This window comes from Balaenoptera acutorostrata, chromosome 2 (assembly GCF_949987535.1).
Source record: "Balaenoptera acutorostrata chromosome 2, mBalAcu1.1, whole genome shotgun sequence".
Classification (NCBI taxonomy): domain Eukaryota; kingdom Metazoa; phylum Chordata; class Mammalia; order Artiodactyla; family Balaenopteridae; genus Balaenoptera; species Balaenoptera acutorostrata.
The window spans coordinates 112,466,855-112,538,943 of record NC_080065.1 but is presented as its reverse complement, the minus strand read 5'-3'; the positions used below and the strand labels follow the sequence as shown (position 1 = coordinate 112,538,943).

General features: G+C 37.7%; 1 pseudogene; it reads left to right on the top strand.

Moving 5' to 3' along the window:
• Nucleotides 1–43,130: 43,130 nt before the first annotated feature.
• Nucleotides 43,131–44,182, top strand: LOC103017211 (40S ribosomal protein SA-like; annotated as a pseudogene).
• Nucleotides 44,183–72,089: the final 27,907 nt, after the last annotated feature.

Here is a 72,089-nt window from a genome sequence, read left to right as displayed (position 1 = left end):
ATATGGTTCTCAAACTCGAGAGAAGCTCAAAATGCAACACTGTTGGGAAAGCACTGATTGTGGCTTTCTTCAGGGAATTTAGAGGTCCCATGACTTGGAGCAAATCACATGGCTGGTGACTGGCTTTGTCTCTGTTTTTACAAGTGATTAAAAAGAAAACCACTTCAATAACCCTCAGACCTCTGCTCTCTGCTGGGATCTCTTCCAACCAGGCCTGCTCAGCGGAACCCCTGGGAGGTGGAAAGCACACAAGCTCCAGGCCAAAAAATTAGGAAAAGCAACAAAGACACTGGAACAAAAAGTTCAATGTGAGCCAGAATTCAAGGGCATATTAACCTTTTTTTTTTCCTGGTTTCAGTCTCACTCCCATTTGTTTTTCAGATCACCTTCTCTCAGCTTTCAGGGGCTTCGCAAAACCTTAGATGATTATTTTATATGTGTTTGCTTTGAACACGTAGACAGTTTGGCTCTGAGTTGCCACAGGATGACAACGAGATAATTTAAGTAGCCTGCGATTTTCAAGAGCCATAATCTTGAGTTCTTGGGGGTGTGGACGTGGCTCTTTCCTGGGTGAGCACTCTGAGATGAAGGAATTTCAAAACAGATTTCCCAAGTGGATGAGTTTCTCAGTCCTCAAACAAATAATAAATAAAACCTACATTCATTTAGTATTCTCTATGTTGACTTTATATTATTATTATTATTTTTTAAAGTAAGACTTTTTTTAAAAAATTAATTAATTAATTAATTAATTTTTATTTTTAGCTGTGTTGGGTCTTCGTTTCTGTGCGAGGTCTTTCTCCAGTTGCGGCAAGCGGGGGCCACTCCTCATCGCGGTGTGCGGGCCTCTCACTATCGCGGCCTCTCTTGTTGCGGAGCCCAGGCTCCAGACGCGCAGGCTCAGTAGTTGTGGCTCACGGGCTTCATTGCTCCGTGGCATGTGGGATCTTCCCAGACCAGGGCTCGAACCCGCGTCCCCTGCATTAGCAGGCAGACCCTCAACCACTGTGCCACCAGGGAAGCCCTATATTACTTTTTAATTAAAATACCCACATAAACTTAAAAAAAAATCTAAATCAATTGCCTGACCAGTGGGGAAGACAGTGTGTTCCAGGTTCTGAAGTCTGAATGTCGAGGTTGGAATCCTAGCTCCACCACCTATTTTTTCTAAGATCTTAGGTGAACCACTGGCCTTTCTGGCCCCTCTTTCCTCATTTGTAAAATAGACATAATAATAAGGAAGGTGTCCTCCGGGGTTGCTTGGAGCCGTAAGGAAATAATATATATCACATATTTTACACAGTACTTAATAAAAATGACTATATTATCTTTGGGACAGGAAGCTTGCTTTATGCTTTTCTGTCTTCCCATATTATTGAGCTTTTTAGAGAAGACTGAATAAAAGATGATAGCTGTGGAATCTAGTGATTTATAGTCACTATAGATTTTCTTGAACTCCTTTTTCACCTTACAGGTAGATGATAAAATTACTGAGTCTCTTGTTTTATAAGGTGGTATTGGGAGAATATTTCTTTTAGACAATTATAGTGTGTTTTCCCTTCTGTAAATCCCTAAAGTACCACACATTTGTCCATCCTGGAATCACAGTGGGTTTAATGTGCTTGAGAAGTTGAATATTTTCTTGTACTTATGGTCATATAAATGCAAACAAAGATGGACTAAGGCTATATAAAGTAACATCTGTACTTAGAATTGCATTCATTTAATAATAATGTGTTATATCACTTTAAAAATACAGTGAATTGCGATTTTTGTTTCACCCAGAAATATCCTGATGAAAAGAAAATCCAGGAATAATTATATGAATTCTGCACATAAGACTTGCTATTTTGTTTTATGCTGTTAGCTATTTAATACTACAAGTATTTGTACAATGGTCAAAACATTAGAAATAATTAGCCTAAATGTGTTCAAACCTCAACAGAAAACACTTGTGCTCTAAAAGATCTAAATATTTAATGAGATTTTTAAAAACCACAATTACAGCTTTTTATAGAAAAGGAACTTTACCTCTGAGACCTGAAAAAGATTGTTTATTATATAAAGAAAGAGACTTTTATATTTTTAACATATAATTTAATAAGAATTGTACCATTCCAATCTTAAAATCTACAGCTTGAGAAGAAAAACAGAAAAGTCATGTCAGAAAAATATTTTAGAAGGGTAGCACCTATGTATTTTTTAGGAAAATGTCCAAAGTATACAGAAGGCAGAAATCTTACTCAGACTGTTTTAGCTTATTGAATTTTCTGTACCTCGAAAATCATAGCACAATTCTCTGGAGACACTTCTAAGGATGTATTACATCATAAAGTACACCAAGGATAGTAACCCATGTTATTAAACTGTCAACATATATTATACTACAATTTGTCCTCAATCCAATTCAACTAAAAAGCCACATTGTTGGCAGGAAGTTTAAAACATAAGACTGCTCTCTAATCATCTAAAGCCTAAGGTACTTTGGGGGGAAAATGCCGTAATAATCACTCTACTACTCCATAGCAGCATGTGTGAATTTCATTGGTTTTGTACAGCAAATGTTCAGCTATTACAAGAAAGGATTCACAAGGATTACCACTTAAAGGCTTTGACTAGTGATGCTGTAGATGTCTCATTTCACAGCATATTAATAGTGGTTTTGTATAATAGTAGTAGGGAGAAATAAATCGTAGAAACTAGAATTTAAATCATGTTTAATTTTCACACAAATGTTTAACATAAGATCTGACAATGTAAGACTGCTGATACCATCTAACCTCACAATTATAGAAAGTCAGAGTATCCTTTTAAACTCTGAAATTTAGTAATCCACAGAAATGGGGACAGACTAGGTGCTGGTCAATATTTTTCACAAAACTTTATTTGTGAAATAGACAAGGTGTTCACAAAAAGGGGAATTTGCCAGTGGAGATAAAATTTCCTGTTCACAGATGGTTGGTGGTTCACTTTCAGGTGACATCCTGTGTTATGTCATGACCTTTTTCAGATTCTTACTTGCTAGGAGGATTTCAAAGTTAAGGGGGAAAAAGACATAAACCAAGTGGCACAAAATAATTTTTATTAAGATTTCATCTTGGGAATAAGCAGAAAGGATGGGGAAGCAGTGGAATGGGGGACTTATTTTCTTTAACCTAAAGCATACCCACCAAAGAGATTGTAGGCATATCCCTGTGTACATGTAATGTTCAATATATATGGAAATATCAACATCATTTATTTTATTAGAAGCTATGTGTATAGTGTTGTGCTGTCTAATAGCATCAGGAAAATTTATGGCATGTGAAATTCAGTTCTTTTTTGTTTCTGTAAATAAGTTCTTTGTTTTCCCTTGCATAATTCAGTTGAGTTGGCTTGAAAACTGGGGAAACCTGTTAGGGTGAAGGCAATAGCTTCCCATGTGTCTTCCCTACATCCATTCCAGTCTTTGCCTCCTCCACCTGGGTGATTTTGGTAAAAAACAAATCCAGTGAAGTAAGTCTCTGCCCATTGCTTTCAGTGTAAAAACGGAAATACCTAAGTGGCTTATAAGGCTTTGCGTGATCAGCCTTCTGTCAGATAATATAATTTCATTCACTTTAACATCACTGTATGTCTTATTTGCTATGTTCCAGTCATAGTCCAGAATTTGTCACTCACTCTGACAAATTCTTCCATTTTCATGTTGAAACCAACCACCTCAAGAAGTTCTTCCCTGACTTCCAGAGTACTGTGTTCTCATAGTTCTGTGTATTTTCTTTTCCATGACTTCTATTGGTTTGCTTTCTATATTTATGGGAATATTTGTTCAACTGTCTCCTCATTTAGGATATCAGTTCCATGAAGGGAAAGGTATTATTTTGGAGCTTTTGTTTGTTTTTAAATGTTATCTCTCTAGGACCAAGCACTGTCTGGCTCATAGTTGACACTGGATAAACAGTTTTTAAATAAATGAAATGGTGAATAATTGCAGTGAGTTTAACTAAACATATGAATCAATTTTTCTAGCAGTGACTGGAAAGCAATTGCCAACTCTAACATGTGCTAGCATTTCTTCTGTAAAATTTGTGATAACTTGGTGTCCTGGAAACATATAATGAAGACAGATTGATATTATGGTGGAATCTGAAGATTTTTGATATTTGCAGCATCATGGGAGTCCTGTTATGAATGAATGCTCCCTTCCTCAGAGGAATACATTTTGATTGCTATTTCACCGTTACAGTAAGTCCCCTACATACGAACCTTCAAGGTGCGAACTTTCAAAGATACGAACGTGCGTTTGCATGTCCAATCACATAAATTAGTTCACATGCCTGGCGTACATTGTCACGTGCATGCATCCTCTACAAGTGGTTGTGCTTTTGTGTACTTTACTGTACAGTACCATATATTGTACAGTAGTACAGTATCTTTGTTTCAAGCCTAGGATATGTGGAAGCAAGCACAAAAGCAGTGGTGATGTAGCTGGTACTACTAAGAAGCACAAAGCGATAGCGATGGAAACAAAAGCGAAAATAATTGAGAGAGTGGAGTGAAGCGAAAAGATAGTAGATGTCACTTGTTCTTATAACATGAATCGTTTAACCATTGGCACGATTCTAAAGAACAAGGACAAGATCATGGGATATGTGAAGTCTGCTGTGCCGATCATATCGACAATAATATCGAAGAAGTGTGGAAAAGTGATGGAGGAGATGGAGAAACTTCTCAGTGTGTGGATACAGGATCAGCATCAGCGTCAAGTCCCACTCAGCTTAATGCTGATTCGAGAGAAAGCTAAAAGCCTTTATGAAGACTTGAAGAAGAAACACGGTGAAGAATCAGAGGGCGCATCTTTTAGTGGTAGCCATGGCTGGTTTCATCGCTTCAAGGCTAGAGCTAACCTTCATGATGTAAAAGTAAGTGGCGAGGCAGCGAGTGCAGATATGTAGCTGACCAGGAATTTCCTGAAACACTTCGAGAAATTAGTGATGAAGGTACGTATTTACCCGAGCAGACTTTTAATGTGGATGAGACAGGACTGTACTAGAAGAGGGTGCCAGGAAAAGTTGATGCCAGGCTATAAGCAGCAAAGGATAGACTAAATGTTGTTTGGTGGCAATGCTTCTGGCGATATGAAGCTGAAGCCTCTCTTAGTTTATCATTCAGAGAACCCAAGAGCCCTTAAAAACATAGCCAAGTGCTCTCTTCCTGTTGTGTGGAAGAGTAACCCCAAAGCCTGGATTACACAGGCCATTTTCCAGAACTGGTTTTTCCACCACTTTATCTTGGAGGTAGAGGAATATTGCTTGGAGAAGGACGTCCCATTCAACATTCTTTTGCTGCTCTACAGTGCTCCCGGGCACCCCACATTTGTGGACAACTTTCATCCTAACGTCAAAGTAGTACATCTGCCACTGAATACTAACTCACTCATCCAACCTATGGACCAGGGAGTAACAGCGACTTTTAAGAAATATTATTTACGTCACACTTTTTGTCAGGCAGTAAAGGCAAGTGACGAATCAGGAACAACCTTGCGACAACTTTGGAAAGACTGTAACATTTACAAGGCCATAAAAAACATTGACTTTGCTTGGCGTGAGGTTATGGCCGTCACCATGAATGGGGTTTGGAAGAACCTTTGCCCGGAGTTTGTTCACAATTTTCGTGGATTTGAGAAGGTGGATAAGGAGTCCAAAGAGGTTTTCAGCAACTTAGTGACTCTCAGAGAGAAGCTGGAGCTAGATCTGCAAGAGGATGACTTCATTGAACTCCTTGCTATGCAACATGAGGAGCTTACTAATGAAGACCTGATGGAATTAGAGGCCCAGAGAAAGGACAAAGTAGACAAGAGGAAGAAGTAACTAAAGAACTGAAGAGATTCACAACGCAGGGAATTGCAAGGGGATTTTCTTTGTTTGAGGAGGCACTGTTAGTTTTTGAGGCACAGGACCGGAACGTAGAACGGTGCACGAAGATTGCAGCAGCTGTTCAGAATGCAATCCAGTGCTAGCATGTCATCTATGATGAGAAAAATAGAGCTACTACCCAGACATCACTGGATTGTTTTTTCAAGAGTGTAGATAGAATCGAATCCAGCAAGGAACAAGAACCTGTGCCATGAACGTCAGGCATGAGTGAAATTGCAGCTTACCCTCCGTCTCCTATTACTGACGATCCTTCAGCTCTACCATCTCCCATCTCCTCTCCCTCCTCCAGTCAGTAACTCTTCTTGCCTGTTCACTCGATGCCAGCCCCTGTATGCCAGCTGTTGTACTGTACCACTGTACTTTTGAAGGTACTGTACTGTAAGATTAAAAATGTTTTCTTTATTTTTTGTTTGTTTTTTAATGTATTATCTGTGTGAAAAGTATCATAAACCTATTACAGTACAGTACTATGTAGCCGATTGTGTTATTTGGGTACCTAGGCTAACTTTGTTGGACTTACGAACAAATTGGACTTATGAATGTGCTCTTGGAACAGAACTGGTTCGTATGTAGGGGACTTACTGTATTTCTCAACTTCAGGATCTATCTGTCACCATGACACCACTGGGGAAAGAGTCAGCCTACCACTGTGATCTTTGTTTCTAATTTAGAGATGTTCATCTTCAGAGCTCTCTAGTCCCTTGTGGAAAAAAATCTCCTGCCCCATCAACATTAAAGTATCATGGTTTAACTCTACACCTTTGATAATGACAGTACCAATTGGGTCTCAAAAATGTGCAGTCATATATCTGAATTACTCAGATTCTACAAAACAGTTAAGGTCATGGTGAAATGTTTTATGACAAAAGGATACATAATGACCAATAACCCAGTATATGTCTAAGGAATATAGGATGACAAATACAGACTAGACAGTACATTGCCTAATCCTTGAGAACAAGCAAGGAGAAATAGTGATGACAGCAACTTCATCTTCAGACCTTTGCTGCCACGTTAGTAGAAAATCCAGAAAAATGTCCCTCTTTCTGTTAAAGCCATCCTCCATTCGATTTAGTTGAGCTTTTAATTCTTATGGGTTAAAATGCAAACATCACCAGATAGAGTAGATGATTCCTTAAGGGTATTGTAGAATATCTTTCAGGTATATTGACATATTTATAGCATAATTTATCTAACATTTAAAAATCTATCAGAATTCCTTTTGATCTATAAGAATGGTGTTTAACATTTGTCCTTTTGTGTGTGCTATATGTAATTTTACCATTTTTTTCCTGGAATGTTCCATTGACTACAGAACTGTGATCTTCCCAAACTCTTCTATAAGTTATTACGCATGGAGTTTCCCACACTAAAATTTTCTAGTGATTCCACTTTTAGACCATCTCAGGACCTAGATGAAGGAGTCTCCTGAAGTTAGGTGTTTAAGTACTCATGATTTGAATTTTCATGATAAGTTGAAAGTTTCTGTGGAAGAGACAGCTAGCTGTCTGCCAGAGATTCATGTGCTTCTTCCATGGTGTAGAATTGTTGAGTCCCTGAATTACCTCTGGCAGAGAGATACCCTTGAACAAGAAAAGTGTTTGGAATTTACAGGAGCAAAAAATAAACTTGTGTTCAGCCACTGAGATCTCTGTTAAGCTACTGAGATTTTAGGGTTTATCTGTTATAGTAGCTATTGTAACTTCACTAATACAATTCCTAACAATAAAAGTAATTGAGCTCAGTTGTAATACACAAATTTTTAAAATCAGAATGACTTCCTTAGCTGAAACGTCGTAACTAGACTGTTTCTGACCACCCCTGGCTAATAATCCACTTCACACAGAAAAACACTCACCTACACTTATTTTCCTCTTAAATCTATCTCCAACTTCATAAAATATGTTTTCAGGGTCAAATTTTTTTAATTGAACATACAGTTTTCATACTTTTTTCCTATGAGTAATTTTTACTGAAAATAGGGGAAATTCATAATAAGCAAATGTGTATTTTTCTGATTCAACCAGTGCCTTGCAACATCTCATAATCTCTCTGTGATTCTGTAATTAAAGATATAAGACAGAAGAGTAAAAAAGATGAAAAGAATTCATGAGACAATCACATCTTAAAATATTCAAAGTGAGTAACTGCATGATCCACAAACAGCCTAAGTCTGTAACTCTTGCACAATGTTTTTTTTTTTTTTTGTATGTTTGTTTTCCATCTGGTAGCTATGAATGTCAGACAGTCAAATTAACATAGGATTTTGGACTCATGGTCTAAAAGAAATTAGGTTACTTCCTAAATTTTAGCTGCTGCCACAGTTTGTCAATTCAAATGAATGTGTGTGTGTGTATGTGTATTAACACTCTTGTTTCCTTCAGACTTTTTTTTTCAGTGTAGGGTTAGAGAAGATTATTTATAGACTAAGGTTTTAAAACCTGTATTACCAACTCTTATATGTAACCCACTGTGTTTCATTGTTAGACTCAATATTAGATGCTATATCTTCATTCCTATATTTACAACCATTCAACATATTAATAAATTTTGTACATTGCTTGGTTTCACAGAACTTTTTAATATGTTTGCCCTTTTTTTTTGCAGTAAGCATCCTCTCTTTTCCCTATACAGACACATGCATGTGTTTACAGTTTCATATTTGTGCACAGATTGGAGGATACTCAGCTTTCGTGCTCTGTGATCTGGGAATAAGAACCAGGACAAAATTTACAAATTTATTTACCAGGATCATGTGTGAAGTAACATTTCCAGATGTGAATCTGAAAAGCAAAGAAGTAAGATGTTGTGTAGGTGGAGTGACCAACAACAGCTGGCTTCCCTTTAGTGTAGGGTGAGGCTGCTTTGATTGAGTTAAGCAAGTCATAGTGGTCACTAGTAAGTTAGATTTCATTTTAATTTTCTCTCTTTCAAATAAGAGGGTTATACTGGGTATACATCTTTGTGGTAACTGGTATTAATAATTTTTTTAAAAAATTTTATTCAAGTATAGTTGATTTACAGTGTTGTGTTAATTTCTGCTATACAGCAAATTGATTCAGTTATACATACATATATACATTCATTTTCATTTTCTTTTCCATTATGATTTATCATGGGATATTGAATATAGTTCCCTGTGCTATACAGTAGGACCTTGTTGTCTATCTATTCTATGTATACTAGTTTGCATCTGCTAATCCCAAACTCCCAATCCATTCCTCCCCCCATACCCCTCCCCCTTGATGACCACAAGTCTGTTCTCTATGTCTGTGAGACTCTGTTTCTGTTTTGTAGATAAGTTCATTTGTGTCATATTTTAGATTCCATATGTAAGTGATATAGTATGGTATTTGTCTTTCTCTTACGGACTTACTTCATTTAGTATGATAATCTCTAGGTCCATCTATGTTGCTGCCAATGGCATTATTTCATTCTCCTTTATGGCTGAGTAGTATTCCATTGTATATATGTACCACATCTTATTTATCCATTCATCTGTCGATGGATATTTAGGTTGCTTCCATATCTTGGCTATTGTGAATACACAATAATTCATTTTAAATTATACTATCTTAGTTAAGGCTTGATTTTTTTTTTTTTTTAGGAAATAGATACACTTTAGCATGAGTTCATTTTCATACCTGCCTGCAGGCCATTTACTAAGAATTAGTGAAACATATCAATTCATTATTTTGTCTACATGATTATCTTATCATGATACCAAGAGACTTTCTTAACAAATGCTTCCAGCAGCTTGATTGACTGGCTGAAGTGTATTTTGGGATAGGGCAGAAATAGCCACAGAGTAGCTACAACTGAGGTTTTGTTGTTTACTTAGTTTGTAACATTTAAAAAATCTTTTAAAAGTTGTGAAATACAACCCACTTATATAAAAGTTTATAAAATATAAATACATAGCAAGGTGAATAATTATAAAATGCAAACCCTTGTAAGCACTACCCAATCCAAGAAACAGAATATTGCTTATAGCCTTTATATTGCAATACATTTATGTATTTTTTCATAGATTCATATTTGGTTTTAGCTATCCTATTTTATGGTCTATCACTGATATGTGCACTTTTGAAAATAAATTATAAACGTTTTACCAATTATAGAGCAGAATTGTCTCTCTTCTCAGATAAAACAGAAGAGTTTTTAGTTCACTTTTGTCATCAAAGATATGTCAGTGATAAGTTTGTTGATTTTCTTATCCTTTTTCATTTCTAAGTATCTCATCTAAGTATTTCTAAAGTTAGGTAATACACAAATCAGAAAAATAACAAGACATTCTACTCCACTCTAATTCAGGATTTGGATCACTATAGGAGATTGATGCTGTCTGTTCTCCTCTTTCTTTTTTTTTTTTTTTTAACGTCTTTATTGGAGCATAATTGCTTTACAATGGTGTGTTAGTTTCTGCTTTATAACAAAGCAAATCAGCTATACATACACATATATCCCCATATCCCCTCCCTTTTGTGTCTCCCTCCCACCCTCCCTGTCCCACCCCTCTAGGTGGTCACAAAGCACCGAGCTGATCTCCCTGTGCTATGTGGCTGCTTCCCACTAGCTATCTATTTTACACTTGACAGTGTATATATGTCCATGCCACTCTCTCACTTTGTTCCAGCTTACCCTTCCCCCTCCCCGAGGCCTCAAGTCCATTCTCTACATATGCGTCTTTATTCCTGTACTGCTTTTAGGTTCTTCAGAACCTTTTTATTTTTTATTTTTTAGATTCCATATATATGTGTTATTATACGGTGTTTTTCTCTTTCTGACATACTTCACTTTGTATGACAGTCTCTAGGTCCATCCACCTCACTACAAATAACTCAATTTCATTTTTTTTATGGCTGAGTAATATTCCATTGTATATATGTGCCACATCTTCTTTATCTGTCAGTGGATACTTAGGTTACTTCCGTGTCCTGGCTATTGTAAATAGAGCTGCAGTGAACATTGTAGTATATGACTCTTTTTGAATTATGATTTTCTCAGGGTATATGCCCAGTAGTGGGATTGCTGGGTTGTATGGTAGTTCTATTTTTAGTTTTTTAAGGAAACTCCATACTGTTTTCCATAGGGGCTGTATCAATTTACATTCCCACCAACAGTGCAAAAGGATTCCCTTTTCTCTACATCCTGTCCAGCATTTATTGTTGGTAGACGTTTTGATGATGGCCATTCTTACTGGAGTGAGGTGGTACCTCATTGTAGTTTTGATTTGCATTTCTCTAATGCTTAGTGATGTTGAGCATCCTTTCATGTGTTTGTTGGCAATCTGTATATCTTCTTTGGAGAAATGTCTATTTAGGTCTTCTCCCCATTTTTGGATTGAGTTTTTTGTTTTTTTGATATTGAGCTGCATGAGCTGCTTGTATATTTTGGAGATTAATCCTTTGTCCATTGCTTCATTTGCAAATATTTTCTCCCATTCTGAGGTTTGTCTTTTTGTCTTGTTTATGGTTTCCTTTGCTGTGCAAAAGCTTTTAAGTTTCATTAGGTCCCATTTGTTCATTTTTGTTTTATTTCCATTTCTCTAGGAAGTGGGTCAAAAAGGATCTTGCTGTGATGTATGTCATAGAGTGTTCTGCCTATGTTTTCCTCTAAGAGTTTGATAGTGTCTGGCCTTACATTTAGGTCTTTAATCCATTTTGAGTTTATTTTTGTGTATGGTGTAAGGGAGTGTTCTAAATTCATTCTTTTACATGTAGCTGTCGAGTTTTCCCAGCACCAATTATTGAAGAGGCTGTCTTTTCTCCATTGTATATTCTTGCCTCCTTTATCAAAAATAAGGTGACCATATGTGTGTGGGTTTATCTCTGGGCTTTCTATACTATTCCATTGATCTGTATTTCTGTTTTTGTGCCAGTACCATAGTGTCTTGATTACTGTAGCTTTGTAGTATAGTCTGAAGTCAGGGAGCCAGATTCCTCCAGCTCCGTTTTTCTTTCCCAAGATTGCTTTGTCTATTCGGGATCTTTTGTGTTTCCATACAAATTGTGAAATTTTTTGTTCTAGTTCTGTGAAAAATGCCATTGGTATTTTGATAGGGATTGCATTGTATCTGTAGATTGCTTTGGGTAGTATAGTCATTTTTACAATGCTGATTCTTCCAATCCAAGAACATTGTATATCACTCCATCTGTTTGTATCATCCTTAGTTTCTTTCATCAGTGTCTTATAGCTTTCTGCATACAAGTCTTTTGTCTCCTTAGGTAGATTTATTCCTAGGTATTTTATTCTTCTTCTTGCAGTGGTAAATGGGAGTGTTTCCTTAATTTCTCTTTCAGAATTTCATCATTAGAGTATAGGAATGCAAGAGATTTCTGTGCATTAATTTTGTATCCTGCTACTAGACCAAATTCATTGATTAACTTTAGCATTTTTCTGGTAGCATCTTTAGGATTCTCTATGTATAGTATCATGTCATCTGCAAACAGTGACAGTTTTACTTCTTCCTTTCCAATTTGGATTCCTTTTATTCCTTTTTCTTCTCTGATTGCTGTGGCTAAAACTTCCAAAACTATGTTGAAGAATAGTGGTGAGAGTGAGCAACCTTGTCTTGTTCCTGATCTTAGTGGAAATGGTTTCAGTTTATCACCACTGAGAACGATTTTGGCTGTGGGTTTGTCATATATGGCCTTTACTATGTTGAGGTAAGTTCCCTCTATGCCCACTTTCTGGAGGGTTTTTATCATAAATGGGTGTTGAATTTTGTTGAAAGCTTTATCTGCATCTATTGAGATGATCATATGGTTTTTATCCTTCCATTTGTTTATATGGTTTATAACATTGATTGAGTTGTGTATATTGAAGAATCCTTGCACTTTGGGGATGAACCCCACTTGATCATGGTGTATGATCCTTTTAATGTGCTGCTGGGTTCTGTTTGCTAGTATTTTGTTGAGGAATTTTGTATCTATGCTCATCAGTGATATTGGCCTGTAGTTTACTTTTTTTGTGACATCTTTGTTTGGTTTTGGTATCAGGGTGATGGTGGCCTTGTAGAATGACTTTGGGATTGTTCAACCTCTGCTATAGTTTGGAAGAATTTGAGAAGGATAGATGTTAGCTCTTCTCTAAATGTTTGATAGAACTCACCTGTGAAGCCATCTGGTCCTGGGCTTTTGTTTGTTGGAAGATTTAAAATCACAGTTTCAATTTCAGTGCTTGGATTGGTCTGTTTATATTTTCTATTTCTTCCTGGTTCAGTCTCAGAAGGTTGTGCTTTTCTAAGAATGTGTCCATTTCTTCCCGGTTGTCCATTTTATTGGCATAGAGTTGCTTGTAGTAATCTCTCATGAACCTTTGTATTTCTGCAGTGTCAGTTGTTACTTCTCCTTTTTCATTTCTAATTCTGTTGCTTTGAGTCTTCTCTGATTTTTTCTTGATGAGTCTGGCTAATCGTTTATCAATTTTGTTTATCTTCTCAAAGAACCAGCTTTTAGTTTTATTGATCTTTGCTATAGTCTTTCATTTCTTTTTCATGTATTTCTGATCTGATCTTTATGATTTCTTTCCTTCTTCTAACTTTGGGGTTTTTTTGTTTTTCTTTCTCTACGTGCTTTAGGTGTAAGGTTAGGTTTTTTATTTGAGTTGTTTGTTGTTTCTTGAGGTAGGATTGTATTGCTATAAACTTCCCTCTTAGAACGGCTTTTGCTGCATCCCATAGGTTTTGGGTCGTTGTGTTTTCATTGTCATTTGTTTCTAGGTAATTTTTGATTTACTCAGAGATCTCTTGGTTATTTAGTAGTGTATTGTTTAGCCTCCATGTCTTTGTATTTCTTACAGATTTTTTTTTCCTGTAGTTGATATCTAGTCTCATAGTGTTGTAGTCGGAAAAGATACTTGATACGATTTCAATTTTCTTAAATTTACCAAGGCTTGATTTGTGACCCAAGATATGATCTATACAGGAGAATGTTCCATGAACACTTGAGAAGAAAGTGTATTCTGTTGTTTTTGGATGGAATGTCCTATAAATATCAATTAAGTCCATCTTGTTTAATGTGTCATTTAAAGCTTGTGTTTCCTTATTTATTTTCATTTTGGATGATCTGTCCATTGGTGAAAGTGGGGTGTTAAAGTCCCCTGCTATGATTGTGTTACTGTCGATTTCCCCTTTTATGGCTCCTAGCATTTGCCTTATGTATTGAGGTTCTCTATGTTGGGTGCATAAATATTTACAATTGTTATATCTTCTTGGATTGATCCCTTGATCACTACGTAGTGTCCTTCTTTGTCTCTTGTAATAGTCTTTATTTTAAAGTCTATTTTGTCTGGTATGAGAATTGTTACTCCAGCTTTCTTTTGATTTCCATTTGCATGGAATATATTTTTCCATCCCCTCAATTTCAGTCTGTATGTTTCCCTAGGTCTGAAGTGGGTTTCTTGTAGACAGCGTATATACGGGTCTTGTTTTTGTATCCATTCAGCCAGTCTATGTCTTTTGGTTGGAGCATTTAATCCATTTACATTTAAGGTAATTATCGATATGTATGTTCCTATTACCATTTTCTTAATTGTTTTGAGTTTGTTATTGTAGGTCTTTTCCTTGTCTTGTGTTTCCTGCCTAGAGAAGTTCCTTTAGCATTTGTTGTAAAGCTGGTCTGGTGGTGCTGAATTCTCTTAGCTTTTGCTTGTCTATAAAGGTTTTCATTTCTTCATCAAATCTGAACAAGATCCTTGCTGGGTAGAGTAATCTTGGTTGTAGGTTTCTCCCTCTCATCACTTTAAATATGTCCTGCCACACCCTTCTGGCCTGCAGAGTTTCTGCTGAGAGATCAGCTGTTAACCTTATGGGGATTGCCTTGTATATTATTTGTTGCTTTTCCCTTGATGCTTTTACTATTTTTTCTTTTTATTTAATTTTTGATAGTTTAAATAATATCTGTCTTGGCATGTTTCTCCTTGGATTTATTCTGTATGGGACTCTCTGTGCTTCCTGGATATGATTAACTATTTCCTTTCCCATATTAGGGAAGTTTTCAACTATAATCTCTTCAAATATTTTCTCAATCCCTTTCTTTTTCTCTTCTTCTTCTGGGACCCCTATAATTTGAATGTTGGTGCATTTAATGTTGTCCCAGAGGTTCTGAGACTGTCCTCAATTCTTTTCATTCTTTTTTCTTTATTCTGCTCTGCGGTAGTTATTTCCACTATTTTATTTTCCAGGTCACTTATCCATTCTTCTGCCTCAGTCATTCTGCTATTGATTGCTTTTGAAGAATTTTTAATTTCATTTATTTTGTTGTTCATCACTGTTTGTTTGCTCTTCAGTTCTTCCAAGTCCTTGTTAAACATTTCTTAAATTTTCTCCATTCTGTTTCCAAGATTTTGGATCATCTTTACTATGATTACTCTGAATTCTTTTTCAGGTAGACTGACTATTTCCTCTTCATTTGTTTCATCTCGTGGGTTTTTAATTTGCTCCTTTCATCTGCTGTGTATTTCTCTGTCTTGTCATTTTGCTTAACTTACTGCATTTGAGGTCTCCTTTTCGCAGGCTGCAGGTTCGTAGTTCCCGTTGTTTTTGGTGTTGGTTCAGTGGGTTGTGTAGGCTTCCTGCTGGAGGGGACTGGTGCCTGTGGGTGAGGTTGGTTCTTTGGGTTATATAGGCTTCCTGGTGGAGGGGACTGGTGCCTGTGTTCTGATGGATGAGGCTGGATCTTGTTTTTCTGGTGGGCAGAACCATATCCGGTGGTGTGTTTTGGGGTGTCTGTGAACTTATTATGATTTTAGGCAGCCTCTCTGCTAATGGGTTGGTTGTATTCCTGTTTTGCTAGTTGTTTGGCATGGGGTGTCCAGCTCTGTAGCTTGCTGGTCGTAGAGTGGAGCTGGGTCTTAGCGTTGAGATGGAGATCTCTGGGAGAGCTTTCGCCATTTGATATTATGTGGGGCCTGGAGGTCTCTGGTGGGCCAATGTCCTGAACTCGGCTCTCCCAACTCAAAGGCACAGGCCTGACACCTGACTGGAGCACCAAGACCCTGTCAGCCACACAGTTCAGAAGAAAAGGGAGAAAGAAAAGAAAGAAAGAAAGAAAAAAAAAAGAGTTGTTATAATAAAAAATAAAAAAATATTATTAAAAATAAAAATATAAATAAGTAATTAAAAAAAAGAAAGAAAGAAGAGAACAACCAAACCAATAAACAAATCCACCAGTGATAACAAGTGCTAAAAACTATACTAAAAATAAGAAAACCGAAAACAAACAAAAAAAACAGACAGACAGAACCCTAGGACAAATGGTAAAGGCAAAGCTATACAGGCAAAATTACACAAAGAAGCATACACATACACACTCACAAAAAGGGAAAAAGGAAAAAATATATATACATATATATAAAACAAAAAGGAAGAGAGCAACCAAATCAATAAACAAATCTACCACTGATAATAAGCTCTAAATACTAAACTAAGATAAACATAAAACCAGAAACAAATTAGATGCAGAAAGCAAACCCCAAGTCTACAGTTGCTCCCAAAGTCCACTGCCTCAATTTTGGGATGATATGTTGTCTATTCAGGTATTCCACAGATGCAGGGGACATCAAATTAATTGTGGGGATTTAATCCACTGCTCCTGAGGCTGCTGGGAGAAATTTCCCTTTCTCTTCTTTGTTCGCACAGCTCCTGGGGTTCAGCTTTGGATTTGGCCCCGCCTCTGCGTGTAGGTCACCTGAGGGTGTCTGTTCCTGCCCAGACAGGATGGGATTAAAGGAGCAGCTGATTAGGGGCCTCTGGCTCACTCAGGCCGGGGGGAGGGAGGGGTACAGAATGCAGGGCGAGCCTGCAGCAGCAGCTGCCAGCGTGACATTGCAACAGCCTGAGGTGCGCCGTGTGTTCTCCTGGAGAAGTTGTCCCTGGATCACGGGACCCTTGCAGTGGCGGACTGCACAGGCTCCTGGGAGGGGAGGTGTGGATAGTGACCTGTGCTTGCACACAGGCTTCTTGGTGGCTGCAGCAGCAGCCTTAGCGTTTCATGCCCGTCTCTCGTGTCCATGCTGATAGCTGTGGCTCGTGCCCATCTCTGTAACTCGTTTAGGCAGTGGTCTGAATCCCCTCTCCTCGTGTACCCTGAAACAATGGTCTCTTGCCTCTTAGGCAGCTCCAGACTTTTTCCCGGACTCCCTCCCAGCTAGCTGTGGAGCACTAGCCCCCTTCAGGCTGCGTTCATTTAGCCAACACCAGTCATCTCCCTGGGATCTGACCTCTGAAGCCCAAGCCTCAGCTCCGAGCCTCCACCCGCCCTGGCGGGTGAGCAGACAAGCCTCTCAGGCTGGTGAGTGCTGGTCAGAAGTGATCCTCTGTGCGGGAATCTCTCCGCTTTGCCCTCTGCACCCCTGTTGCTGTGCTCTCCTCCATGATTCTGAAGCTTCCCCCCCTGCCCATCCCCCATCTCCGCCAGTGAAGGGGCTTCCTAGTGTGTGGAAACTTTTCCTCCTTCACAGCTCCCTCCCAGAGGTGCAGCTCTCTATTCTTTTGCCTCTGTTTTTCCTTTTTTCTTTTGCCCTACACAGGTACATGGGAAGTTTCTTGCCTTTTGGGAAGTCTGAGGTCTTCTGCCAGCGATCAGTAGTTGTTCTGTAGGAGTTGTTCCACATGTAGGTGTATTTTTGATGTATTTCTGGGGAGGAGGGTGATCTCCATGTCTTACTCCTCTGCCATCTTGAAGGTCCCCCCTCCTCCCAGCTCTTTCTTTTTTTTTTTTTTTCAAACATCTTTATTGAAGTATAATTGCCTTACAATAGTGTGTTAGCATCTGCTTTATAACAAAGTGAATCTGTTATACATATACAATATGTTCCCATTTCTCTTCCCTCCTGCATCTCCCTCCCTCCCACCCTCCCCATCCCACCCCTCTAGGTGGTCACAAAGCACCGAGCTGATCTCCCTGTGCTATGCGGCTGCTTCCCACTAGCTATCTATTTTACATTTGGTAGTGTATATATGTCCATGACACTCTCTTACCCTGTCACATCTCACCCCACCCCCTCCCCATATCCTCAAGTCCATTCTCTAGTAGGTCTGTGTCTTTATTCCCGTCTTGCCACTAGGTTCTTCATGGCCTTTTTTTTTTCCCTTAGATTCCATATATATGTGTTAGCATACTGTATTTGTTTTTCTCTTTCTGACTTACTTCACTCTGTATGACAGACTCTAACTCCATCCACCTCATTACAAATACCTCCATTTCATTTCTTTTTATGGCTGAGTAATATTCCATTGTATATATGTGCCACATCTTCTTTATCCATTCATCTGTCGATGGACATTTAGGTTGCTTCCATGTCCTGGCTATTGTAAATAGAGCTGCAATGAACATTTTGGTACATGACTCTTTTTGACCTATGGTTTTCTCAGGGTATATGCCCAGTAGTGGGATTGCTGGGTCGTATGGTAGTTCTATTTGTAGTTTTTTAAGGAACCTCCATACTGTTCTCCATAGTGGCTGTATCAATTTACATTCCCACCAACAGTGCAAGAGTGTTCCCTTTCCTCCACACCCTCTCCAGCATTTATTGTTTCTAGATTTTTTGATGATGGCCATTCTGACCGGTGTGAGATGATATCTCATTGTAGTTTTGATTTGCATTTCTCTAATGATTAATGATGTTGAGCATTCTTTCATGTGTCTGTAGGCCATCTGTATATCTTCTTTGGAGAAATGTCTATTTAGATCTTCTGCCCATTTTTGGATTGGGTTGTTCGTTTTTTTGTTATTGAGCTGCATGAGCTGCTTGTAAATCTTGGAGATTAATCCTTTGTCAGTTGCTTCATTTGCAAATATTTTCTCCCATTCTGAGGGTTGTCTTTTGGTCTTGTTTATGGTTTCCTTTGCTGTGCAAGAGCTTTTCAGTTTCATTAGGTCCCATTTGTTTATTTGGGTTCTTATTTCCATTTCTCTGGGAGCTGGGTCAAAAAGAATCTTGCTGTGATGTATGTCATAGAGTGTTCTGCCTATGTTTTCCTCTAAGAGTTTGATAGTGTCTGCCCTTACACTTAGGTCTTTAATCCATTTTGAGTTTATTTTTGTGCATGGTGTCAGGGAGTGTTCTAATTTCATACTTTTACATGTTCCTGTCCAATTTTCCCAGCACCACTTATTGAAGAGGCTGTCTTTTCTCCACTGTATATGCTTGCCTCCTTTATCAAAGATAAGTTGACCATATGTGTGTGGGTTTATCTCTGGGCTTTCTATCCTGTTCCATTGATCTATATTTCTGTTTTTGTGCCAATACCAAACTGTCTTGATTACTGAAGCTTTGTAATATAGTCTGAAGTCAGGGAGCCTGATTCCCCCAGCTCCATTTTTCGTTCTCAAGATTGCTTTGGCTATTCGGGGTCTTTTGTGTTTCCATACAAATTGTGAAATGTTTTGTTCTAGTTCTGTGAAAAATGCCCGTGGTAGTTTGATAGGGATTGCATTGAATCTGTAGATTGCTTTGGGTAGTAGAGACATTTTCACAATGTTGATTCTTCCAATCCAGGAACATGGTATATCTCTCCATCTATTTGTATCATCTTTAATTTCTTTCATCAGTGTCTTATAATTTTCTGCATACAGGTCTTTTGTCTCCTTAGGTAGGTTTATTCCTAGATATTTTATTCTTTTTGTTGCAATGGTAAATGGGAGTGTTTTCTTAATTTCACTTTCAGATTTTTCGTCATTAGTGTATAGAAATGCAAGAGATTTCTGTGCATTAATTTTGTATCCTGCTACTTTACCAAATTCATTGATTAGCTCTAGGAGTTTTCTGGTAGCATCTTTAGGATTCTCTATGTATAGTATCATGTCATCTGCAAATAGTGACAGCTTTACTTCTTCTTTTCCGATTTGGATTCCTTTTATTTCTTTGTCTTCTCTGATTGCTGTGGCTAGGACTTCCAGAACTATGTTGAATAATAGTGGTGAGAGTGGGCAACCCTGTCTTGTTCCTGATCTTAGTGGAAATGGTTTCAGTTTTTCACCATTGAGGACAATGTTGGCTGTGGGTTTGTCATATATGGCCTTTATTATGTTGAGGAAAGTTCCCTCTATGCCTACTTTCTGCAGGGCTTTTATCATAAATGGGTGTTGAATTTTGTCAAAAGCTTTCTCTGCATCTATTGAGATGATCATATGGTTTTTCTCCTTCAATTTGTTAATATGGTGTATCACATTGATTGATTTGCGTATATTGAAGAATCCTTGCATTCCTGGGATAAACCCCACTTGATCATGGTGTATGATCCTTTTAATGTGCTGTTGGATTCTGTTTGCTAGTATTTTGTTGAGGATTTTTGCATCTATGTTCATCAGTGATATTGGCCTGTAGTTTTCTTTCTTTGTGACATCTTTGTCTGGTTTTGGTATCAGGGTGATGGTGGCCTCGTAGAATGAGTTTGGGAGTGTTCCTCCCTCTGCAATATTTTGGAAGAGTTTGAGAAGGATAGGTGTTAGCTCTTCTCTAAATGTTTGATAGAATTCGCCTGTGAAGCCATCTGGTCCTGGGTTTTTGTTTGTTGGAAGGTTTTTAATCACAGTTTCAATTTCAGTGCTTGTGATTGGTCTGTTCATATTTTCTATTTCTTCCTGGTTCAGTCTCGGCAGTTTGTGCATTTCTAAGAATCTGTCCATTTCTTCCAGGTTGTCCATTTTATTGGCATATAGTTGCTTGTAGTAATCTCTCATGATCTTTTGTATTTCTGCAGTGTCAGTGGTTACTTCTCCTTTTTCATTTCTAATTCTATTGATCTGAGTCTTCTCCCTTTTTCTCTTGATGAGTCTGGCTAATGGTTTATCAATTTTGTTTATCTTCTCAAAGAACCAGCTTTTAGTTTCATTGATTTTTGCTATTGTTTCCTTCATTTCTTTTTCATTTATTTCTGACCTGATCTTTATAATTTCTTTCCTTCTGCTGGCTTTGGGGTTTTTTTGTTCTTCTTTCTCTAATTGCTTTAGGTGCAAGGTTAGGTTGTTTATTCGAGATGTTTCCTGTTTCTTGAGGTAGGCTTGTATTGCTATAAACTTCCCTCTTAGCACTGCTTTTGCTGTGTCCCATAGGTTTTGGGTCGTCGTGTCTCCATTGTCATTTGTTTCTAGGTATTTTTTGATTTCCCCTTTGATTTCTTCAGTAATCACTTCGTTATTAAGTAATGTATTGTGTAGCCTCCATGTGTTTGTATTTTTTACAGATCTTTTCCTGTAATTGATATCTGGTCTCATAGCGTTGTGGTCGGAAAAGATACTTGATACGATTTCAATTTTCTTAAATTTACCAAGGCTTGATTTGTGACCCAAGATATGATCTATCCTGGAGAATGTTCCATGAGCACTTGAGAAAAATGTGTATTCTGTTGTTTTGGGGTGGAATGTCCTATAAATATCAATTAAGTCCATATTGTTTAATGTATCATTTAAAGCTTGTGTTTCCTTATTTATTTTCATTTTGGATGATCTGTCCATTGGTGAAAGTGGGGTGTTAAAGTCCCCTACTATGATTGTGTTGCTGTCAATTTCCCCTTTCATGGCTGTTAGTATTTGCCTTATGTATTGAGGTGCTCCTATGTTGGGTGCATAAATATTTACAATTGTTATACCTTCCTCTTGGATCGATCCCTTGATCATTATATAGTGTCCTTCTTTGTCTCTTGTAATAGTCTTTATTTTAAAGTCTATTTTGTCTGATATGAGAATTGCTACTCCAGCTTTCTTTTGATTTCCATTTGCATGGAATATCTTTTTCCATCCCCTCACTTTCAGTCTGTATGTGTCCCTAGGTCTGAAGTGGGTCTCTTGTAGACAGCATATGTATGGGTCTTGTTTTTGTATCCATTCAGCCAGCCTGTGTCTTTTGGTGGGAGCATTTAATCCATTTACATTCAAGGTAATTATCGATATGTATGTTCCTATTCCCATTTTCTTAAATGTTTTGGGTTTGTTATTGTAGGTGTTTTCCTTCTCTTGTGTTTCTTGCCTAGAGAATTTCCTTTAGCATTTGTTGTAAAGCTGGTTTGGTGGTGCTGAACTCTCTCAGCTTTTGCTTGTCTGTAAAGGTTTTAATTTCTCCATCGAATCTGAATGAGATCCTTGCTGGGTAGAGTAATCTTGGTTGTAGGTTTTTCTCCTTCATGACTTTAAGTATATCCTGCCACTCCCTTCTGGCTTGCAGAGTTTCTGCTGAGAGATCAGATGTTAACCTTATGGGGATTCCCTTGTGTGTTATTTGTTTTTTTTCCCTTGCTGCCTTTAATATGTTTTCCTTATATTTAATTTTTGACAGTTTGATTAATATGTGTCTTGGCGTGTTCCTCCTTGGGTTTATCCTGTATGGGACTCTCTGTGCTTCCAGGACTTGATTAACTATTTCCTTTCCCATATTAGGGAAGTTTTCAACTATAATCTCTTCAAAAATTTTCTCAGTCCCTTTCTTTTTCTCTTCTTCTTCTGGTACCCCTATAATTCGAATGTTGGCACGTTTAATGTTGTCCCAGAGGTCCCTGAGACTGTCCTCAGTTCTCTTCATTCTTTTTTCTTTATCCTGCTCTGTCGTAGTTATTTCCACCATTTTATCTTCCAGGTCACTTATCCTTTCTTCTGCCTCAGTTATTCTACTATTGATCCCATCTAGAGTATTTTTAATTTCATTTATTGTGTTTTCCATCATTGCTTGGTTCCTCTTTAGTTCTTCTACATCCTTGTTAAATGTTTCTTGCATTTTGTCTATTCTATTTCCAAGATTTTGGATCATCCTTACTATCATTATTCTGAATTCTTTTTCAGGTAGACTACCTATTTCCTCTTCATTTGTTAAGTCCAGTGTGTTTTGAGCCTGCTCCTTCATCTGCTGTGTGTTTTTCTGTCGTCTCATTTTGCCTATCTTACTGTGTTTGGGGTCTCCTTTTCACAGGCTGCAGGTTCGTAGTTCCCGTTGTTTTTGGTATCTGTCCCCAGCGGCTAAGGTTGGTTCAGTGGGTTGTGTAGGCTTCCTGGTGGAGGGAACTAGTGCCTGAGTTCTGGTGGATGAGGCTAGATCTTGTCTTTCTGGTGGGCACGTCCACGTCTGGTGGTGTATTTTGTGGTGTCTGTGGCCTTATTATGATTTTAGGCAGCCTCTCTGCCAATGGATGGGGTTGTGTTCCTGTCTAGCTAGTTGTTTGGCATAGGATGTCCAGCACTGTAGCTTGCTGGTCGTTGAGTGAAGCTGGGTCTTGATGTTGAGATGGAGATCTCTGGGAGATTTTTGCCGTTTGGTATTACGTGGAGCTGGGAGGTCTCTTGTGGACCAGTGTTCTGAAGTTGGCTCTCCCACCTCAGAGGCACGGCCCTGATGCCTGGCTGGAGCACCAAGAGCCTTGCGTCCACACGGCTCAGAGTAAAAGGGAGAAAAAATAGAAAGAAAGAAAGAAAGAGGCTATAATATAGTGAAGTAAAATAAAGCTATTGTAAAGCAAAGCTATACAGACAAAATCTCACCCAGAAGCATATACATATACACTCACTAAAAAAAGGAAAAGGGGAAAAATTAATATCTCCTGCTCCCAGAGTCCACCTCCTGAATTTGGGATGATTCGTTGTCTATTCAGGTATTCCACAGATGCAGGTACATCAAGTTGTCTGTGGAGCTTTAATCCGCTGCTCCCGAGGCTGCTGGGAGAGATTTCCCCTTCTCTTCCCTGTTCGCACAGCTCCTGGGGTTCAGCTTTGGATTTGGACCCTCCTCTGCGTGTAGGTCGCCTGAGGGCGTCTGTTCCCCGCCCAGGCAGGACGGGGTTAAAGGAGCAGCTGCTTCGGGGGCTCTGGCTCACCCAGGCCGCGGGGAGGGAGGGGTACAGAGGAGGCGGGGCGAGCCTGCGGCGTCAGAGGCCGGCGTGACGTTGCACCAGCCTGAGGCGCGCAGTGCGTTCTCCCGGGGATGTTGTCCCCGGATCCCGGGACCCTGGCAGTGGCGGGCTGCACAGGCTCCCGGGAGGGGAGGTGTGGAGAGTGACCTGTGCTCACACACAGGCTTTTTGGAGGCGGCAGCAGCAGCCCCAGCGTCTCACGCCCGTCTCTGGGGTCCGTGTTGATCGCCGTGGCTTGCGCCCTTCTCTGGAGTTCGTTTAGGCGGCGCTCTGAATCCCCTCTCCTTGCGCGCAGCGAAACAAAGAGGCAAGAAAAAGTCTCTTGCCTCTTCGGCAGCTGCAGACCTTTTCCCGGTCTCCCTCCCGGCTAGCTGTGGTGCGCCAACCCCTTCAGGCTGTGTTCACGCCGCCAGCCCCAGTCCTCTCCCTGCGATCCGACCGCAGCCCGAGCCTCAGCTCCCAGCCCCGCCCGCCCTGGCGGGGGAGCAGACAAGCCTCTCGGGCTGGTGAGCGCCGCTCGGCGCCGAGCCTCTGTGCGGGAGTCTCTCCGATTTTCCCTCTGCGCCCCTGTTGCTGTGGGATCCGCGCTGATAGCCGCGGCTCGCGCCCTTCTCTGGAGTTCGTTTAGGCGGCGCTCTGAATCCCCTCTCCTTGCCCGCCGCGAAACAAAGAGGCACGAAAAAGACTCTTGCCTCTTCGGCAGCCGCAGACTTTTTCCCGGACTCCCTCCGGGCTAGCTGTGGTGCGCTAACCCCTTCAGGCTGTGTTCACGCCGCCAGTCCCAGTCCTCTCCCTGCGATCCGACCGAAGCCGGAGCCTCAGCTCCCAGCCCCGCCCGCCCCGGCGGCTAAGCAGACAAGCCTCTCGGGCTGGTGAGTGCTGCTCGGCGCCGAGCCTCTGTGCGGGAACCTCTCCGCTTTGCCCTCCGCACCTCTGTGGCTGCGCTCTCCTCCGTGGCTCTGAAGCTTCCCCCCTCCGCCCCCCACAGTCTCCGCCCGCGAAGGGGCTCCTAGTGCGTGGAAACCTTTCCTCCTTCACGGCTCCCTCCCACTGGTGCAGGTGCTGTCCCTATTCTTTTGTCTCTGTTATTTCTTTTTTCTTTTGCCCTACCCAAGTACGGGGGGAGTTTCTTGCCTTTTTGGAGGTCGGACGTTTTCTGCCAGCGTTCAGTGGGTGTTCTGTAGGAGCAGTTCCACGTGTAGGTGTATTTCTACTGTATCTGTGGGAAGGAATGTGATCTCCGCGTCTTACTCTTCCGCCATCTTCCCTCCCTTCCCCCCAGCTCTTTCTTAACAGTATTCACAGCTGCTTAGAAGATGTGCCAATCTAATTGTTTTTGCTGCTTATTATGAACATGTCGCTTCTTTTCTCAAGGAACTATACTTGTTACCTGTTAGCATGAGGATTTGATTTAAGCTGTTCATTTTTTATACTCAAAATGAACTACTCAGTTGTCATTATTTAATCTCTTGCTGCCCTTAGAAGGGAATAAGAAGTTTTCGTCTGTTAATTATTCACATCACACTTTACTACAGCATTTCCTAACCATTGTCTTTTTGTTGTGCTATTTGGACTTTGCAAATGTGCTGCACAACTGTTTCTCAGTGGGCTTTTTCTCAACAGAGGGTAGAGTTGATTTCAGTTAAGCACATTGCATCAGTCATTAGAAAGTAGATTTCATTGTATTTTCTCTGTTTCAAATACAAGGGTTATATTGGTTGTACAATTTGTGATAAACTGGTGTTTGTATGGACATTTTCAGTTATATTTTCCTTGTCAAATCTTGATTTTTAGTAGATAGGTAAAGTTTTAGATGAGTTCATCTTCGTACTTACATCCTGGACACTTACTAAGAGTTAGTGAAATATATAAATTCATTACTTTATTTCACCTTTGCCATTATGTGAGCTTTTATAGAAAATATGCACAAACTATTTAAGAAGTATACAGAAAAAGTAAGCAAAAGCTCTACTGCATTTAAGTGCAAAGTGGATGTGTTTGGTTTTGATATACAGTTTGAGATTTATAGCACAGAGGAAAAAAATTAGTTTGGAGCTCAGGATAAGGTCGGGACTAGAAATCCATGTTTAGGATTTGCCTATAAAAAATGAAAAGATGCTCAACATTGCTAATTATTAGAGTAATGCAAATCAGAACAACAATGAGGTATCACCTCACACCGGTCAGAATGGCCATCATCAAAAAGTCTACAAATAATAAATGCTGGGGAAGGTGTAGAGAAAAGGGAACCCCCCTACACTGTTGGTAGGAATGTAAATTGATGCAGCCACTGTGGAAAACAGTATGGAGGTTCCTAAAAAAACTAAAAATAATTACCATATGATCCAGCAATCCCACTCCTGGGCATATATCTGAAAAGATGAAAGCTCTAATTTGAAAAGATACACATACCCCAATGTTCATAGCAGCACTATTTATAATAGCCAGGATATGGAAGCAACCTAAGTGTCCATCAACAGATGAATGGATAAAGAAGATGTGATATATATATATGTATACACACACACACACACACACACACACACAATGGAATATTACTCAGCCATAAAAAAGAATGAAATAATGCCATTTTGCAGCAACACGGATGGACCTAGAGATTATCATACTAAGTAAAGTAAGTAGGACAAAGACAAATGTCATATGATATCACTTATATGTGGAATTTAAAAAATTATACAAATGAACTTATTTATAAAATAGAAATACACTCACAGACATAGAAAACAAATTTATGATTACCAAAGTGGAAAGGGAGGTGGGAATGAGGGATAAATTAGGAGTTTGGGATTAACAGGTACACATTACTATATATAAGATAAATAAACAACAAGGACCTACTGTATAGCACAGGGAACTATATTCAATATCTTACAATAACCTATAATGGAAAAGAATCTGAAAAAGAACATATATATATATATGTAAATACATATATATATCTGAATCACTTTGCTGTATACATGAAATTAACACAACAGTGTAAATCAACTGTAATTCAATAAAAAAATAGAATAATAATCAAAGCCATGATTTTGACTAATGTTTGTATCATGTTCATAGGTACAGAGCTTACCTTAGCCTCCAACCCCCAACAAATTATTCTAGGCATTAAAAATAAGAGGTGAAGTTCTAACAAAGTAATAGATTTAATGTTATATTCCTATTGTCATAGGTCCTTGCTTTGGCCATAGCTGAAGGAATGAAATTGAATTATTTGGGACTTACTACAGCCAGGTGGCCCATGAAGTTTATCCTTGGTTCAGTTTATGGTAGTCATATAGATGTGACTTTGCTTAGTTTACAACATTCCACTCAGGTTTATACTATGTTGATTATTTAGAAATACATCTGTTGGATTCAGAATTCCAGAGAGCCAAAAGCACATCATGATCTTTGAAATATATATTTTTTTCCTTCTATTCATCATCTTATTATTGTGATTTGAAAATCATCTGAGTTTTCTTATTTTATGTTCACAAATGCCCTGGGAGTGAAGTATTGTAGAATATATATTATTAAGCACTTTTGATGTATGCAGAAATAGACACTCAGAAACATAAAATGACATGGCAAGATGACCCAGTTTATAAGTGACAGAGTCGGAGCTTGAATTCAGGGATTCTGCGCTCAGGATTTATATTTATGCAAACAAGAGTTTATTATGCATCATACTGAGAGATGTAGTCAGTCGTATTAGTTGACAATTGAAGGTTTTCATTAATATATATTTTTAAAAACATGTATTTCAAGATATCAATCTGTTTTATAGCTGAGAAAGTTACGGCAGAAAAAGTGTCTGAGTAGCTCGGGGTCAATGTATTCAGAGGGAGTAGTTGTCGGCACACTAAAATTTTTACTTTTAGGCCACAGAGAATGATGAAGATTGTGTTTTTGAACCTAGAAATACGCTATACATTGTAGTTCATTATAAAACGGATGTTAGCCCAAGTTGAAAGGGAAATTTATGTATGGAAGCATTCTTTTTATTTTTAAAAATGCTTATCAATCTTTAATAAAACATAATAAGTAAAATTGTAATAGTGCAATTAGCTGTATTTTTATATCTTAAATGTTGCAAAAATAAAAATATCAAGTTCGTTAGGTTATCAAACATAACATTTTAAAAACATGTCATGCGATCCAAAGTCCCAAAGAGACTTTAAATTGGGGTTCATAGTAAAGTGTGCCATTTGGTTATAGAGAAATTAAACAAAGAAATCAATTGTCATTATTAGTGCAGGACTTACTCTAAATTAATGGTGTATGCTGTTAATGAACTATTGCTGCAAAACTAATAGAGCCGGAGAAGGAAGTGCTATTTCCAGCACTGTACATATTCTCCTAACATAATCAAGTAGTCCAGTACCCAACTATGAAAGTTGTATTGATTTGGGCAGTTTTTAAAAACAGTTAGTAAAAAAGGCAGTGTCTTCCATGGGGGAAAATGATGTGATTAACAAAAGACATTTTATTTTCAATTTTCAAAATATATATCTCAGCCTGCAGAGAGCATGAAAAATACATCTTAACATAACTGGCTCAGGAAAGCAGCCAAGGAAAAACTTTATATGCAGGTAGCAAAATAAACATGATAATTATTTGTTCTGTAGAATACATTCTTCAAAACTTCACTGGGATTTTAAAACTCTCAATTACCTTTATCTAATTTTGGTAAATGGCACACATTTGTCACTGAAATTGTTTTCAATATTTAATTATAAATGAAGATCATTCATTTTTTTAAAAGAATACTCCCTTTTGAACCAATGGCATGCATTTCAAGGGATAATATTCAGGAGAAGGTTCTAGTATAAGTAGAAGCTGTGGCTTCCCTCATTTAATTAATAGTGATTTTATCTACATCTTTTCTCTTTATGTTGGTAGGTAAAGCAGAGAGTCCTTGTCTTTTCTCAAGTATGTTTGTACTTGGTTGTGGTGTTGGCAGTGGTGGCGGAGAGGGTCCTGGGTTTTTGACCCACATGGGGGAGCTTGACGCTGCCTAAAGTAGGTAACCAAGTATAACTTTTATGACTCTTGAAGTTGATCCAAGGTATCATCCTCTCTTCTTCCCCTGAAAAAAACCCCAACATCAAACCTTCCAGTCAGGAACACGACAAGCTGTTTTCACGCTGTTTAAACACAGAGGGAGTAACCGTAAATAATTTTCTAGGAAGGATTGAATTTTTAGAAGTATCTATTCATACCGACTCTAAAACTAAATTTTTCAGAAAGGAAAAAAATTGGAATTTCTGAGGGAAATTAACCCAGTGGGTCTTGATCTTACCAGACACAACACTCTGTTAAAAAAAAAAAAATTGAGGAATGCCTCTTAACTATCCTGCAGTGAAAAGCATACATAATATAAGCTACCCACACACCCCATTAAAATATTGATAAAAACATCTTGATTACAATAGAAAGGAGGAATTGTGGAAAGCAATTTATAGTCAAATATTTTAATATATATGTAAATGCATATGTATCTTTATACCCGAAGATCTGTTGAAGTAGTGGGATCCTCACACCCACGTGTAGAATCACTATGACTATGTGAGCTGTGCACGTGGACTGCTATGGCAACACCAGTACCACAACACAATTTTCTGAATTGGTGGGCCATTCCTGGTAAACTTGCAGACAAAACAAAGTACAATTGTCCTTTACTTTACACGGGAGCTGTATTTTTGGAAAAATCATTGCATACTAAAACTCTGCATAAATAATTTGCTTTTATAGGTAAAACACGGTTGGTATCCAGGTTCAGAAAATTATAAACAAGGTTTTTACCTATGTGACATTTCAAACTTGTATGGGGACATGGGACAAGACTTGATTATGCAATATCCTCCATAATGTTGCAGGATGTCAAGCTTCCCCAGCCCCTGGCTTCCAAAAAATTCTGGTACCATCTGCCATCATGGAGCAAACAAAAAGTGCCCTTACATGTTTGCTCAATTTGAGAGAACATTTTCTTTTTTGTTAAATTGTAGATTCTGATATGCCTTTTTCTATTAGTTATTAAGACATTGTTGTTGCTGGAACATTCATGGTATTTTGATCCAGACTTTACATGTAAGGAAAATTAAGGCCAGAGGGAGTAATTATGCATTTTCAAAATATTAAAGCAGAACATTTAGCAAAATGATATCAAAGCACCAACCACATATCTACCAAAATAGCTATCTGGCAGAGTAAGTGAAGAATTATAAAGAAACAGATCAGGCAACACAACACTCCAGCAATAATTTTCACTTTTCAACCATGTGTTTTGGCAACATATGTTGGCCTAGTAATACGCCCAAAGCAGCACAGGGCTGGATCCAGTCCCAGCTCTGTCATAGATTAGTTATGGTACTTGGATAAGTCACTTACCCCCTGTCTGTGTACTTTTCTCCTCTACAAAATGGAATAATGCTCACTGCATCTACCTCACTATTAGGACACAGTAGTACCTCATGTGAAAATATAATATTTAGTACTGACAGTCCAGAATGCATCTTGTTAAGTGTCCATTTAGTATGTGATCTATTTATCTTTATTGCCATTCTGGTTTGCAATATGTATTGCAGGCTTTATACAGCTGAAAGAAATGAAACAGTGAAGGATGTTTGAACTTATGCTATAAAATGATCTACCTACAGGTTAGTAAGTAGTTAACCTGAGAAGTCTATATACAGTATGTGGATATATATGTAAATATCTGTAAATATATTGGACACACAAAGTTTTTCAGCTCCTTGGTTTTCAAAGTACAGTTTGGGCACTCCTCTGGGTCCCTGTCACTCTTTCAAGATGTCTGCAAGGTCTAACGTTTCTCATAATAGTACTAAGTCCTGGTTTGCCTTTTCGCTCCTTCTCTGGGAGTGGACAATAGCATTTTCCAGACGCCTAATGACATTGTAGGGGTTTGGATGTAGAAGCAGATGGGAGGCTCTACCTGTCTTCTGTTCAGCGCCATGAGCTGCAAAATGTAATGTCACTCTTCTCACTAAATTTATACATATATCTGAAAAAATATCTTACTTTAAATTTCTAATGCAATAAACATCAGTAAGTACAACCCCACATTCTTGGAGTCTTTTATCCTCTTAATTTTTAAGAGGTGAGGTGTTCCTGAGACTCAGAAGTTTGAGAACCACTAATATAGATTATACTCAAATTCTCTCGTCATGAAAGAACTGGCAGAACTGGATTGTCTACGGGAAGTGTCTGTTTCCTGGTCCTGTTTGAAGGTTCATCATCATAGTCCTCATTCTGCAATCTCTTTAGGTTCTTTGTGAATCATTTTGATCTGTGTGGGAACAGATGCTTTTTTATAACAGAATTGTTATAGCAAATGCAAAAATACTCCAGCCCTCTATCTGTAAATGCTATCTTCTCAGGTGGCAATCTGCATTCCTCTGGTCTACATAATCTGCAAAATGCCCAAACTTGCCTCCTCTTCATCCACACTGATGTAACACACAGCTCATGCTGCCTCCTTAAGAGTTACAGTGAAGCAGTGGATGGATTTTATCATCATTGACTTTTTGGCAGAAAAAAAAGTCACGTCTATGAACTGCAGTAATGGCACCGTTCTGCAGAAATAATTGAGTTTGTGGGCTTCTTGTATGTGGGTCCCTGCCACATTCCTGGTTGCTGCAAACTAGCGACTGAGCATTTCACTCTGTGACCACGTTGCACAGTCTATAAAGTCTAGTATGAAATGTGTAAAGCACCTGATGAATACAAAGATAGCTTATAAATCAGGTTTCTTTTATTTTTCCTTTTTATTCAAATATTTTTCTTTTCTTTAAACAGGGTTAGTTTTGAAAGGTAGATTGCTTTGTTATGTTTTAATCAAGTCCCTAGGTAGCTGCTATATATTTGCAGTAATATTAATATGTACCTACTGCACAGCTGATAGTATTCTCTGCAATGGATCTAATCCTACTTTTAAGCAAACAGAACTGTATTGGCCAGATTGTGTAATAGTTTTTTCCCACATAATTTTTTTGTTTTTGTTTTTTTGGTACTGTCACGTTAGGAGGTGCTGACATTTTTTATAAATTATTTTGCCCAATAAAGGAGGATCTTGTCAGTTCCCAATTTATGAATGGTTTACATATACAAAGAGATAGCAGAGACCCCAAATGGAAGACCCGACCCAGGTCTCTGTGGAGGGGGCCCCTCGTGCCCCCGCTACCGCCAGCTGAGGATGCTTAAACAAGGAATAACCAGAACATTTCCTACTTGCTGTTTCAGAGAGACCTAGGGCCCTGTAGAGCCCTGATCAGAGGTTCTGAAATCTCATAAGTCAAGGGAACCCTGCACACTATGGTCCGCACTTAGAGATTCACAGAGGATGTCCCACATTAAAAATCCTAAAAATCCCAGAGGACAGAACCCTGCTTCACTATGTTTAATCCAACACTTCTTCAACTTCATCAGCCACAAAAAGCTTTTATGAAAGAATGTGTTTAAACAAATCCTAGGATACTTCTGTATGGCAGGACATCATTTGGAAAATAAGGACTAAGACGAAATCCAGCTCTTAAGTAGTTATGGAGAATTACCATATTTTTGTTGCCCATAAGTGTCCACCTTGCCTTCTTCTTCCTACCAGACTTGTTCCAGGTACCACCAAGCAGAGATTGATCTTGTAGCCATAGCCAGAGGATAGCGTGAATTTTCTGACAGGAGCTATGATATCCACATGTGTATGCCTGGCTGAACTAGTTAGCACAGTACTATACGGCAAATATGTGATGCATTTTATGGACTGCTACAGAAGAGCTTGTTCTGAATTGTAAATATCTACTTAATATTAAATGCTTAAAAGATAACTAGTTAGCATATTGGAAACTGGTGGTATTAAACTTTTACCTTAATGTTTGGAGAGTCAATATAACTTCAATGTGTTATTTAAGAGCAAAGGAAATATTTTAGCAGAAGAAAGGGGCAATTTAGGATGAGAAGAAAAATGAAGCTTTTTAGTCCAATGCACTATTGAATTTGGGTCACAAATGGCAAGCTTCCTTATATATGTCCTGCAGAGGGGCCAATCATCATCCACAAATATTTCTTAAAAAAATATCTGGCTATGTAACACTAAATTCATTTTTCAGAGGCAAGACTGTATGATGGAATATATCCATGTGAATGTATTGTACAAAGCTTGTAGGACCTAGGAAAATATACATTCATCCATTGTTAGTTTTCTCTTCCAAATCTCCCACTACCAGAATTGTAACTTTAGAGCAATTAAATGCCAAGAGAATAGCTCTGTGAAAATGCTGACTCATTATAAAACTGATGTTACATCTTAAATATATCTGAGCTGCGAAACCTCCCCTGGAATTCAGCTAACATGTTAACTGAAAGAAAGGGTACTCCAAAATTAACTTCAAAAATATACTTAAAAAATCTTTTGGAGGCTTGTCTATCCAAGCGGCTCCAGGGAATTAACTTATCCCAAATAATTCAGCTATCTTAGTGATCTCTTCTTAAGCAGTCTTATCAATTACGTGAAACTGTAGTGTAATTTTTATATAATTTTTATATAAAACCAATTTCACAATTTTTCAAAGTTTGTTATCATTGGGCAAAAGTTCTAAGGATCTAAGGTCCCTGGGAGAGGAAAAAAACAACAACAACAACCTCAGTATAGTGCATTAAAAATATGAACCACCTAATCCTCATATTAGGGCAGGAAATTTAGCAGTTTGGAGTAGTTGAGATTGGTTACTTCTCTCCCTGGATGGGATTGGTGCTTTCCCTCTGTGTGCTCAACTTTAAAAGGGACATCCTAATTTTATTTTAGCCAATTGGAAAAATAATTAAGAAAAAAATGAATCACTTAGCAAAAAACAAAAAAAGGTAGTGTTTTATACTTTTTAATCCTCTTTTTTTCTCTCTTTCTTTTTCCATTCTTTTCTTTCTTTTCCTTAGCGGTAGGTTTAAAGATATTTACTCTGGGAATTCTGATAGCATTAATTTTCAGCACCATATAACCAACTGATTTATAATAAATATTTGCTAATGATAACATTTTAAAGTACTTTCTTTATTGAGAAAATTAGTACTGCCAGTACTAGGGAACTACTTTCAGCATACATTTTCACAGTTGTTCATTTGTTTAATTTCTTTGACAAGTTGTAGTTCCCTGTTAATTGGATATAAGCACTTAATGGACATACAACCAGATTACCTGAACCAAATTCTTATTATCCAGTATTATCCAGGGAGCATCATAGAAATGCTGTTCCTGGCTCTGCAGTCTCACCACCTCAGAAATTCCATACATAAATGGTCTCCTGCTCTAACTCTTGATATAGGATAGGTTTGCAGTGAGCCTGTCTAAGTGCTTATTTCACTTATGTTTTCATTTTCAGAGGTACTACAAGGCTTTAATTCATTTATAATGGCTTAATCAGCTTCTTTTCAGGGAAAAATCCCCTTTTAGCTATGGAGTACCTGCATGAGTCCCACTGTTTTTTTTTTTTTTTTAGTAGGAACTCATTAGATATTTGGAAGGATGACTGCAAGAAAACAAGTAACTTTGCTTCATGGAAACATCTTGAAATACTTTACTATGCTTTTGGGTCATGAAAACTCCAACCATATTTTGTCAAACACTCGTTCTTCAACTTTGAAACCGATGTGGATAGCCAGGGAAAAGCAATCTGTATGTTTCTAATTAATTTACACTTAACTCATCAAAATGTTTTTTTCTAAGAGCTATTTGATGTGTAAGACCTCTTATGAGCCTTTCAAATATGGCTTCTAAGCATTTTTCCTTTGAACCAGAAAGTCACTTTTTTTTTCCCCCTGAAGCAAATGGAATTCAATTCTCAAAAGGCTTAGTTTGGTTCAAAAAATTGTCAGACTCACACAATCTGACAAAACATGTTCTCTCCCTTAAATGGATTAACTTATGCAGTAGGCACTAGGAATTAAAGGGCATTTCATATCATTAGGCAAAGATTCACTTAAAATGACCACAGTGTTAATGAAATTTTCATTTATTTAGCATTCCCTCAGATAAAATAACGTTAAATACACTCATGTGAATGGGCTTAGGTACTGCTGCAGGAAAATGCAAAGGAATTAAACATTTTTGTCTTAAAAGTTCACACTGGTCTTTGCAGCGTATGTGCAAAGGGTTTTAGGTATTATCTCCCTGTTTTCTCCCCTAAACTCAATGTTGTACACAGGAGGCTCATAGATTGGCATCATCCAATATTAGTTCTCTCACCTTTTATATCAGGATCCTAAAAGCAGTGATTACTACAGTAAAATACAATGACAGATCTGGAGCACAACCTTTGACAAATGTCCCAGGTGTGTCACATTTCATTATGTTTGCATAGTCCAAGTGTGTATGAGTATTATATTTTCATCTAAATTCCTTCCTTGATATTAGTCTTTCAAGTACATTTTTGCTTTCTAATAGCCACTTAGTTTGAAATATCCACATTGATTTTCAAATTCATTGTGTCATAATTGCCTGACTTACTTTTCACCTATTCATTGTAACAAAATTTTGTTAAAAGACCTCCTGTCAACCTACATATTACAGAAAAAACTCTTGGAGTTTCCTTTAACTATTTTCTCTGTCTCCAACATTGAAAAATCCTTAGATATGCCCTTGTGATTTCTTCTACTGTTTATACCCAAATTTCTCCTTCAATTCAGGCACACACTAATTCATCATCCCTTTCTAACTTCTGGTTAGTGATTACTTATTCAGATTTTTTAGCTTCTTGAAGGACAATTTTAGTTTGCAGATAAGAATTCATAGAGGATTTTGCATTATCAGCACTGAATTTCTTGGGTAGTTATATACTCTTATGATACTATAGCCAAACAGTTGATCCTATTGAGTGCCTATAAACCATCTAAATACTACATATTTGTATTGTCAGGCAGCTTTCTTTTAGTTTTCTTCCAGAACTATTTTGGTTGGAAATAACATGAAAACCAAGGCAGTTTGAACATAATATAAAGACAAATTCAAATCTCATAGAATTGAAAATGCTTTGGTATAGAAGCAGGTATTGTATAACTTCTGAAGGTTTTCAATATACTAGTTATAAGAGAACTTATTTCATAAGCTAAATTCCAAAATATTTTCTTAGAGGTAACATCTCTGATTTCAGTATACACACAGATATTTTAAAATGAAAAATCCACTGAGTTCATGATTGTCATTTTCACTGAAGCACTGGATGCTTGTTGCATCCATGTATTTCTCTGTGGGCAGATTCAGAGAGTTTGTGCAATACGTGTGCCCTGACTTCAGTGAGTTTATAACTGGGTTATAACCCATTCTCCAGAATTGCTATAAAGGGCTATCAGGACATATTTTTCAATTTTATCCTTTACTGTTCATTGCTTGGCCTCTGAAATGAAGTTTAAAAAGTCATTGCAAAACCCCTCAAAATAAGTCTACTTCTTTGAGTTAAGGGTGACCTTAACATATCTCTCAATGAAAGAGCTCATTCCAAGAGAGAGGACTTTTAAAGACATTATGACCATCCCCGCCCCGACTCCTGCCCCTTAGACTTTCATCTTTTGTTTTTAGGCAGCATCAAGACGAAGTGGCTCTGGAAGTTTTTGTAACAAGTCAGAAGGACATCTAAAAAGAGTACTACATGTATGTTTTGTAGCCTTATTCTCTGATAAGCCATAACAAACTTAAAGCATACTTTCCACTGGTGGCAAATTGCTATTGGGAACAACTCTAGTTCATTGTGGCTTAAAAACACAGCAGTTGAATCGATTCGCATATAGGCTAAAATTCAAATGATTGTCAAAGAACAAGGAGGTACTAAGTGATTACCTTCCAGTAGATCCAGTGTGATTGCAGTTAGAATTCAGATGAATAGGATCTTTGGGAGGGCAGGGAGAAAGATAGAGAGAGGAAGAGGGAGGGAGGGGAAGGGAGAAGAGAGGAGGGGAAGGAAGGGAAGGGAAGGGAAGGGGGAAAAAGGCAACCTCACAGCACTTGATAGTGAAGAGAAAACAATTTTTTTTTTTTTTTAGCTTTCAAAATGGTTTCATAGATGTCTACCTATTTATTTGAGTTGGAATTATGTTTAAATGGGGTGAGAAAACTACCAAAATAAGATTTAAATTATTCATCCCTGATACAAATATCAACAGTCTCTTGTCTCTTAGTAACTACATTTAAACATACCAGAAATTGAATTATTTACTATGATATTAGAATCTCTTTCAACTGGTTAATAATCTTGCTTGTTAATAGAAGTAATTAATTCAGACCAGAATTATATATTCTAATTTTGCTGCAGGGAGTATAAGTAAGATTTCACAAGAACAAAACAATCACAAAAACCGATCTGAATGGTCTGAGGTCTGTGTTTGCCAAATATACATTTAGTGTAGCAGGTATCAGGCTTCTGCTATGTTGTCCTTTCTTTGAACTCAAGGGTAGGCTAGGGGAATGTTATTGGAACCTCATGCTTTCATTCAGGTCAGCAGTGTTCTTCAGAAGACATAGTAGGGTCTATATGATTCTTCTCAGGTTGCAAGACAGCTGCCCTATTGTGAAGAATCATCCATATGTTTCAGTGAGTTTATGCTTAAAAACCCTCTCAAGATATTCGGTTGTCATTGTTTTAGGTGTAAAAGCGTGATATCCCTAAACACAATTATGCTAAAGTTGAGTTTACAATGGAAATGTTTTCAAATACAACTAGGTTGTTGAATTTTCAGAGCATAATGCTTTTCATTGTTTTCATGGAAAAGGACAAATATTTAAAATATTCTGGTGTTTATTTTTACCAAGGGAAAACTACTCTAAAAGTGAGAGGGCAGTTTGATGTCTAAAATTGAAAGGGTAAATTGCTGCTGTATCACATAAGTGGCTTTTGTAGGTTGGAAGTGAAAAATATTTTTAATTTAAAAGTGAATTTGGAGATCCGAGGATGCTCACTGTACAGCACTTTAAAATTATTAAAGTAGGTTGATTTAATAGAGTGAATCTTCTCAGGCTGAGGAGTACTTCATTTTGCACTGCATAAGCTCAGATGTTAGAACCCGATCACTTCCCAGCTGAAGAGCTTATAAAAAATGTGAAGTACTCTAATAATTTTAAATTACTCTATATTGCACATTTTCAGGTCTCTGATCACCTCCAAATTCAAGTGCTTATAAAACTGCTCCCATAATTTTAAATTGCTATGTGCACAGTGATTTAAAATTGTGAGAGTGCTTCAAAGTTTTTTAATAAGTGCTTTAATTTAGAAGTGAGTTGAGCAATACTCCAGTAAAAGTTCAAGAAATTATTAAACTGATATAAAAATTTATCCTCTGGAAAGAAAATTACATTATGTCTAAAAGGGTGAGGCTGCAAATGAATATATATGAGGATGAAGGTATCAAATGCTCAGGAACAATCAGTAAATGAAATGAGATAATCAGGTCCTGGGTAGGGGTTTGTTTGGATAATTTTGCTCACTGCTTGCCTGAAGCTGCAGTTCTTGAAAATCTAACAGGTATTTCAATTCCTTTAAGGTGAAAAATTGCATATAGAGGATTTCATTTTCGATTCTCAGCATTTTCATAGATGTCAGGAAATTTCTTCTGAAACTATGGGAAAATGGTATTGTTAGATGAAAGGAGTATATTTTAGAAAAAAGGGGAGCAGAAGAGAGAGAAAAAACAAGGGAGAGAGAGGAAGGGAAGAGGGGAAGAGAGAGGCTGGTGGGAGAGAGTTTATTGTTGAAGAGGTCTTTCCCCACTTGCCAGTAAGGTAGCTTCTGGACATTCCTGACGCTTTAATTTCTCATTTTTCAAAGGTAAACATGGCATGTTTTAAATTGGACTCATGGGTGAATGAAACTGATTTCATGAAGAACAGAATTCTTTTCATAAACCAATGGTTCTGTTCACCCTAGAGAAGCACATAGATTTTGTTTTCTGACCACCATACACCATTATTGTTACAATGCACTAGGTGATTTGACATTAAACAGGCTACCATCCTACACAGATCTAGCATTGTCCCACATATTTGGGGGATAAGATATCTTGATATGTGCCAGCTGCCAACAGCTTGTTTTCCATGTCTTCTCCAGCTTGTTTTTGATGCTGTTCAGGGCAACATGGTGGTACGTTTTGACTGAGTCACTTGGTTTGTCTGACTGAATTACCCGATGTATCTGAACTATCAAACGGTTTCACGGGAACACAAGGCCTCGCGTGTATTTAACTAGAATTTTACAAAGTCTTTGATTAATAACACTGAACTGAAACACATAAAAGATGAGGATGTTCTTTTGTCAAATTGTTGAAGTTTTGTGATTTACATTATACATGTATTGTGATTTTTTGTACTTTTCCAAATTTTGTGAAACCCTCACAGCCTTACTTCTAAGGAAAAAGAATTTATATTTTACTAAGTTGAAGATGAAATAAAGGTAAACTGCATGTTTCAGCAGTTCATGTTTCAGTATGGGAAATTATATATATCACTGGGTTCTAAAGTATAATAATAAATGGGTGAATGTTAGTTATTTCTCACATTGCTATAAATATTACTGTGCATCAAAACATTTGAAATTGTTTTCCTCATTTTCACTTATGTAAATAGTCTTGAAAATAACTGTATCTTCCTATATTTTTTAAAGATAGAAGATTAATCTCTGTAACTGCAGGGAAACAAGACTTTCTGAAATGTAATACTATATACACATACAAAGTAAAGGACAGTAAGACTGTATGTGAGATCTTACAAAGAGATTGACTTTTTTTAGGACAATTTATCATTTGTCGTGTATCACCATTTTCTAGAACTTTTCTAGCATTGTTAACACAAATTGCATTCTGTGTCCCCAGTAGAACCCTTATTAGTGGCCTGGAATCAAGGGTTACTCTGATCATCAGGCCTCGGAGAAAGGAGTTGTCTGGTTCCAAGAAAGTCATTGGTTTGCTTTCACTGCCAGAGTCTGATATTTCAGTGTAGAATTACCTCATTGTTTTCTGCCTGACATGCTTTGTTTCAACTTCTCAAATCTCCACAGACACTCATTTAAAAAACCCTCCACAATGGTTTGTTCTCAGAAGGATTTTCTTTCTTTTTCTGAGTCAATTCTGAGCAGTGAATAAGATGTGTTTTTCTTACAGTTGTCAATGAAAGACTATCCCTTTAACTGCCCAGCTTATTAGTCATATGCATTGCCTTAAGATATTGCCCCAAAGATCAATATCCTGATATCCTTTCCATCTGCCTAGACCAAGATAATTAGGCTCTTTACTTTGTTTTGTGTGTAATGAAAGAGGCAACTATTGCTCATAGGGAAAAAAGGCTACATCCCTGTGGTAAACGTATTGACATTTACAGACACTGGCAGAGCACAACATGGGGAGAGTAATGAGAAATTTGACTGCTTTCCCCTCTCTCTCTCTGCTTCCTGTTTTAGAGCTGCTACATCCCACAGTGAATTACTAGCTACAAAGAGAAGGGACTGCTTAGGGACTGACAATTGAGAGCATTTACAATTAGCTGAATTGATTAACCTTTACAAATGCTGTTACTTTATGAGGTGTGTTTCTCAGCCCTGGTTGAACAGTATGCGTTATTGATTCAACATACTCCTTTACGGAAGCCCTGATTGGTCTGTGACGCCACCCGTCATAATGCCTGCCTTGGTAATCGTTTCTACATGTTCTTGGGAAAACTTGACACGGAAGACTGACTGGCATTATGTAAATGGGGTCCACGTCTCCCTCTCGGAAGGCTATACAGCCGGCGGAATCCAGGGCATTGAACTGCATCCCTATCGCCAGGCGCATACACAAAGGATGCCAGCCTCCGTGCCAGCCTCTCACTGCAGCCCAGTTCACAGCCTCACTCCCAAAAAGCAGCCTGCAGGAGGGAAAGAGCCCCAGACACTCCTCCGATATTTCCAAGCCCTCTGTATTCCCTGATTTTTTACGTGTGTGTGTGTGTAAGGGAAAGGGGTGGTGGGAAATTATCCAAAAAATTGAATTGTATTTAGTTTAATTTTTTTTTTAAGTTTGCGGACTGACTTTGAGTGCCACTTCGGCTGGTGATTCCAAAATCTATAGTGGAAGGCATTTTCCTTTAATCAGTTTCATTCAAAGAAGCTCGGTGCTTAGAAATAATAAATAATACCTAGGAATGGCTGCCTTCCATCCCTTATGCCCCATAGAACTATATGAATACAAAAAAAAAATACTATTTGCTTTTCCCTCCCTTCTTGCTTCCCTCTCTCCCCACTTTCTTCCTTTTATCCTTCCTTTCTTTTTCATTTAAAGGTGTACATTTTTGTGATCGTAAAGATAAAAGGACTAAAAGCTTCAAATACATACTACAGAGTAAATCTATCAGCTGTTCCATCAGCATTCCTAAAATGCATGCTGCATCTAAGACCAGTTATATGATTTGCGGGGTGTAGTGCAAAATGAAGATGCAGGGCCCCTTGTTCATAAATTATTAAAAATTTCTAAACAGCAACAGCAGAGTATTAAACCCAACTCAGCTTTTCTAAGTATGAGACTTAAGTGACTGCACAGGTCACATGCCCAGGAAGTAGGCTCTGCCTTCATCTTTGACACTGTTATTTGTGAAAAGATTGAGGGAGGCATGGGCCTGGGATGGTGGTATTTGTTTTCTTTCCCATCTCAGACTTCCCTATTGTGAGACTGGTGTATTCCAGATCATGCTGAATTGCATATGCTTGTTTACCACTTGAACTGCTGCTTAGTTGGGTCTGAACTGAGAGCACCACCCTTATGCCCATCTTCTGCATAGCGGATCCCAGCGACTTGAAGCACTTTTATCCATGCCAGAATTCTGAGATTGGAGCGTTTGTCACTTTGTGCATCCAGTAACGGCTGAAAAAAGTTTGTTTTGCTTTATGTGATTAAACTGAATACTTGGCTTGATGCACATGCAAATACATGTGCATTTATTCTAATATAATACATATATATATTCAAATGCACGGGATTTTTTCATACATGAATGTGCATAACAGAATTGAGTTTATGGCATTCCAAGAAACAGATGAACAATGATGGAAGACAGCCATTTTTTTTTTTAAATGAAGAATTGATGCATTTTTAAAGAAAAAAAATCAGGAAGCTACTCTAACAAAGTCTGCAGCATTCACGGCATGACAAACAAATTAGAAAACAGCAGATGCAGCACAAATTAAGATGTATTTAGCACAGCAGCCCATCAGATGTGTGAACGTCTTTTGTAACTCAGCTCTGCAAGGTTGATGTATCGCACTTTAGACAGCTGATAATGAACCCTCCTAGCAATTAGAAGTGGAAATACCAAGGAGTAAAAATTGTGCTGTTCCCAGTGGGCCAAAAAAGAAAAAAAAAAAAAAAAACCCTGTGTGAAATTTACTTCTTTATGTGCTTGCAAAACAAAGAGAATGTTTCAATTTATGTACTGGTGTGTTTGAATTCTCTTGCCTTTTAAAAATTCCTACTTCATTTTAATTACCATCTGATTCTAAAGTGTCATTAAATAAGTATGAATTCTGTTGCAGTCACACACATTTTATGGCCAACACAATGTCTCTCCTTTATGGGATGCATTATTTAGTAATCTTACATTAAGACAATAACTTCAATCATTGTGCCTTCAAATGGCAATAAGCATGGTAATAGCTTTGCTGAGCTGCTTCCTGACTTTTCTATCATTGTGTTTTCCCTTTAATATTAGAGCATTGTTTTTATTTCTATGCAGAGAGTGTGTTTTCCCCAATTTCTGTTTTCTGAGAGTGGAGGCACTTTTGCAGTAGGGAACAAAGCATCAAAGTCCATTTAATAGGCCAAATTCTATCCCAATCCAGTGTCAGGCTAAACATGTACTGCTAATGTTTGCTTTTTTCCCCCATCAATATTTGATTTAAGCAAGCATATCATTTCCTAGGAGGAAGAGGTGCCTGATAGTCACTCCTTAGTGCTAGCAACAAACAGTCCAGCATTTTGTCAAGTATGGATTTTGACAACCCTAGCTTGCAAGAAATCACTGGGGAATAAACCAAACAACACAAAGGTAACAAATAAAAAAAAGGAAACCTAATTGGTGTACTCTGCCTAGGAAAGAGAGGTCTGATAGGTGATTTAAAACGTAACCCTCTTATGTGAATAACCTCAGATGATTCTGATGTGCATGATCTTAGCTAAATTAGCATCACAGTTACAATTTCCTTTTGAGTCTGTTTGCTGCTATTATGTTGTTTAAATCTGTATTCTTAATCTCTGACCTCCAAAGAGCAACCTCCCAGGGTCAATTCTAAGTTAAATTTAGAGGAATGTAAGGCTCAACTGAAACATACACTCATATTTCTGTAAGGCTAATACAAATGTCCAAGTGCCTATGTGCTGATCGGTCATATTGTGAACACAAAGGATGGAATTTAGTTCTCAAGGTGGCAGCCTTTCTGAGCTACCCTGAGACGGGTCCAAATGGCATTGCCCTGGGTTCTGTTCCTAACAGGGAAACATTCACAACGTCCAGAGCCCTTCATGTCCCGCGGATAAAGGAGAAGGCTGTCCTCACAGTCCCTGCAGCAGGAACCCACTTGGGTGGCACCAATCTTGACTTCCAAATGGAACAGTTCATTTACAAAAGGAAAAGTGATAGCATCTACATCATAAAGCTTCAGAGGACCTGGGAGAAGCTTTTGCCGCAGGCTGCTGCCATTATTGCTATTGAAAACCTGGCTGGGGTCATGCCATATCCTCCAGGAATTCAGCTGTGCTGAAGTCTGTGCTGCCTCTGGAGCTGCTCCTATTGCTGGCGCTCCACTCCCAGAACCTTCACTAACCAGCTGCAGGCAGCCTCCCAGGGGCCCCGACCAACTTCCGGTGGTTACTGATCCCAGGGCCGACCACCAGCCCTTTCACAGGTTATGTTAACCTGCCTACCATCGCTCTGGGTAAAGCAGACTCTCCTCTGCGCGGTGTGGACACTGCCATCCCGCGCATGGGAAGGGACCTCCCTCAGCGGGTGTGACGTGCTGGAGGCCGGCCGGGAAGTTCGACGCCTGCGCGGCAGTTCGACGCCTGCGCGGCAGTTCGACGCTTGCGTGACTCCATCTCCCGTGAGCACCTGCGGGAGGTCGCAGCTGCTCTACGTCTACAGAGACCCTGAAGAGATGGAAAAGGACGAGCAGGGCGCGCCTGAAAAGGTGTTGGCGCTGGAGGAAATTCAGGGCATATGAACTGCTGCCGCTCTCGAATTTACGGCTCCTCAACCCGCGGTGGCAGACCGGTCTGAAGGCACAGGTGCCCTCGCAGCCTTTTCATCAGTTCCTGCTGAACAGGAGCCCAGCCCGCCTCGGAGAGGACTTGGGCAGTGGCTCCCACCGCTCAGGCCACTGAATAGGTAGGAATGACCACTGAGTGGTCATAAGCTGTTCTTCCTTAGGCTCTTAAACAGAAAATGAAGCCGAGACTATTAGAAATCATGTGACAGAGTCCAGAGGTCATGAACTAGCAGGGTGGAGAAGGGAATAGGCCTGCAGCTATTTGATTGATTGTGGATTTATTTTCCGTGTTTAAAAGTTAATGCAACAATTTTTTTTTTTTAGAATTTGGTAGGAACTTAATTAATTAATTAATTTTTGCTGTGTTGGGTCTTCGTTTCTGTGCGAGGGCTTTCTCTAGTTGTGGCGAGCGGGGGTCACTCTTCATCGCGGTGCGCGGGCCTCTCACTATCGCGGCCTCTGTTGTTGCGGAGAACAGGCTCCAGACGCGCAGGCTCAATAGTTGTGGCTCAGGGGCCCAGTTGCTCCGCGGCATGTGGGATCTTCCCAGACCAGGGCTCGAACCCGTGTCCCCTGCATTGGCAGGCAGATTCTCAACCACTGCGCCACCAGGGAAGCCCAATGCAACAATTTTAAAATCAACAAATTTTCATGCAAAAATTTGGATTTTAGGTTTTTGTTACTTAAGCTAGCAAAGGGCTTGTATTCCCCACATAGTCACAATTGGGGACCCTCTGCCTTCGGATGGGCTGGCACTCTCCAAGTTTCCACGGTCCCCCACCTCCACTGCCTCTGCCATGGAGCCTGTGTGTTAGCTACCATTCATCGTGCTGCTTGCGCTGTTGTTTTCTCAGGCCCCAGAACTTTTCTTACTAAACTGATTTTCTTATTTATGTTACCTGTCCAGCCCTTATAGACATTTATGTTTATGGCCCCAACTGTTCTTAGTATCCTCATTTATGAAATCAGAGGGATGAATTAGGAGATAATAATTTTCAAATCTAACATCCTATGATTTTGTTTTCTATTAATATTTATACAAAACTTGAGGGGAAAATAGATTCATTAGAATAAGGAGGCATTTAGGGTAGTCATGAGAAAGAAGTGCTAGAAGAAAATGAAAGAAACATTGTATTTTTTTTCTGTTGGAGATTTTGAACTCTCTTTATCCTTAAAGAATGATAATCCCTTACATCTGTGCAATGCCATAGTACTTGTGAAAGTGCTGTCATATAAAAGAACCTCTTTGAGCTCATTTTATGAGGCTCTTTTTTAGAAAGGACATGGATGAAAGGTGATAGATAATCCCATCTAGGATGAACTCCTTTCTGGGTGTGGGGGGTAAATTAATTGCTTTATCATGGTTTCTTCTGGCTGTGTAATTCCATTTTTCATCAAGGCTATGACCTTTCCTAAAAGAGAAGTTATTACACTGAGAAGGAGTGAAGCTATTAGAACCTGTTTGCTCCTTACAAAGATGGTTTAACCCAGGTTTCCCCTTTTATACTGATTTATGAGGCAGGTGCTAGTAAGCAGTCACCAAGCTTATTACAACTATTTTCATTTCAGTATTGTGAGTCTAAAACAAACAACGATGTTTAGAAATAGCTGGAGACACTTGGGTAATTTCTAAGTCAGTCTTCAGATATGCACTGTCATGTGTGTAGAAGTCATCAGCAGATTTCTCTTTTCTCCATTTCCACCTTAGCCGGGATTTGCATGGAGAACAATGTCGGGATGAGTATCCAGACCTGTAAGGATAGTGCGGTGCCTGAAAAAGACCTCTGGCCACAGATTTCTGCAGCCTGGGTCCTGGGCTTGCCACTTACCCTTTGTGTGAACTTGACTCATCTATGAAAGAGGAGTGTTACTTCAGCAAAGCCTGGCTTCCCTTCTGAGCCAGACACATGGACCCCTGAATGGCTTCCATTCCCCCTCCCACAACCTCCCACTACTCATTCTCAAACCTGGTGAAGACAATAAGTGTTGTAAAGCTTCACTGAGAGAGAAGTGTTTTTGCTCACAATTACTAAAAACTTTTTCAGAGACAATATTTAATCATATTTGAGGTTCAGGAAGTTGCTTATATCAGATGGTGGTGGGTACAGTTAGATTCAAGGGTAATCTGAACACAGCAATGAGGTAGTATATTTTCAGCTCCCTTTCCCCCTTTGCATCTTCCCCTCCAGTAGTGCTCATATCTGTAAGAGTCCGAAGTTCTTTGATCACCCAGATCTCACAACTATGCCTATCGAACTAGGATCTTCTCCTCCAGATTCTAGCCCATTTGCTCATTCCACCAAAATTGGGATGTCCTGGTTTAGTGAAACCTGGGTCCCTAAACTGGTACAGCAGTTTACATGTAGCTGTTAAGGCAAACAGTAACTTAAGATCGTGTCCCTCTGTTCCCTTTGCATTGTAATCAAGGACATTCACAACCACAATCCACAAACACGTTATTGTCATTAAGGGGAGAATTACAAATACCAAATGGTTGATTAGGGGGCAGAGTCAGCAGTCTTTCCAACAATCAGCAAAAGGCTGATGAAAAAGGTAAGACTATAGGATAGCCCAGAACACTGTAGTATTAATGACATTCAAAAATTATCTTCTCACAGGTGCAATCTTCTGGAGAGGGACTTTTTCATAGGAAAACTCTAGCTTTCTTCTTTGATTGTGCGTGCATAATACCAGCATTAGAAAATTTTATTATTAGTAAAAGTTTTGACCTCTTTTGGAAAATTCTCTACCTGATTTTTGGGGATGAAGGAGAAGGCAATCATTGCAGGATTGACTTTATAATGATAGACTGTAATGTACTGAGCCTCATGATGTTGAATGTTAGAAAAGAAACTCAGTGATTGATGCCGAAATTCAGCCTCTGTACACGAGTTCCAAATTGAATCTCGGAGACAGAGTTATGCGTAAAGTAGAAGAGAATAGCTTTACTCTTTATTCTGCTGTGGCAAAGGGGGCCACAGAAGGCTAGTGCCCTCAAAACTGTGTCCTGACCTGGAGGAGGTAGTGAGTTTTACTGTAATGGTTCAAAGAGGAGGGCATGATCAGCTCGTGGGCATTCTTCTGATTGGTTGGTGGTGAGGTAATTGGGAGTCAGCATCATCAACCTTTCGGTTCCAACCAGTCTGGGGTCTATGTACTTGTGGGTGGCATACAGTTAATTTCTTTCACCTGGTGGGGGTGTTAGTATCTGCAAAACAGCTCAAAGATATTGTTATATATATTCATTGAGGGGGAACCAGGACCCTGCCCTAAGGCTGCACTATTGTTTTTTGACTGCTCTTCCTTTGTCTCTGCATCCCCTCCCTTCCCTGATTAGCAACTGTTTGAACTGGCCCTTTGGAACTCAGGGAAGGTCATGGAGGCTGAATGAAGCCTATTTCCTACGAACAAGAAACAGGGGACAAAGAAAAGCTTTGTGCCCAGGAGCCCCACAGGGTCCTGCTCGGTTCCATGATGATGACAGGACAGTCACCATTACTAAACACTGGAAAAGAAAGTATGGCTGGTTGTGTGGTTTAGGAGCACATTTTTCGAGTAAATTTATTGTAAGATGAGCAAAATTTGCCCTGTTAAAAGCTAGTTATATTCTGAACCTTATTTAACATTCAAACTGTAGTATTTGACCTTCATTTTCAGGATGTGTAATATTGGTAGTTATTAATGGTTATCATTTGATATGATAGTTCTAAAATTACACCAGATAGCCCACCAAAGTACTCATCACCTTTAATAGGAAATGAGGAGGATTCTCTGGGCAACAAGGTACATTCTTAGGCCCCTAAAAACGGAATTAATACAGTTGTTTTGTTGTTGCTTTGCTGTTGTTGTTTTGCTTACTTTTGGGTGTTTCCTTTCTACCCCCATCACCTCTTTGACTTATTGTCTACCAGTATGTAATGTCCAATAAAAGGAAACATAAAATACTGTTGCATTTTATTTAAGGAAAAAGACCCTTTAGACATGAAATCTTTTCCAGATAAAGGCCAAATATTACTGTTTCTTTGTTGAACTAGATTGTTTTCTGTTTCACGTTCAGTTCATTCTGCACTTTTATCTTTGTGTTCTCTACAGCCTCTTAGCTAACACAGGTTTTGATATGTATTGTGTAAATATAAAAGTTCACTGCCAATTTGAATAGACAAACTGATAACCAAACAATGGCACTGATAGAGCAGACTTGCTGGTAACAATGCTGTAGCATGCCTGCTCGTAGAAAGTCTAGGTTAATTAAACATGGGGGTTTAGAACTTTATTTAGTCTTTTTGCATTATGTCCATTTTTTTAAAAAATGATTTTTTTCTTGCATGTCTAAAGATGGATTGATTATAATAATAATTTCTAACATTTGCATAAGTTTTTAAAGCTTATAACAGTTTTACATAAATTATTTCTTTTAGTCATCACCACAGTCCTATAAGTTGAATATTATTGTCCCCATTTTGTAGAGGAAAATCTGAGACTCAGGAATATTTTGTATTTTATTAACATCAAATATCCAGTAACTGATGAATCTAATACTTGAACATTGTCTTCTAACTCCTAGCTTGACATACTGGGAGACTAATTTCTTGTAGTTCTTTCCATTACATGTCTGTTAGTGCTATTTTTCTTCTGTTGAAACCTTGGTTTTCTTATATTTTCTTCTCTATTGCCTGAAAAGAATCCTGAAATATTGTGTGTTCTTTTTTTCCCATTTCCTCTTCCAAAATTACTCTTTCTGTGCTTGGCAAAAGAGACATAATTCCTGTTCATCCTGAATCTTACTACTCTCTATTGCCATGGGGTGCAAGCCTTCCACCAGCCCCTAACAGATACTTCATAAATGCATTCTTTTGAGAAAAATATTTATAACAGCAAAACAAGGAGTGATCCTAATGGACTGTTGAAGGGGGCGGGACCTTATTTCATCCATATAATAAACTCAAGTCCGAGAACTATTCCTGACTCTATACCCTCTGAGGAGACATGTGGAAGAATTTCCATGTTGAGAATTTTTTCACATTGAAATGGGAAATCTGGGATGCCTATTCTCTGATATTTATCCCTTCCTGATTGAAAGGTGCTATTGAGGACCTTAAATCCCATGTACCACAGGCTGCTCAGCCCAGGACTGAGCAAGCTCCCATGGCAGTGAATGAGGCTTCCAGGCAGAGAATTTCAGAGACACACTGCTTCAGGGTGGAAGCTGTCTGTGTGCTGGGAGCTGTCTGATGTTGCTCCAGGTAAACTCAGAAGTGGGCTGAAGCGATGTGTAGTATTGTATGTGTGCACATGTGAGTGTGTGTGTTTGTTCGTTCAGATTTGAGTGAGATTTTGATGGATGACGTTATATATTAAGATGACATTATGGAATAGAGACTAGATTCAGAAATTCCAAGATTCTGCCTTGGCCAATTTACCCTCATCACAGAGTTTCCTGAAAGAGGTATAAACATAAAGGAGAGCTGTAAACGACGAATATAGTATTGGTTTATTATTAGATGAAAGCCTATTACCTCAGTGCAGAACTCTCTGGAAAATTGGGCTGGAGCTCATGACTTTAGCTTAATTCTAAGTGGGGCCTCTTTCTTACCTTATACCAAAATTCTACTACTTTATGGTTATATGACTTGAAAGGATGATTATGTATAATTGAGGATAATTATAGTACATATATATATACATAAATTTATTGCAAGGAGTAGGTTTACATGATTAGGGGCTGCAATCATGTAAACCTACTCCTTGCAATAAATTTTTTTCTTATGTTCTGAGAAGAAAGTATTAGTGAAAGCCATATAGTTACACTTGACTTTTACTTGTACTCTAAGCCTATCCAACCGTAAGTGTAGTTCTATTGGTGGCATGGAATTGACCTGCTTAGACTGGCATTATTTCCTTTATGAAAGAACTGAGTTGTGGTGTACAGTTCTGATACCAATTCTGACTTGTGTGGTGGTTTTACTTCCTCACCAGCAAGCAATTCTCAGACGCTATCTACCTGGAGATAGTGTCAAATATTATAGGTTAAGGGTTCAGTCCTACAGGAGTGCCCCTCCCTGTGACTTCAGATGCCAATTGCAAGTCCAGGTTGCTCCTGTGCTTCTGACCTACCGGCTATTGATTGGAGGCTCCAACAACCCCCTCCTTGGGTTCGATTAATCTGCTGGAGTAACTCACAAAAATCAGAGAAACATTTTACTTACCAGATTACTGGTTTACTATAAAAGGATATAACTCAGGAATAGCCAGATAGAAGAGATCCAGAGGACAAGATGAGACGAAAGGATGAGGAGCTTCCATGATGTCTGAGATTGCCACTCTTCCAGCACATCCACGTGTTCACCAGGCAGCTCTGCAATCCCCATCCTTTTGGGTTTTTATTGAGGTTTCATTATATAGGCATGACTGATATAACTCATTGGCCATTGGGTATTGATTCAACTTCTAGCCCCCTTCCCTCCCTGGAGGTCAGAGGTGGTGGCACTGAAAGTTCCATCCCTCAAGTCACATGTTTGGTTCTCCTGGGAACCTGCCCCCATCCTTAAATGCATCCTTAGGTGCATTTCAAAAGTCACTTTATTAACACAATGAAAGATGCTTTATCTCTCTGATCATTTAGGATATTCCAAGGGTTTTAGGAGCTCTGTGCCAGGAGCTTGGACTAGGATGAAGATTCAATATATACTACTTATTACAAATTACAATATCACAGGTGGTTAGAAGAGTGTTTCCCTACTTGCTTTCCCCAGGGCTGTGTGCGTGAATGTGTGTATGTGTGTGTGTGTGTGTGTGTGTGTGTGTGTGTGTGTGTGTATTTTAAGCAGTTAGGCTGAAAAGTCAAACCCATTGGAAACTAGATATATATCTGGTCCCTCCTCTTCACAGTAGGGTATCAGAAAGTCCTTCATCTCCCTCTGTGTAATTGCTTCTCAAGGTACATAGTTCTTACACGATTGTCTGGGATCAGTGATGAGTTGGGCAGTTCTGGCTTGCAAAGAATGTTTGTCTGCTATTGTACAATAAAATCTCTAATGGGTCATATTAAGACATCCATTAAGTTAACTGCAAAGTTACATTAAATTTTGATTATTTTCTTTCTTTTTATTCTGCTTTACACCTAACTATGTCGTCTAACCTACTGTATTCAAACAGGTTATACAATGAACAATTCACAATTCTGCATTCCTCACTAATTGCATCAATTCAAAAAGGGCCCCAAATTTAAACAAGATGAATATATTTTCTATTAATAATTTTTCATAAAAATATTAAAGCCCACAAATTATATCATTCATCTTGTAGAAATTAACTGTTTAGTACAGTTCAAGTCTGAAAATATTCCCTACCAATAGAGGACACTCATACGTGTGCCTAATTCATGACTCAATTCCTTCTTCAGCAGCTGTGTCCTGAGCTGTCCTCCTTCCACTGGATCTAGTATAGATATTTCATGATCTCCAAAATTGGATTCATCCATCATTGAGTCCATAGTTTCTACATTTTCAAAATCTAGGAAGATACATAATATCTTATCAGTGGCCTCACATTCCTAAAGTTTACAACACACAGATCCTGAGCCATCATAGCAGTTACGTCAAATAAAAAATGATATTCTTAAAACTCAGTGTGTTTTATAGACCCTCATTGTAATTTCCAACCATAAGCAATGCATGAGTCTGAGGGGTATTGTGAAATAGAGGAACTCTCTCATCAGGCATTTATGAAGAAACTGTGTGTCTCTGTTCCTGGTGGAGTGGGGTGTGGGGGAGGGGAGGGGGATGCTCATCCATAAATACTATCTCTGCTTTTCTCAGAAAATAGTATTGAAAACACACTTCTCTACTTTTGGGTTTTTCCTGAGGATCTTTCCTATTCTTTAGTTGTCAACATTTTGAAAACCTCTTAAGAATTTTTTTCCCTGAGTTCTTGGAACTTCAATCAAAAAATAAAAGGAGAGACTTGGGGAAAGGACTAAGTGCCAAGAAGTGGTAGAACAATAAAAAAGAATTATAAAACTTGCAAGACTGACATAAGAGAGTAATTACTAAGAAGAAAACCAGACTTTTTGAAATTAAAAACAAATGAATAAATAATCCATAGGTCAAATAGGGAATCATAATGGAAATAAAAAAATATATAAACCTGAATGACAATTAAATACCAAAAGTGGTATTTGAGAACAGTGTATATTCTTAATTGTTTATATTGGAAAAAAAGGCTAAAAATTAATGAGGTTAGTACTTCAGAGGTCAGAAAATAAAAAAGAATGAATTTCGAGAAAATAGAAGAGATAAGATAATGAACAAAAATCAAATCAATCAATAAAGTAGAAAACAAAATTATAATAAAGAGGATCAAAAAACTGTAAGTGACTTCTTGAAGAACCCATTAAAGTGATAAATCTCTGACAGTGTTGATCAACTTAAGGGAAAAAAAATGAATGAATAAATGGATGGAATGAAAAAAAACTATATTTGAATGGATAGTAAAAATGTAGAGAATTCTACAAGTTATTCTACTCCAAATAATTTGAAACAAAATAAACAATAAAACGCTAGAAGAATACTACATCAAGATTGACTTGAGAAATAGCAAGAATAAACCTATAACTATTAGGGAAATTTAATCTGAAGGGCAAAGTCATAAAAATATAAAAGCAAGCTTTTTGGGTGCCTTCTACCAAACATTCAAGAGACATGATTAGCAATATTACTGAAAATCTTCTAGAGTACAGATATAGAAAAAATAAACTTTAACTCATGCTATGAAGACAGTATACACTGTGATCAAACTAAAAATACCTATTTGAGAAAAGAAATTAAAAGCCAAATTTAGTGATGAAGGTAGATGTAAATATCTGATAAAAGGAATAAATGTAACCAAATTGATGAAATATTTGAACACTAAAAATTAGAAAACTTTGATGTAGGAATTTAAAAAGGACACAGATGAATGGAAAGACATCCTGTGTTCATGGATTGGAAGAATTATGAATGTTAAAAAGCTCATACTACCCAATGAGATCTACAGATTCGTCATAACCTCTATCAAAACCCCAAAGGCATTCTTTCCAGAAATAGAAAAAAAATCCTAAAATTCAAATGAAACTGCAGAATGCCCCAAATAGTCAAGGCAATCTTGAACAAGAAGAACAAAACTGGAGGCATCACACTTCCTGATTTCAAACTACACTTCTAGAGTAATCAAAACAGTATGGCATTGACATAAAACCAGACATATAAATCAATGGAACAGAATAGAGAGCCCATAAATAATAAATGTGTGATCAACTGACCTTTGACAACAGTGCCACAATAGGTCCAAAAAAATGGTGTTGGGAAAACTGGATATCCACATGAAGAAGAATGACATTGGATCCTATCTCATACTGTATTAAAAAATCAATTCAAAATGGATTAAAGACTTAAACATGAGATAGAAACTGTAAAACTCCTAGAAGAAAACATAGGAAAAAGCTTCTTGACATTGGTCTGGACAGTGATTTTTTTTTAATATCACAAAATCACAAGCAACAAAAGTAAAAATAGACTCATGGGATTGCATCAAACTAAAAATCTTCTGAAACAAACAACTGCAGAAGAAACAATAGAGTGAAAAGGCAATGTATGGAGTAGGAGAAAATATTTGCAAACCATGTATCTGATAAAGGGTTAATTATCCAACATACATAAGGAACTCATAAACTCAATAGAAAAAAAAAAAACAACAAAACCCTGATGAAAAAGTAGACAAAAGACCTTAATACACATTTCTCAAAAGAAGACATACAAAAATCAACAGATATATGAAAAGGTAATCAACATCGCTAATTATCAGGGGTATGCAAATCAAAACTACAATGAGATATAACCTCGAATCTGTTAGAGTGACTATTACCAAAAGACAAATGATAACAAGTATTGATGAGGCTGTGTAGAAAAAGGAATCCTGATACACTAATGGTGGGATTGTAAATTGGTATAGCTATTACAGAAAACAGTATGGAGGTTCCTCAAAAAGTTAAAAATAGAACTACCATATGATCCAGCAATCCCATTTCTGGGTATATATCCAAAGGAAATGAAAACAGGATATCAAAAAGATATCTGGACTCCCATGTTCATTGCAACATTATTTACAATAGCAAAGATGTGAAAACAACCTTAATATCTATTGATAGGTGAATGGATCAAGAAAATGTGATATGCACACACACACACACACACACACACAATGGAATATTATTCACCAGAACAAAATTCTGCTGTTTGTGGCAACATGCATGAACCTGGAGGACATTATGCTAGGTGAAATAAGCCAGACACAGAAAGTTAAGTAATACATGACCTCACTTATATGTGGAGTCACAGAAGTGCTTTCATAGACACACAGAGTAGGTTGCCAAGGGTTGAGGGGAAGGGAAAATGAGGAGATACTAACCAAAGGCTACAAAGTTTTGGTTATGTAAGATGAATAAGTTCTGGAGATCTAAAGTATAGCATGGTGACTATAGGTAACAATACTGTATTGTGTATTTGAAATTTGATAAGAGGGTAGGTCCTAAGTATTTGCCCCCCGCCCAAGCTGCCCCACATAAATGATAACTATGTAACATGATGAATATATTAATTAGCTTGATTATGGTGATCATTTCACAATGTATACTTACATCAAAACATCAAGTTGTATACCTTAAATATATACAATTTCTACTTGTCAATTATATCTCATAAAGCTGAAAAGAAAAAAAATTGTGTACATAATTTGGGCTATACTTTTCCAGGAAGTTCTTATATATTATTACATAATATTACATCTATGTATGTTTACTCCACTAATCTGTGAGTGAACTTGTTGTTGGCAAAGAATATAAACTACTCATCTTTGTATGAGTAAATTACTGCAGCATGTAGATGCTCAATAAATGTTTGGTTGAATTCATGTATGAATGCTGGGGTAAACTTGAGATTGCCAAATATGATTATTTTTAAGATTCCTAGACAATATAAATCACACATCCAAACTTTTATCATGAAAAGCCCAATAAGTTTACTCGAGGTTTCCATTTCCTAGCTACTGAAATGAAAAAGAATTTGCCCCTTGGAGAATAATAATGCATTGTCCAATTAGTGTAACTAATGAATGTTGTATTGAAAAGTTAAGTTACAGAACGAAGCACTTAATGAGAATTTAGGTATTGGAACTAAAGAAAAGGAGAATTAGGCATAGTCAGTAAGAAGGAAATCATAAATCTCTTAGGATGAAACATTATAATTTATTATTTATGAACCATTCACTTGGGAAACAGGAACTAATAAGTGGTATGTATGTTATAAAGTGATTAGCATGCTGCTAGCTATGCCACTAGCAGACAGTAATTCATCAGTAATATGCATGTTATAAAGTGATTAGAATGCTGCTAGCTATGCCATTAGCAAGCTGCTTAGCATTGTGCCAATTATTTAATCTCTTTGGACCTTAGGTTCCACCTCTGAGCATTAAATATGTTGGCCCTACAACAGCTTAGGTCCCACCTGTTATTATATGCCATGGTTACTTTTGATATATTCTTTTCCCAGATATTAGAAAAACAGGTAGTCCACTCAGTTTCAATGACCCAGTAATCCAGAAAAACATCAGTTTTATATATATATAGGGAGTGACATCTGCAAATTGAATACACCCCAATAATTTAGGTATAAAATTTATGGAGATGAGATGTCTTTAAGGGTAATGATATTTAATAATAATTCCAGACAGTTTCATGACAAGGACATTGAAACACAAATAATGTGAATGCACTACTTCTGACAGGAATTGCTTGTTTCCTGAATGTGCATTCCAGCACATGGAGAGAGAAGGCAGAAGAGCACACTGGAGTTCAAAGAATTTTATTTATTTTTTATTTTTTTCATTCATTATAGGCTTTAAAATTTTTTTTCTGTTTTCTTTTTTAAATTTTTATTTTATATTGGAATATAGTTGATCAACAATGTTGTGCTAGTTTCAGGTGCACAGCAAAGTGACTCAGCGATACATATACATGCATTTAAATTGCAGGGTTTGTGAAGATTATCTAAAGCTATCTATAAATCAAAAGTGCTCCCCCTAGGGCAGTGTGGTACAGTAGATAAGTCTGAGTTCAGAATCAAATGGAAATGGGATTAAAATTCATCTCTGCCATCAGCAGCTAAATTTATAGAATTAATTTCCCTGTATCTTAATTTCTTCATCTATAAAATGGGGATCATGATACCTACATTACATGGTTTTATAATAATAAATAAAACACCTTAAGTAAAGTGTTTGGTACATAGTACGTACTTTAAAAGGGTGTTTCAGCTTCAGTTTTATTTTTTTTCATTGACCTTAAAATCTACCGTGAAATCCACAGCACTGACAAGTGAAAACACATGAAATAACTCAAGAAATATTTACTCAGAGTCCTTTTTGCATCAGATAATTTTTTTGAATTTTATTTTATTTTATTTTTTATACAGCAGGTTCTTATTAGTTATCCATTTTATACATATTAGTGTATATATGTCAGTCCCAATCTCCCAATTCATCACACCACCCCCCCCCACCCACTTTCCCCTCTTGGTGTCCATATGTTTGTTCTCTACATCTGTGTCTCTATTTCTGCCCTGCAAACCAGATGATTTTTTTAAATGCTAGAGATACAATGGCATCTCTAGACAGACATGATTCTTTCCTTCATGGAGTTTATTCTAGTAGGGGAGAAAGACAAAAAAATAGAACAAAATATCATTAGAAGCTGTGATAACTGCTCTGAAGGAAACAAATCGGAATTATGGGAAACTAGTGAAATACTGGGTAGTAGGGATCATAAGAGAAATCTACTGTATTAAAAAAGGAAAATATATCAGTTTAAGTTAAAAGTAATAAATTATTACAGTAAATTCAGGAGGATATGCACGAGTCAGCAAGATATTGTAGAGAAGCAGAATAACTCAAGCAAATGAAGTCAATAGTGATTTCTATCAGAAGTTGAGCAACTGTGATCTAGGTAGTTTCACTTTGGAAGAAGTCTGGGGCTGGATTTGGGAAAGAATTTAAGATCATCATGGTTGTAGTCTGGATTATAGGTAAAAAGGTCTGTAGCAAGCCTGACCACTCCAGAACTTCTTGGATACTGAAGTTCTGCTGTACCTTTCATGACTTGGTCAGGGTGAATAAGTAAGTTCTTTGTGAATCATGTTGCTTCCGCTGTTATGTCTAATACTACTATTCTGCTAGGAAAATTTAGAGGGAGCAAGACAGTTACTTAAAAGTAAAACATGAGGTATAAGGAAGAATTAGTATGTGAGGAGTAAATGGGTATTCGAGGTAACTGTGGGCAAGGTAATTTACCAACCATGATTTCATTGAGAATAATCAAAAATTTTGGATAAAATCTTGAACAATATCTCCTTGAAAGCAGCGGAGAGCTACAAGGAAATGAAAAATTAAAGGAATAAGATCTTGGCAAAGAAAGAAACTGCAAGAGATGAGCCCAGTGTTTGACTTCCAAGACAAATTTAGAATTATAAAGCCAACATGTATATGTATGTCATTGAAGTATTGCCTATATTACCGTGAGAGTCCAATGTCCTATCTTAAAGGACGATCAGTGATTGAATGGACAGACAAAATTCATAGTCATATGATAGAATACTGTACAAAGCATACATAGAATTAAGTTAAACAGAACTATATTTATCAGCATGGGTGGATTTGCAAAATCCAACATTGAATGAAAGTAGGAAGTCCAGTGAAATGTGTAGATGTATTTATTTTACAAGCATGCACAAGTAATTGTATATATTTTTATGCATATACAAATGCTTAAGAAAAGTATAAAATAGTTGTTTATTGCTTTGGAGTTATCTGGTAAGATCCTTTGTTAAATCATTGCTGGAACTAAAAACATACTAGACAGAGTTACAGACTAACGAAGAAAAAAAAGCCCACGAACTAAGAGCATACATAATACTACTCAAACTAGTAAGTTTTTTACCTCTTAATGAACTAAGATCTCATTTGGAAATAATAGCTTACAAAAAAACCTGTCTTTTCATCTGGTTACAGATTCTTTACCCAAATATAATTTAATATATTTTGATGAATATGTAAGAGTAAAATAATGGAAGGAAGTTTAGAAGGGTACACTTTAATACATGGTGGGGATAGGGATGGGACAGATAACTTACCTGTTATCTTTTATAACAGATAAAAGAAATGCACACCCAAAAAATCTGAGATTATATCTGCTCTGATAATGATATTATGTCATCAACTGGAGTGTATTTTTGATTGAAATCTGCATGTTTAGGGTCCATGAACACCTATAGGAAGAAGAACACACTTTTCAATTCAGAATGTTGTTTAAAGTCTTAGGGAAATGAAGAATAGAGTTTTCAAAGGGGAAGAAATAATCTACTCTGTCAAATTGGTTTTTCAAGGGAAATAAGTGAACTGAGTGTGAATAAGCAAGACAGGTCTTGGGCCTCTTTGCGATCTTCGGTTCTGGTGAAGTTCCTAAAACAATAATTTCAACTATTTGTTACCTGGGCACCTGTTAGTAAACAAAATATGTATTAAAATGTTTATAGGATTAATTGATCAATAATCAGTATAACTTTTAACTCTTAGAAATGTGTTGTAATGCACACCTTAAGCAATGATTTAATCAGAGCTCCCAACGATGGGAAATATCACGTACTCTCATATTTAGTCAAGGTGGTTTGTGTAATAGACAAGCTGTCTCCGGTAGTGGATAGATTGAAATTTTCATCCAGAGAGTATTTAATGTTTTCATTTAGTGTGCTTGCTTATCACCAGTGGTCTGCCCTGTAGTGCACTTGTGTTCTTCTATGATCACAACAACTTGCATTTGTTTGTCTTACTCTGTTGTGCTCTTTGATTGCCAAAGCCTTTCTCCTCCTTCTTTTCTCAGCTCATATTCATTGTCATGTAGTATATTATAGTACATGTGGTCATTCCTTTAGTGTCATATCAGCATTTCTTCTCCTGTTTCTCAGAGTTATTTATTATGGTGCCATTTTGTTCACTTCTTAAAATCTCTGATCATGTAAATAAATGCTCAGATGTGCATGGTGTTTCTAGGTTAATATAAGCTCTCAGAATCATGTAGAATAGAGTTACATCTTTTGCTCACTACATATATGCACTCAAAAGGAGAGTTGCTCACTTTACGGGAGACACTCAAGAACTGAGGCCAACTGAGGAAACAGCAGAGTCATGTTTCCTATCTAATGTTCACGCCTGGGTATGTGTCAATGAGTAGAGTGGTTGGGAATCAAACACACTATTTAACTGTCTTTTCTGTTTCTCTCTGTCTCATTAATTTGCGTTTCTGTCCTCCCCATCTCCTGGATGCATAAAAAATGCACATATAATGTCTACATAGGGTGATTTACTGAAACAAAATTATGAATTACTTTATGCATTGAGTTAATTGTGACACAGCTAGATTTTAACTGTGAGATATAGAAATTTCAAGCTCATGTTTATATGGATGAAATGATAAAGCTCAGAGACATTGTAATTCTCAGTCATCTCTGCCTGTCAGCATTTATACATGAGTGTGTATACTTTTCATGTAATTTTCAGGGTCTGACATTCACTATTTGATGTGATCATGTAGAAATGACTTCCAAATGAGTCTTGGAAAAACATAGATGAATGTTTTTTTTCTGTAGGAGTGTGTAGAATTGATGTTATTTCTTTTTAAATATTTTGTAGAATTTGCCAGTAAAATAATATGGACCTGAAAATTTCTTTTCTTTTCTTTTTTGGAATTTTAAAAAAAACTTTATTGACTTTTTCTTTTGGTAAGAACCATTAACATGAGATCTACATTCTTAATAAAGTTTAAGGATATGATACAGTATTGTTGACTATAGGTACAAAGTTGTAGAGTAGACCTCCAGAACTTATTCATCTTGCTTAACTGAAACTTTATGTCAATTAGTTAGTAACTCTCATTCCTCCCTCTCCCCATCCCCTAGAAACGACCATTCCACTCTTTGATTCTATTAATCTGACTGTTTTCGATACCTCATATATGTGGAATCACGTAGTTTTGTTTTTCTTTGACTGGTTTACTTTCTTTTTTTTTTTTTTTAACATCTTTATAGGAGTATAATTTCTTTAAAATGTTGTGTTAGTTGCTGCTGTATAACAAAGTGAAACTGCTATACATATACATATATTTCCATATCCCCTCCCTGTTGCATCTCCCTCCCACCCGCCCTATCCCACTCCTCTAGGGGGACACAAAGCACCGAGCTGATCTCCCTGTGCGATGCAGCTGTATCCCACCAGCTATCTATTTTACATTTGGTAGTGTATATATGTCAATGCTACTCTCTCACTTTGTCCTGGCTTACCCTTCCCCTCCCTGTGTCCTCAAATCCATTCTCTATGTCTGTGTTGTTATTCCTGTCCTGCCCCTAGGATCAGCAGAACCTTTTTTTTTTTTTTTTAGATTCCATATATATGTGTTAGCATACAGTATTTGTTTTACTCTTTCTGACTTACTTCACTTTGTACGACAGACTCTAGATCCGTCCATCTCACTACAAATAACTCAATTTTCTTTTTTTTATGGCTGAGTAATATTCCATTGTATATATGTGTCACATCTTCTTTATCCATTCATCTGTCGATGAACACTTAGGTTGCTTCTGTGTCCTGGCTATTGTAAATAGTACTGCAATAAACATTGTGGTACATGTCTCTTTTTGAATTATGGTTTCATCAGGGTATATGCCCAGTAGTGGGATTGCTGGGTCATATGGTAGTTCTATTTTTAGTTTTTTAAGGAACCTCCATACTGTTCTCCATAGTAGCTGTATCAATTTACATTCCATCAACAGTGCAAGAGGGTTCCCTTTTCTCCACACCCTCTCCAGCATTTATTGTTTGTAGATTTTTTTATGATGGCCATTCTTACTGGTGTGAAGTAATACCTCATTGTAGTTTTGATTTGCATTTCTCTAATGATTAGTGTTGTTGAGTATCCTTTCATGTGTTTGTTGGCGATCTCTATATCTTCTTTGGAGAAATGTATGTTTAGGTCTTCTGCCCTTTTTTGGATTGGATTGTTTGTTTTTTTGATGTTGCGGTGCATGAGCTGCTTGCATATTTTGGAGATTAATCCTTTGTCAGTTGCTTCATTTGCAAATATTTTCTTCCATTTTGAGGGTGGTCTTTTTGTCTTGTTTATGGTTTCCTTTGCTGAGCAGAAGCTTTTAAGTTTCATTAGGTCCCATTTGTTTATTTTTGTTTTGAATCTCTGTTACTCTAGAAGGTGGGTCAAAAAAGATCTTGCTGTGATTTATGTCAAAGAGTGTTCCTCCTATGTTTTCCTCTAAGAGTTTTACAGTGTCTGGTCTTACATTTAGGTCTTTAATCCATTTTGAGTTTATTTTTGTGTATGGTGTAAGGGAGTGTTCTAAATTCATTCTTTTACATGTAGCTGTCCAGTTTTCCCAGCACACTTATTGAAGAGGCTGTCTTTTCTCCATTGTATATTCTTTATCAAAAATAAGGTGACCATAGGTGTGTGGGTTTATCTGTGGGCTTTCTGTCCTGTTCCATTGATCTATATTTGTGTTTTTCAGCCCATATCATATTGTCTTGATTACTGTAGCTTTGTAGTATAGTCTGAAGTCAGGGAGCCTGATTCCTCCAGCTCCGTTTTTCTTTCCCAAGATTGCTTTGTCTATTCGGGGTCTTTTGTGTTTCCATACAAATTGTGAAATTTTTTGTTCTAGTTCTGTGAAAATGCCATTGATAGTTTGATAGGGATTGCATTGAATCTGTAGATTGCTTTGGGTAGTATAGTCATTTTCACAATGTTGAATCTTCCAATCCAAAAACATGGTATATCTCTCCATCTGTTTGTATCATCTTTAATTTCTTTCATCAGTGTCTTATAGTTTTTTGTATACAGGTCTTTTGTCTCCTTAGGTAGGTTTATTCCTAGGTATTTGATTCTTTATGTTGCAGTGGTAAATGGGAGTGTTTCCTTAATTTCTCTTTCAGATTTTTCATCATTAGTGTATAGGAATGCACAAGATTTCTGTGCATTAATTTTGTATCCTGCTACTTTACCAAATTCATTGATTAGCTCTAGTAGTTTTCTGGTAGCATCTTTAGGATTCTCTATGTAGAGTATCATGTCATCTGCAAACAGTGACAGTTTTACTTCTTCTTTTCCGATCTGGATTCCTTTTATTTCTTTTTCTTCTCTGATTGCTGGGGCTAAAACTTCCAAAACTATGTTGAATAATAGTGGTGAGATTGGGCAACCTTATCTTGTTCCTGATCTTAGAGGAAATGCTTTCAGTTTTTCACCATTGAGAACAATGTTGGCTGTGGGTTTGTCATATATGCCCTTTATTATGTTGAGGTAGGTTCCCTCTATGCCCACTTTCTGGAGGGTTTTTATCATAAATGGGTGTTGAATTTTGTCAAAAGCTTTTTCTGCATCTATTGAGATTATCATATGGTTTTTATCCTTCAATTTGTTAATATGGTGTATCACATTGATTGATTTGCGTATATTGAAGAATCCTTGCATTCCTGGGATAAACCCCACTTGATCATGGTGTATGATCATTTTAATGTGTTGTTGGATTCTGTTTTTTAGGATTTTGTTGAGCATTTTTTCATCTATGTTCATCAGTGTTAATGGCATGCACCTTTCTTTTTTTGTGACATCTTTGTCTGGTTTTGGTATCAGGAAGATGGTGGCCTCATAGAAGGAGTTTGGGAGTGTTCCAACCTCTGCTATATTTTGGAAGCGTTTGAGAAGGATACGTGTTAGCTCTTGTCTAAATGTTTGATAGAATTTGCCTGTGAAGCCATCTGGTCCTGGGCTTTTGTTTGTTGGAAGATTTTTAATCACACTTTCAATTTCAGTGCTTGTGATTAGTCTGTTTATATTTTCTATTTCTTCCTGGTTCAGTCTCAGAAGGTTGTGCTTTTCTAAGAATGTGTCCATTTCTTCCAGGTTGTCCATTTTATTGGCATATAGTTGCCTGCAGTAATCTCTCATGATCCTTTGTATTTCTGCAGTGTCAGTTGTTTCTTCTCCTTTTTCATTTCTAATTCTGTTGATTGGAGTCTTCTCCCTTCTTTTCTTGATGAGTCTGGCTAATGGTTTATCAATTTTGTTTATCTTCTCAAAGAACCAGGTTTTAGTTTTTTGATCTTTCGTATTGTTTCCTTCATTTCTATTTCATTTATTTCTGATCTGATCTTTATGATATCTTTCCTTCTGCTAACTTTGGGTATTTTTTGTTCCTCTTTCTCTAATTGCTTTAGGTGTAGGGTTAGGTTGGTTATTTGAGAGATTTTTCTTGTTTCTTGAGGTAGGATTGTATTGCTATAAAATTCCCTCTTAGAACTGCTTTTGCTGCATCCCATAGATTTTGAGTTGTCAAGTTTTCACTGTCATTTGTTTCTAGGTATTTTGTGATTTCCTCTTTGATTTCTTCAGTGATATCTTGGTTATTTAGTAGTGTATTGTTTACCCTCCATGTGTTTGTATTGTTTACAGATTTTTTCTGTAACTGGTATCTAGTTTCATAGCGTTCTGGTTGGAAAAGATACTTGATACGATTTCAGTTTCCTTAAATTTACCAGGGCTTGATTTGTGACCCAAGATATGATGTATCCTGAAGAATGTTCCATGAGAACTTGAGAAGAAAGTGTATTCTGTTGTTTTTGGATGGAATGTTCTATAAATATCAATTAAGTCCATCTTGTTTAATGTGTCATTTAAAGCTTGTGTTTCCTTATTTATTTTCATTTTGGATGATCTGTCCATTGGTGAAAGTGAGGTGTTAAAGTCCCCTACTAGGATTGTATTACTGTTGATTTCCCCTTTTATGACTGTTAGCATTTGCCTTATGTATTGAGGTGTTCCTGTGTTGGGTGCATAAATATTTACAATGTTACGTCTTCTTCTTGGTTTGATTCCTTGATCGTTATGTAGTATCCTTCTTTGTCTCTTGTAATAGTCTTTATTTTAAAGTCTATTTTGTCTGATATTGGAATTGCTACTCAGCTTTCTTCTGATTTCCATTTGCATGGAATATCTTTTTCTATTCCCTCGCTTTCAGTTTGTATGTGTCCCTAGGTCTGAAGTAGGTCGCTTGTAGACATCATATATTCAGGTCTTGTTTCTGTATCCATTCAGCCAGTCTATGTCTTTTGGTTGGAGCATTTAATCCATTTACATTTAAGGTAATTATCAGTATGTATGCTCCTGTTACCATTTTCTTGTTTTGGGTTTGTTATTGCAGGTCTTTTCCTTCTCTTGTGTTTCCTGCCTAAAGTAGTTCTTTTAGTATTTGTTGTAAACCTGGTTTGGTGGTGCTGAATTCTCTTAACTTCTGCTTGTCTGTAAAGGTTTTAATTTCTCTGTCGAATCTGAATGAGATCCTTGCTGGGTAGAGTAATCTTGGTTTTAGGTTTTTCACTTTCATCACTATAAATATGTCCTGCCACACCCTTCTGGCTTAGAGAGTTTCTGCTGAAAGATCAGCTGTTCACCTCATGAGGATTCCCTTATATGTTATTTGTTGTTTTTCCTTTGCTGCTTTTAATATTTTTTCTTTGTGTTTAACATTTTTTAGCTTGAATAATATGTGTCTTGGCATGTTTCTCCTTGGATTTATCTTGTATGCGACTCTGTGCTTCTGGACATGATTGACTATTTCTTTTCCCATGTTAGGGAAGTTTTCAACTGTAATCTCTTCAAATATTTTCTCAGTCCCTTTCTTTTTCTCTTCTTCTTCTGGGACCCCTATAATTCAAATGTTGGTGTGTTTAATGTTGTCCCAGAGGTCTCTGAGACTGTCCTCAATTGTTTTCATTCTTTTTTCTTTATTCTGCCCTGCGGTAGTTATTTCCACTATTTTATCTTCCCGGTCACTTATCTGTTCTTCTGCCTCAGTTGTTCTGCTCTTGATTCCTTCTAGAGAATTTTTAATTTCATTTATTTGTGTTGTTCATCATTGTTTGTTCGCTCTTTAGTTCTTCTAGGTCCTTGTTAAAAGTTTCTTTTATTTTCTCCATTCTCTTTCCAAGATTTTGGATCATCTTTACTAACATTACTCTGAATTCTTTTTCAGGTAGACTGCCTATTCCTTCTTCATTTGTTTGGTCTGGTGGGTTTTTACCTTGCTCCTTCATGTGCTGCATATTTCTCTGTCTTCTTATTTTGTTTAACTTACTCTGTTTGGGGTCTCCTTTTCACAGACTGCAGGTTCAGAGTTCCCTTTGTTTTTGGCGCCTGCCCCCAGTCGGTGAGGTTGGTTCAGTGGCTTGTGTAGGCTTCCTGGTGGAGGGGACTGGTGCCTGTGTTCTGGTGGGTGGGGCTGGATCTTGTCTTTCTGGTGGGCAGGCCTGTGTCCGGTGGTGTGTTTTGGGGTGTTGGTGAACTTAGTATGATTTAGGCAGCCTCTCTGCTAATGGGTGGGGTTGTGTTCCTGTTTTTCTAGTTGTTTGGCATGGGGCGTCCAGCACTGTAGTTTGCTGGCTGTTGGGTGGAGCTGGGCCTTAGCATTGAGATGGAGATTTCTGGGAGAGCTCTTGCCAATTGATATTACGTGGGGCCAGGAGGTCTTTGGTGATCCAGTGTCCTGAACTTGGCTCTCCCTCCTCAGAAGCTCAGGTCTGACACCAGACCTGAGCATGAAGGCTGTGTCAGCCAGATGACTCAGAAGAAAAGGGAGAAAAAAGATAGAGAAAATAATAGTAATAAATAAAAAAATAAAAGGAACAGAAGAGGAGAGCAACCAAACCAATAAACAAATCCACCAATGATAACAAGCACTAAAAACTGTACTACGATAAACATACAAATCAGAAACAAATCAGTCGCGGACAGCAAACACTGAGTCTACTGTTGCTCCCAAAGTTCAGTGCCTCAATTTTGAGATGATTCATTGTTTATTTAAGTATTCCATAGATGCAGGCTACATCAAGTTGATTGTGGGGATTTAATCCGCTGCTCCTGAGGCTGCTGGGAGAAATTTCCCTTTCTCTTTTTTGTTCGCACGGCTCCTGGGGTTCAGCTTTGGATTTGACCCCACCTCTGCGTGTAAGTCGTTCTCAGGCATCTGTTCCCACCCAGAGAGGACAGGGTTAAAGCAGCAGCTGATTAGGGGGCTCTTGCTCATTCAGGACGGGGGGAGGGAGAGGTACAGTTGTCATAATTGGAATGTGGGGCGAGCCTGCAGCGGCAGAGTCCAGCATGACGTTGCAACAGCCTGAAGCATGCTGTGTGTTCTCCCAGGGAAGTTGTCCCTGCATCATGGGACCCTGGCAGTGGTGTGCTGTACAGGCTCCCGGATGGGTGTGGACTGTGGCCCGTGCTTGCACACAGAATTCTTCATGGCTGCAGCAGCAGTGTTAGCGTTTCACGTCCGTCTCTGGGGTCTGAGCTGATAGCCATGTCTCATGCCCATCTCTGGAGCTTGTTTAGGTGGTGCTCTGTCTTCTGTGGGCATCAGGGAAGGAATCCCCTTTCCTCATGTACCCCGAAACAATGGTCTTTTGCCTCCTAGGCAGGTCCAGACTTTTTCCGGACTCCCTCCTGGCTACCTGTGGCGCAGTAGCCCCCTTCAGGCTGTGTTCACACAGCCAACCCCAGTCCTCTCCCTGGGATCTGACCTCCAAAGCCCAAGCCTCAGCCCCCAGCCCCCACCCGCCCCGGCAGGTGAGCAGACAAGCCTCTCAGGATGGTGAGTGCTTGTTGACACTGATCCTTTGTGCAGGAATCTCTCTGCTTTGCCTTCTGTACCCGTGTTGTTGCGCTCTCCTCCCTGTCTCTGAAGATTCCCCCCGTCCACCCCCCGTCTCCTCCAGTGAAGGGGCTCCCTAGTGTGTGGAAACTTTTCCTCCTTCACAGCTCCCTCCCAGAGGTGCAGGTCCTGTCCCTATTCTTTTATCTCTGTTTTTTCTTTTCTCTTTTGCACTACCCAGGTATGTGGCTATTTTCTTGCCTTTTGGGAAGTCTGAGGTCTTCTGCCAGCATTCAGTAGGTGTTCTGTAGGAGATGCTCCACATGTAGATGTATTTTTGATGTATTTGTGGGGAGGAAGGTGATCTCCATGTCTTACTCCTCTGCCATCTTGAAGGTCCCTGAAAATTTCTTTTTTGGAAGGTTTTGAACTATGAATTCAATTTCTTTAATAGTTATAGGATTATTAGGTTATCTAGTTCATTGTGGGTGAATTCGAATAGTTTGTGGGTTTTGAAGAATTGGACCATTATAAAAGTTGTCAGATTTATGTGCCTAGGGTTAGTTGTTCATAGTATTCATTTATTATCCTCTTAATGTCTGTGAGGTTTTCAATGATATTCCCTATTTTATTTCTAAAATTATTAATTTTTGCCTTTTCTCTCCTATTCTTTGTATGTCTTGCTAGAGGTTTACCAATTTTATTGTTCTTTTTAAAGAACCAATTTTTGGTTTCACTGATTTTCACTATTGTTTTTATGTTTCCAAATCATTGATTACTACTCTTATTTTTATTATTTCTTCTCTTCTGCTTGATTTGTGTTTATTTTGATCTTGTTTTTCTAGTTTCTCGAAGCAGGAGTCTAGATTATGAGTTGAGACCTTTCTTTTACTCTAATATTAGTATTAAATGTTTTAAACTTTCTACAAGCACTGCTTTTATTGTGTCTCACAAATTTTGATATGTTGTATTTTTATTTTCCCACAGTTCAAAATATTTTCTAATTTACCTTAAGGCTTGTTCTTTGACCATGTTTGAGTATTTTCTCTTATTTTTCTGTTATTGATTTCTAGCTTAACTCCATTTCAGTCAGAGAACATACTTTGCATGATTGCAATTCTTTTAAATTGGTAACGTTTGTTTCAAGACAACATACCAGACGTTTGTTTCATGATTTATCGGGATAAATTTTCAATGTTCACTTGAAAAAAATATATGTTTTGCTTTGGTTGGGTGCAGTATTCTATAGATGGCAATTAGATATAGTTGTTAGATAGTATTTTCTTAGTTCATCTATATGTTTATTGATTTATCTTTCACTAGTTATATCTATTATTGAGAGTATTGATGCCTACAACTATGCTTGTGGGTTTAGCTATTTCTCCCTTCAGTTCTGTCAGATTTTGCTTCTTATTTTTTGAAATGCTTTTGTTAAATGCATGAACATCTGTTTTTGAGAAATAGGATTTGCGTTACATGAACAAGACTATTAGAAAAAGAGGATAAGATGTAAGGGATTTGTATTTTATTTCACAACAATATATCATATATAGGACTTACTAGAGATGAAAAGCTTACAGTTTTTGGAAATACAGTTACAGAAATAACCAAATTGTAATTTGTGAAACAATTCAAATCTGAGCAAAGTGTGATCTCTTTTTAGTATATCATAATGAGGATTCATATAACATTTTCCAAGAGTTATAAAGAAACAGACAACTGATTTTGCCACCTGGAGAAGATAATTACAGTTTTAAAAAATGATTTTTTGCAAACTAAGTTGTAAATGAGAATGTCATGAACTTAGCACCAAGTAGCTTGCTTTGCAAGACTGTTCAAAGTAGAAGAGAAGAGATGTCTTTTTCCATTAAAAAATGAATATTCTGGGTGGACTCCTGTTCTGTGTGTGAGGAGCTTAGAAGTCAACACTCCATCCAAATAACATGTAAAAAGGTGAATGGACTGAAAAATCAACTCTTCTTGGATCTGAAAGCAAGGGGAGGACACAGAGTAAACAGCTGCCCCCAAGACTGGAGAGGCAAGCAAGTGAATACAGGGAGTCACACCATACCGGAGAGGAGACACATGAGTGGAAACCAGTGCCAAGGTAGAAACAACTGAAAAACTGAATTGTAATTGGTAAATTGCTGGAGCTCAATGAGGACAACTGTGAGAGTTATAAACTCCAGAGGGACCCAGTCATGGGCGGCAGGGGGCCGGGGGTGTGCTTCAACATATTGTAAGATTTACCTCTGTGAGCTCAACCAGTTTCCTACAGTAAATATCAGAGGAGAATCTCCTCTTGCTTCTGGCAAGGGGAGGGGTAATGGAACCATTTTGAAATCCTCCAGAGCTCTGTTCTTAACAAGGCCTGCCTTCAGGAGAAACTAGTTAACCAGAGTCTAACCTACTGGGATATTATCATTTCCCAGATGACCTGGGGCAAGGGAAATAACCATCTCCAGCCCACAATAACCATCCAGTCCCATTTAACGGGGGAGGAAAAAATGCTGAGAAACACTTGTGAAGTTCACAGTCCAGAAGCCTAGGCTCACTAAAACACTGAGACCTAATCATAGGGCTATAGAACATTTCCTCTCCCCCCACAGCTCACCACCACAATCCTGAAGTCCTATTTACAGCATTTCCTTTTATTCAAGACATTATATTTGGTTATCAAAAGTTATAAGGCACACCAAAAGGTAAAAAACACAATTTTAAGAGACAGAGCAAGCATCAGAACTAGATATGGCAGGGATGTTGGAATTATCATACTGGGAATCTTAAACAATGATAATTTATATAGTAAGAGTTCTAGTGGATAAAGTAGATACATGAAAGAACAGATGGGCAATGTAAACAGAGGCATGAAAATCCTAAGAAAGAACCAAAAAGAAATGAGAGAGATCTAAAGAACTATAACAGAAATGAAGATTACCTTTGATTGGCTTATTGGTAGATAGAACATGGCTGAGGAAAGAATCTGTTAGCAACAGGATATATCAACAGAATGTTCAAAAACTGAAAAGCAAAGAGAAAAATACTAAAAACCAGAGCAGAATATACAAAGACTGTGGGACAATTACAAAAATTAAAACACACATGTAATGGATAACCAGAAGGAAAGGAAAGGGAGCAAGGAACAGAAGAAATATTTGAAACAATGCTGACTGAGAATTTTCTTAAATTAATGTCAGACACCAAACCACAGATCCAGGAAACTCAGAGAATAAGCAGGATAAATGCCAAACAAACAAACAAACAAAAAACTCCACAAAAACTACATGTAGGCATATCATTTTCACAATACTGAAAATCAAAGATAAAGAAAAAACCCTGAAAGAAGCCAGAGGATGAAAATACCTTACTTGTAGAGGAAGAAAGATAAGAATTACAGCTGACTTCTCAGAAACCATGCAGCAAGAAAACAGTGGATTGAATATTTAAAGTGCTGGTAGAAAAACCCACCAACCTAGAATTCTGTACCTTGCAAAATTTTCTTTCAAAACTGAAGGAGAAATAGACTTTGTCAGACAAACAATGAGGGAATTTGTTATCAGAAGCCCTCCTTTGAAAGAAATGTGAAAAGAAATTAGTTAGAGAGAAGGAAAATAATATAGGTCAGAAAACTCAGATCTACATAAACTAAGGAAGAGCATAAAAGAAAGAATAAATGAAGGTAAAAAAATAACTTTTATTTTTCTTATTCTTTAATTGACCTAACAGATCACAGTTTGTTCAAAATAATAATACTGACAATATATTTGATTATGTATGTGTATATATATCATATGTGTATGTATTTAAATATATGCTTATGTATCCTTGTATATAAGTAGAAGCAATGATAACAATAATAAAGGGATGTAAGGAACTAAAAATATTTTGGTATTATAAGGTACTCACACTACCTATGAATTGGTATACTGTTATTAGAAAGTGGACTTAGGTTAGCTGTAAAGTATACTGAAAACTCTAGGGCAACTACTGAAAGAAAGTGAAAAAAAAGTATAACTGATATGCTAAGAAAGGGGAGAAAATGGAATCGCATAAAATGATCAATTAAAATTAAATAAGGCAAAAAAAGAGTGAAAAACAAAAACAGGAACAAGGAACAGGACAGCAAATTGAAAACAAAAGTGAATATTATAGATATTAATCCAACTATATTAATAATCACTTAGAACCTCAGTGGTCTAAACGCACCAATTAAAACACAGAGATTGTCAGAGTGGATCTAACACAAGACCTAACTATATATTGTCTACAAGAAATCCAATTTAAATATAAAGACTCATTAAGAAAAGAAGGGAGAAGACTCCAATCAACAGAATTAGAAATGAAAAAGGAGAAGAAACAACTGACACTGCAGAAATACAAAGGATCATGAGAGATTACTGCAGGCAACTATATGCCAATAAAATGGACAACCTGGAAGAAATGGACACATTCTTAGAAAAGCACAACCTTCTGAGACTGAACCAGGAAGAAATAGAAAATATAAACAGACTAATCACAAGCACTGAAATTGAAAGTGTGATTAAAAATCTTCCAACAAACAAAAGCCCAGGACCAGATGGCATCACAGGCAAATTCTATCAAACATTTAGACAAGAGCTAACACCTATCCTTCTCAAACTCTTCCAAAATGTAGCCGAGAGAGGAACACTCCCAAACTCATTCTACAAGGCTACCATTACCCTGATACCAAAACCAGACAAAGATGTCACAAAAAAAGAAAAGTACAGGCCATTAACACTGATGAACATAGATGCAAAAATGCTCAACAGAATACTAGCAAACAGAATCCAACAGCACATTAAAAGGATCATACACCATGATCAAGTGGGGTTTATCCCAGGAATGCAAGAATTCTTCAATATATGCAAATCAATCAATGTGATATACCATATTAACATATTGAAGGATAAAAACTATATGATCATCTCAATAGATGCAGAAAAAGCTTTTGACAAAATTCATCACCATTTATGATAAAAACCCTCCAGAAAGTGGGCATAGAGGGAACCTACCTCAACATAATAATATGTGAGCCATACACGACAAACCCACAGCCAACATTGCTCTCAGTGATGAAACACTGAAGCCATTTCCTCTACGGAACAAGACAAGGGTGCTCACTCTCACCATTATTATTCAACATAGTTTTGGAAGTTTTAGACACAGCAGTCAGAGAAGAAAAAGAAATAAAAGAAATCCAAATTGGAAAAGAAGAAGTAAAGCTGTCACTGTTTGCAGATGA